The sequence below is a fragment of the Ictidomys tridecemlineatus genome, unplaced genomic scaffold (genome assembly GCF_052094955.1).
Source record: "Ictidomys tridecemlineatus isolate mIctTri1 unplaced genomic scaffold, mIctTri1.hap1 Scaffold_4292, whole genome shotgun sequence".
Lineage (NCBI taxonomy): Eukaryota > Metazoa > Chordata > Mammalia > Rodentia > Sciuridae > Ictidomys > Ictidomys tridecemlineatus.
In genome coordinates, this window is record NW_027522776.1 from 2432 (window position 1) to 73061 (window position 70630).

The 70630-nt window shown below is 59.2% G+C and overlaps 1 protein-coding gene across 1 annotated transcript; it reads left to right on the forward strand.

Moving 5' to 3' along the window:
* Window positions 1–14317: 14317 nt before the first annotated feature.
* LOC144373561 (mucin-5AC-like) lies at window positions 14318–44688 on the forward strand. Its single transcript, XM_078036587.1, has 49 exons — window positions 14318–14390; window positions 16045–16119; window positions 16896–16955; window positions 17248–17509; window positions 17743–17860; window positions 18383–18473; window positions 19209–19315; window positions 19414–19627; window positions 19726–19851; window positions 20040–20157; window positions 20331–20469; window positions 21137–21247; window positions 21662–21731; window positions 21819–21956; window positions 22037–22201; window positions 22845–22939; window positions 23460–23586; window positions 23752–24007; window positions 24083–24135; window positions 24423–24523; window positions 24740–24891; window positions 25136–25274; window positions 25365–25478; window positions 25584–25763; window positions 26529–26768; window positions 27187–27343; window positions 27632–27760; window positions 27963–28125; window positions 28694–28737; window positions 28831–29019; window positions 29672–36448; window positions 36705–36892; window positions 37384–37558; window positions 37881–38131; window positions 38224–38407; window positions 38664–38871; window positions 39304–39482; window positions 39761–39848; window positions 39977–40080; window positions 40158–40189; window positions 40670–40841; window positions 41056–41157; window positions 41427–41464; window positions 41952–42074; window positions 42154–42252; window positions 42984–43103; window positions 43274–43325; window positions 43431–43545; window positions 44044–44688. Exons 1-49 carry the CDS (start codon window positions 14318–14320, stop codon window positions 44318–44320), a joined length of 13290 nt encoding a protein of 4429 aa, XP_077892713.1. The 3' UTR covers window positions 44321–44688.
* Window positions 44689–70630: the final 25942 nt, after the last annotated feature.

The window sequence follows — 70630 nt, forward strand, 5'->3', positions numbered from 1 at the left end:
CTAGGCATGGACACTTCCCTGGCCACTAACGTGGAGAGTGGCCATCTCCCAGGGCCAACCAGGCTCCAAGATGACCCTTGCCTGTGTGGTGCAGGGAGGGAGGATCAAAACCGTTTGCCCCTGTGTTGGGCAAGGGGCCTGTGAGTCCTGGGCCCTGGCCTGGCTGGACACCTGGGAGTGGCCCCTGACCTGTCCCTTATCTAGGCCCCTGTCGGGCGTGGCTTGCTGGCAGCAGATAAGCAGATTAACGAGGCGTGCGCCTTCAGCTGGGCCAGGGCTTTATCGGGCCAGGATGTTGTCTCAGGTGGAGCCGGGCGGGCCCCGGCAGGAGGGTGTTCCCCAGCCCCCAGAGGCAGCTCTGCCCAGCTCCCACCTGGCGGGGGAGGGCAGGGCACCAGACCAGGGTCCTGCTGTCCAGTGTGTGGGGGGCACCCAGGGCAGGAGTGGAGGGAGCTGGGCCTTGGTGCTGCGCTAGGCCTGGGGCCCTCCAGGACCATCGACCTGGGCGTCCCCCACATGTGGAACAGGGATGGGGGTCCAGGGGGCCAGCAGGGGGTCTCAGGCACCAGTGTCTGCTGCTGGGCCAGGGCCCCCAAGGTTGACAGTGTCCCCACACGTCTGTGGCCAGGTCCCAGAGGGGATCCTGCTGTGGGGGAGACTGCCCTGGAGTCCCTGCCGGCCATCAGTCAGACCGCGTCTCAGGACAGGTGCCTGTCACAGTGACACCCAGCCAGGAAGAGTGAGCAGCTAGGAATGTAAGGAAGACAGCCACAAGGAGGTGTCTCCTTGATGGCGGGACAGGGACAGGACGGTGAGGTGGCCCAGTGAGGAAGGGGCTGAAGCTGGCTGGGAGGGGTCAGGCCTGGGCGCACCTGGAGAGGCCCCGGGTACTGAGTGGGGAACTTGGGCGGTCCCTGACGTCCTGCCTCGCCCACGGCCAGCCTGGCTTCCCACCTAGGCCTGCACGGCCAGGGCGGCCCTGCCCACCCCTTCCCCAGACGTCTCTGTCTGCGTCTGTGCAGCCCTCCAAGCCCCACGATGCTCTCCCAGCTTCACGGCTACTTGTCCACGTCCTGCTCTGTGTCCAAGACCCTCGATGAGGCCCCCACCCCCAGCAGGAAGTGCAGCTCCCGAGCCTGTCCTCACCCACCCAGCCCCGTGGCTCCATCCTGCCCTCAGACGTGGCCTCCGGGTCTGCTCCTCTGGTGGGTGGGCCCAGGGCCCCGAGGCTGGCCAGGAGCCAGGGTGCAGGAGTGGGAAGGCAAATACCCTTTTGTATGCTGCAGGCGCTCTGGGGACAAAAGCTGGGGGCTGAAGAGCCCCACAGTCTAGACAGCCAGCCCCACCCGGGGCAGGGGAGAGGGCACCAGCAACGAGGCAGAAGCTGTCTGGGCAAGGCTGCTGGACCCTGGTCCACGGAGGCCAGGGCAGTGAGGCTGCAGGAAGGCAGCTCCATGCAGCCCTGGCTGGGGCCTGAGCCCCCCTGGACTCTCAGGCCCCAGGGAACCTGCTGAGGGGCCAGAGGCGGGCAGCTGGGGCTGCGGTCCTGGGCTGAGGCCAGGTCTTGCTGCCCATCTTTCTAAAGAAAGGCCTTCAGACCTCCTGTGTGCGAGGGGCGGGTCAGCATCAGCAAAAGCTCTGGCCAAAGTTCTCCCTCAACCTCTCCCTCCCTCCTTCTCCCTCCCTCCCTCCTTCTCCATCCCTCTCTCCTCCCTCCCCCTCCCTCCCTCCCTCCCTCCCTCCTCCAACCTCTCCCTCCTTCTCCCTCCCCCTCCCTCTCCCTCCCTCCCTCCTCCAACCTCTCCCTCCCTCTCCATCCCTCTCTCCTTCTCCATCCCTCCCTCCTTCTCCCTCCCCTCCCTCTCCCTCCCTCCCTCCCTCCTCCAACCTCTCCCTCCCTCTCTATCCCTCTCTCCTTCTCCATCCCTCCCTCCTTCTCCCTCCCCCTCCCTCTCCTCCCTCCCTCTCCATCCCTCCCTCCTTCTCCCTCCCCTCCCTCTCCCTCCCTCCCTCCCTCCCTCCCTCCTCCAACCTCTCCCTCCCCCATTCCCTGCTGTCCTTGAGTCCTTCCTCTCTTCCTTCCTACCTCCTCCCCAGACACCTCTTTGAGGCGAGGCAGACATGAGCCTGCCTCCTGAGGTTCTAGAGACCCACCGCAAAGCCCCAGTCCTGTGCTGCCAGCCTCAGAACCCCCCAGTAGGGCCATGAGAGCCGGGGCCAGGGGCTGGGGCAAAGCCAGGAGGTGGGAGGGGTGAGACCGTCCCGCCGTCTGGCTGCTGGTCACTAGCCATTTGTTCCCTCCGTGGCATGCGGTGCCCCCAAGGTTGGCAGTCCCACTGTAGCCCCAGGGAGGCACGGTGCCCCCCCAGACTCCTGGGCCTCCCTTCACTCCTGTGGCCTCTGTTGTGGTCCACGCTGGCCTTGCCTCCCCAGCCCAGGTGCAATGCGGGTGGACACTCAGTACCCTCAGGTCCACCCTCCCTGGGTGCTCTGCCTACCCCACCCCCGTCCCTCACTCTTGACTGCTGGCCATGCACCTGTGAGGTGCCCGGCCCCTGGCCCTGTTGCCCACGCTCTCACTCAGGTGGCCACCCTGGGCCCAGCCTGGTCCTGGAACTGCTCTCAGAGGCCCTGCTCCAGAGGGTGGGGAGCCCCTTCCAGCTCACGGCTCATGCCCCGGAGCCTGGGGTGCGCCTTGCTCCTTTAAGTCACAGACTTTTATGTCCAGGACAGATTTCCCAACCCACTGGTGACCCAGGGACCCACATCGTGAGTGCTCCAGGGAGGCCACAGCCTTGCGCATGGCCAGCAGACTCCCAGCTGCTGGGGCCCGTGGAGAGTCCCAGAAAGCCGCGTGGAAAGGGGGCACTGCACCCCACAGAGCAAGGCCCCAGGGCATCGGAGCTCCTGCGGACCAGACGGCCCCCCCTGACAAACACGCCTGCCACTCAGCCGCAGTCAGAGGGGGCAGCCCTCGGGGCACTCAGCCCTGATGACGCCCGTGGACGGGGGTGAGGTCCGGGTTGGCTGCTCTCCTCGGAGCCTCCTGTATGCAGGCACCCCGAGAGGGAGCTCAGGCCAGCAGCAGCAGCTCGCTGGGCAGAGCAGACGACTGAGGTCAGCTCCATCCCTCCAGACAGACTGGAAGTCCGGAGAGACAACAGACAGGACGGCTGCCTGAGTGGCCGCTGACCACAGGATGACACTGCACATCTGAGTCAAAGGAACAGCTGAAGCACAGCAGGCAGGGGCCTGGGCAGAGTGTGCAGCTCATGGTGGCTGTGGGGGCCCTGGATCAACCTGGGCTGACCCTGAACTCAGTAAGGGGACGGCTCAGGAAGAGCACCGTAGCCAGGGACAGACTGCTAAGTCGGAGGATAAGGGCAAGGCCAAGAGAGACCAGACAGCACGGACTGCTCCCGGGACCAGGTCGATCCGCCAAGAATGTGACCGGCTGCTGGAACAGAACTTGTGCTGGCGAGGAGGGTGCCAAGTCTCGGGGCTCTGCAGCACATCGTACCCAAGTGCAGTGCACAATGAAGACATCCAGACAGTGTGATGGAACCAAGAACAGAGCAATCATGGACCTGCCCCACAGAGAGCCCAGGCTGGCAGACCAGATCACTCACAAGGGAAAGCAGAGAGGAGACGGGAGCTTGGGGACAGATGTGGAAACTCTAGAAAAGGAATCCGGTGGAAATCCTGAACAGAAAACCCACCAACACAATCTAGAAACCCAATATCTGAAATATAATAGTCCTCGAATGGACTTGACAGAGAATTAGAGCTTCAGAGGAAAGGACTAAAGAGGGTGGGAAAAGATGTAAGAGAAAAAGATTTGACTAGAGCCACCAACCCTGAGAAACAGACTCAAAGTGCAGTAAATACAAAGAAACTAACTGTACCTACACACGGGATAGACAGACCGCTGCAAAAACAAAAGGCCAAAGAAGACCTTTCGAGTGGCCAGGAACCACCCAGAACACAAAGAAAACAACTCTAACAGGTGGATATGAATCCAATCAATCACATAAAATCACACTAAACGTAAGTGAACTAAATACTCTATTAAAAGGCAGAGATTTTTTAGCTTGGATCAAAAAGCAAGACTCAATGTTATGTGATATATGTGTTTTGCCAAAGATCTTTGAATAGTCACTTTAAATGTATTGATTTTATTATACTAAATTAGACTTCAATAAAGTTTATTTTAAAAGAAAACTATTGGTTCCCTGAAAGGAGAGCAGGCACAGAGGAACGCAGGAGCAAAAACAGGGTGACGTGCAGACAAGTGCAGACCCAGACCAGGACACAACCACGCCGGGAGGTGCTGCCCAGCCGCCTGGCCGGGGCTCCTGAGAACCCCCGTCACCCACCCAGGTGCACACAGACACACAGGACCTGTGAGTGGCTGGGTTAGTGGGATCACAGCCCCAGCAGTGAGGGTTCAGCCACACAGAAGGGGAGTCAGGGGTGGCCATAGGGACAGGCAGGGAGTGGCAGGCCCCAAAGGCTGTAAAAGCCCAGGGCCAGCAAGTGTTCCCTGAGGCTGTCCTGCAAGTCCAGGGCCTGGAGGACAAATGTGAGCCAGTGGTGACCGTCCCACCTGAGGTGACCTCACGGAGGGCAGGGAGCACACTGTCTTGGGGTGACCCAGAGGCCCGTCCTTCTCACCCTGTTGGGAGCATTCGGAACACACCTGGAAGGCGGGCGGGACCCAGGGGCGGGAAGCCGTTTCCCCTCCACACAGAGCTGGGGGTTTAGCAAGCGCCACCGCGAGGCTCGAAAGAGAGAGCAGGGAGCACCCGCCCAGCTGCACAAGGGCATACCAGAGGCAGGGGTGGTGCCCGGCCAGGGCGGCCATCACCGGGAAGAGGCCCTGGCCGGGAGGAAGGCGGGCTCCCCTGGAAGCCACGAGGCGGGCGGGGAGGGGCAGACCAGGGAAGGTGTCCAGCGTGGAGCCGTGGTCCGCCCTCGCTGCCTTTCCTCCACCTGCAGCGAAAACCCCAACCTGGGTGGGCAGAGGGGAGGGCAGGGAGTGGGCAGCTCCGCTGGGGACAGCTCCCTGCGCCTGGTTTGTCTCTGCCCCTGGAATGAGCTGATGATGAGGGGTGAGGAGGAGCGGATACTGTGTCAGGAAAGGGCACCCGGCCAAACTCGGGGGCTCTGGGGGCACTGCAGAGGGCCAGAGGCCCTAGAGGTCCACTAGCGGTCACCCAAACCGGGGGCTTCCTGCTTCTGTGTGCCTGGCGGGCTCTCCAGGGGCTGTGCTGGAGCTGGCTGTGTCCTCTGCCCCACCCCACTCAGGGCAGCGCAGGCCCAGTGGACAGTCAGGACTTTAGCACCCCTTGGTGGGACCGGTGGGGGCTGTGAGCCGTTTCCTCCCCGCAGCCCGGCCAGGGAGGTCCATGAGGCCCACCGGGAGCAGAGCTCCCCACCCCTGCAGTGAGCAGACCCTCCCCCAGGTGTCACGAGAGGGCCTGTGCAGAGTGGAACGCCCACCCTGGGGCCCTCCCCAGTGTCCACGCTAGGAGGTCAGCTAAAGAAGGTCAAGGTCCAGAGCCTCATCACAGCATCCAGAATGTCCAGGTTTCACAAAAAAAGGCTCCACAGCCCCAGAACCAGGAGCATCTCCACCCAATGCCCATGGCGGTCAGCAGGGGCCAGCAGGGAGAAGATGGGTGTTGCATCCAGCAGAGACAGGGCAGCTGCTGCGAGGCCTGAACTGTAAAACACCAACAGACTAAGAAATAAGACGTCTCCGTGAAGAACCAGAAAGTCCCGGCAGAGAAGCAGAAGTATGAAGGAGAACCACGGACAGTCAGAGCTGAGATCACCATAGTCAAAAGGATAAAAGCAGCCGGTGCCGTGGCCCAGCCTGTATCCCAGCCGCTCAGGAGGCCGAGGCAGGAGGATCATGAGTTCAAAGCCAGCCTCAGCAAAAGCGAGGCTCTAAGCAACTCAGTGAGGCCCTGTCTCTAAATAAAATGCACAAGAGGCTGGGGACGTGGCTCAGTGGTCCAGGGCCCCTGAGTTCAATCCCTGGTACCCTGCCCCCACCAAAAAAAAAAAAAAAAAGAGAGAGATAAAAAAGCAAAGACAAAACCCCAGTGGTTGGGCCCAGAGACGGGGTGGAGGGAAAGAGCCCCAGAGTGGGCATCAGTGCACTGCAGCCAGAGCAGCTGGCCCACACCCTGGCCATAGGGATCGCAGTCATGCAAACGAGGCTCTGACACTGGGGCCGAGTGCAGAGGCCTGGGTCCCCAGGGTGGCTCTCCTGAGGAGAGCTCAGGAGGCTGGGCCGGGGGAGGCCTTGGGTGGCCGGCCCATGCCCTTCCTCCGTCTTCTGCTTCCACTAGGACAAGCACCAAACCCCAGGCCCTCAACAACAGGGCCAATGGGCCCTGACCAGGGCCTCCAAAATGGTGAGTCAAGGCCCACCTTATCTCCTCCTAAGTGGCTTATCTCGGGAATTTGTTACATTGACGCACAGCTGATAACTGGAGAGGGGACCGGGTGGCTGAGAGGGCAGCGGAGCCGCAAGGTGGAGGACATCCCGGAGGGCAGAACGTGAAGCCCAACCAGGAGAACCCCAGCAGGCCACTCCAGGAGGCCTCAGGGCCAAGCCCGTGGGGACCAGAGAGCAGGTTGGAAGCCCAAGAGACGGCGTTTTACCCACCGCAGAAGGATAGCCAGACTGACCGCAGGTCGCCTCGAACCCACAAGGCCGCAGGGAGCAGGACCATTTCCCAGGGTGGGCAGAGAGGAGTGGGCAGCCCAGGATGACGCACCTGCCGAGACGCCCTGGGAAGGAAGGCTCAGAACCCGTCCCCAGGAGGCCAGGAGCCGGCAGGAGCAACAGAGGTGTCCACTGCCCTCCGCATACCAGCAGAGCATTCCGCCGAAGCCATCAAGCAAGCAGAGGAGCCAAGCACCGTGGCTGACCAGCTGCACCAAGTTGGCACTGGACACTCTGCCCGCGACCGGGGGACACATACACCTTCCAGAGGTCCACGGAGCGTGCCTGGGACAGACCCTGCCTAGGACAGACCCGCCTGGGACAGACCCTGCCTGGGACAGACCCGCCTGGGACAGAGCCTGCCTGGGACAGAGCCGCCTGGGACAGACCCTGCCTGGGACAGACCCGCCTGGGACAGACCCTGCCTGGGACAGACCCGCCTGGGACAGACCCTGCCTGGGACAGACCCTGCCTAGGACAGACCCTGCCTGGGACAGACCCGCCTGGGTCAGACCCTGCCTGGGACAGACCCGCCTGGGACAGACCCTGCCTGGGACAGACCCTGCCTGGGACAGACCCGCCTGGGACAGAGCCTGCATGGGACAGAGCCTGCCTGGGACAGAGCCTGCCTGGCTGACCCAGCCTCATGTGGAGCTCAACAGGCCAGGGCTCAGCACAGGGTGTCCATGCCAGAGCCCCCCGCACCTTCACTGAGGACCCCCCCCACATGAGCCTCTGGCCAGGAAGGAGCCTGGCTAACTGGCAGCAGCAGAATTCCACACGCACCCTTTTTAAAAAATGCATTTGTTCTTTCTAGATATCCGTGACGTGAGTGTTTTGGCGTACACACAGGGAGGTGACTTCAACACCATGTGGAGCTGCCCGTGTGTATCCACACGTGAGCGCAGGAAGCTTGGTCCCACTTCTCCTGTCTTCCCATGCCCCTTCCCGGGTCCTCCCTTCATTCCCCTTTGTCTAACCCAGTGAACTTCTATTCCTCCCCCTTATTGGGAGTCAGCGTCCGTCTGTACGTCAGGAAGAACATTCAGCCTTGGTTTTTTGGGATCAGCTTATTTCACTTAGCACAGTAGTCTCCAGTTCATCCATTTACCTACAGATGGGCCATCACTCTTCAGAAAGCCCCAGGAAGCCAGGCACAGGGCCTGGGCGAGGCCAGAGGATCGCCAGTTCTGGGCAGGCCTTGGCCACTTAGCCAGGCCCTGCCTCAAAATAGAATAAAGAGGGCTGGGCTGTGGCGCGGCGGTAGAAACGCCCTGGTTTCCATCCCAGTGCCCGAAACAAAACAGCAAAACAAACACCTCAGGAAAACAGGGATTTCTCAGTGAGATAGAGAACAGGGAGCAGAGTACAACCCAGACCAAACAGCCCTGGCACTGACCCTGGCCTTCCATCTCCTGTAGGGCCACTGTCATGGCTGCAGGCCGCCAGGAGACCCAGCTCCCCTCTGGAGACCTCCCTGACCTCCTGCAAGTCCCTTTCGCCACCTAAGCTAGCGCCCCAGGCGCCAGGAGGGCGCGCACCTGTGGGGCCGTCCGTCAGATGACGGGGTCGGTGTGGCGCATCCCCGCTCTTCTGCACACGGCAGCCACAGGAGGAGGGCACCAGCCCATCCCTGGGGACACACTCAGCTCCTGGGACCCAAGGCCGGCGGGCCAAGACGCAGAGCTGCCAGGGAGACTGAGGCAAAGCAGGCGGGCAGTGGCCACACAGGGGACAGCAGCACATGCTCAGGCTTCCCCAAGACTAGGGACACGGTGGAGGAGGGGCCCTGGGTTAAGGGGACACGGCGGAGGAGGGGCCCTGGGATGGGGGGCCCTGGATTAAGGGGACAGGGTGGAGGAGGGGCCCTGGGTTAAGGGGATGTGGTGGGGGAGGGGCCCTGGGTTAAGGGGACATGGTGAAGGAGGGGCCCTGGGTTAAGGGGACATGGTGGAGGAGGGGCCCTGGATTAAGGGGACATGGTGGAGGAGGGCCCTGGATTAAGGGGACACGGTGGGGGAGGGGCCCTGGATTAAGGGGACATGGTGGGGGAGGGGCCCTGGATTAAGGGGACATGGTGGGGGAGGGGCCCTGGATTAAGGGGACACGGTGGGGGAGGGTCAGGGAGACCTGGTGGAGGAGGGGCCCTGGGATGGGGGGACAGGGTGCCGGCAGGGGCCTAGAGTCTCCAGGGAGGACCAGGGTCACAGGAGGCCCTCTGCACACCCCGGCAGAGCAGCAGAGGCTGAGGCTGAGGCCAAGGCCGTGGTAGCCCATGGAGCGACGAAGGCTCTCACAGAGCTGCCAGGTGCTGGCCACGGGAGGGGACAGGCAGCACGTGGAGGCCGCGAGGCAGACTGGGCTCACCTGCTCCCTTCCCACGTTCTTCGCACCTGGGTGTGTGTTGTGTGTCTATAGGTGTGTGTTTGGTAAGTGCATCTGCATGTGGTCTGCGCTTGTGTTTGTGCATTTGTGAGCACATGTTGGTATGGTCGTGTGTGTTTGCACATTTGCGAGTGTATGTGGTTGGGGTGTGTGCGTGGTTGTGTGTGTGGTTGTGCATTTGCATGTGTGTGGTTGTGTGTTTGTGTGTGGTTGTTTGTGCATGATCATGTCTGTGTGCAGTTGTGAGTTTGCGTGTGTTGTGCATGTGTGATTGCGTGGTCGTGTGTGTGATTGTGTGTTTGCGTGTGTGGTTGTGCCTATGTGTGCGTCTGTGCCCCAGGCCGTGGCCCATGCTCTGGGCAGTGCGTCCACCTCTGCCCTCCCTGAGCTGACCTCCTGGTCCTTGCTGTGCCCTTCACTCTCTCCCTCAGCTTCACAACTCTGAGCTTGTGCGTGATGAGTGTGCACTGCTTTGCACAGTGCCGTCCTTTCCTGAGGTTTCTCCCCAGGGCCGCTGCTGGCTGCCGGCCCTGACGTCTCTGACCCTGGTCCTTCTGGGTGGGGGGTGCCCCCACTTCCCTGGGGGCTTGGTCACATGAGGTGGGCCCGAGGTTGCGGTGCAGGGCTGAGCTGCTGGCCGACCCCCTGGGCCCCAGCCAGGAAGGTGGGCAGGCAGAGTCCAGGAGGGGTGCCCGCATCCTGTGTGCTCCTCAGGGGTCCAGGCAGGGTGAACACGGGACACCTGGCTGAGGCGTCCAGGATGGCTGCCCACGCCTCTGGACTCACGGCCTAGAACATGGCGTCCCAGGCCTGCCGCTTTGGGAGCTGGGCCTGGCCCCAGCCCTGGGGAGAAAGCCCTTCCCCAGGACAGGAAGGCCCAGGAAAATCAGCCCTGAAGGTCTGGGGCGGAGGGTGAGGCTGAGCAGGAGGACAGCAGGACCCCAGCGGTGGGCGGGTGCGTGGCGCCTCCTCTCGGGGGGCCTTTCCGCAGAGTCCCGAGAAGACCCTTCAGGCCTCGGGTGTGGGAGCGCGTCTCCGATTGATTCGAGCAGGTCAAGTCCACCAACCCCAACTGCCCATCCTGACCTCGTTCAAGCCCAGTCCGAGGGTGCTGGGCGGCCACCTCCAGAGCTTCCTCACCTCCCCAGGCCCCAGCTCTGCCCCCTGAAACTGCTCCGCCTCCAGCCGCTCCCTCCTGCCTCTGTCGGAGGAGCTGGGAGCTCGAGGGGCCGCAGCGGCGGCTTCTGTCTCTGGGCCTGCCTGTGTCCAGGAGGGCCCGTCCCTGCAGCAGGTGCAGGATCCCCTCTGAAGGCTGAGCCCTGCTCCTCCTGGCGTGCCCTGCACTAGGTGTACACGTCCATCCTGTAATGGACAGGGGTTACTTGCCCATTTTGGCTGGTGGCTAGTGGGCTGTGACCCGGGTGTGTGAACAGGTCTTCCGGCTACTGTGGGCACATCCACAAGGGCCTTCTGAACTCGTCCGTGTGCTTCACCTGGAGAAGCGGTCCCTTCCGTGTGCCGGCCCTGGCCCCTGCACGGACTCCTCTTGTCCAGGGGTCAGACGTTCTCGCTGGGCCCCAGTGGTCTGGGATCGACAGTGAGAACATTTGGAGGGACTGTGCACTGTGACCCTGAGGTGGCCTTGTGGTGCTCCAGGTCCCCCGCCCAGGGTGGGAAAACAGCTGTGGAGGGTGTTTGGGCATGGTACCAAGTGCGCCTCCCACTACCGGGGACACCTGGGGGTCTCAGGGTTGGGAGGAAAGGTCTGGGCTGAGGAAACTGGCTGAGCCCTGGTCCTACAGGAGGACCTGGTCAGTGGATCTGTCCCAGGGCCTGTGACCCTCCACCCCAAATTTATCTGTAGGCACACACGCGCTTGGAGCTGCTCTGCAGGTGCTGGGGACATAGGAGGGTGACAGGAGGTCAGGGGCTGGAGGACTGAGGTCTGGGAGCCCTGGGGACAGGAGGAGCAGGATGAAGACCAGGTTCCCAGGAGCCGGCGCCAGGCCTGCTGGTGGGGGGAGCAGGAGACCTGGGCAGACTGGGCGGGTGCAGGCCAGGCTCTGGGAGACACGGGGCTCAAGGCCAGCATCAGCCCCTCTCCGCAGCCGACCATGTGGTCCTGGCTGTGGACATGGACGCAGGCAGCTGGTGCTTTGGCCAGAACCATGGGTCTGAGGGGGACAGGACTTCCTTCAGCTGCCCAGGCCAGATCTTGGGAGGAATTCTGTTTGCCCAGTGATTCAGAGAAAACAAACCCGTGCGAAAGGGCTCAAATCAGAGTGGCCCCACCAAAAACCAAAGTCACACTGCTCCTTTTCTCCCTGGTGCTGAGGTGCTGACGCCGCCCAGCCAGGCCAGGGCTCAGCTCCCCCTGTGCAGGGCAGGGAGGCCCCGCGGCCATCGCCCTCTCTGGCCCCCTAAGCGGAGCAGGGAGAAACTCAAGATGACGTCCGCTTATCAAGGAAGTTCCTGGCTGGGTGAAAATCCACTGGGGAGCTGCCCCTTCTGTCAACACAGCCGTAATTCCTCAAAGTGTCAGGTTGCCCCGCTGGGCTGCAAGGGGCCTCCCCGGGGCCAGGAGGGCCCGCTTCCTCCTCGAGAGCTCACGGAATCACTCTCCAGTTCTCACACCAGCTCCCATCAAACAGGACGTCATGTCCTCCCCGCAAACTGCTGACTTGGCAGTTGGAGTGCTGGTCTTGCTGCTGGTCTTGCTGGTGGGCCCATCCCTGGACCCTCGGGCCTGCGCCATGCATCAGTGACCGGGAGTCCTACGAGCCTGTCAGTAAACCTACCGTTATTTCACATGCCGCCATGTCACCTAGAAAGGGGTGGGTGCCAGAGTGGTTCAGCGTGTCTGAGCGGTGCCAGGTGCCGGCCCCGGGAGCAGCAGGCAGGAGCGTCCTGGCCTCTGGGCCTCTGGGCACTGTCCAGGACCAGGATAGCTCAGAGCATGCCGCACTGACCTTGTCCTCTGCACAATGGGTCCTACAGCCAAGGGTCCCGAGGCCTAGAGAGGGTGAAGGAGTGGTCCACGTAGGCACAAGGGCCATCACCTCCTGCCCTGGAGGGGCAACATGCCAGCCCCACGGAGCCCTGTGGCCCCACAATGGGGAGCGTGGGAAGCTGCCCACCCCTGGCCTCACAAGACAGAGCCCCTTGCCCTTCATTCCTGGACAGGAGAAGGAAGGCTGAGGCCTGGCTAGTCTGGGCATTTTACAGGGCATGGCCCCCAGGTCCTACTGGCCAGAACGGGGCTGACCCAATGTCCTGCTGACCCAATATCCTGCAAATGAAGGTGACAAGCTGGGACAGTGGGGGGGACCCCAACTTGGGCCTGGAGTTATTGAAACCAGAGGCCCATCCCACTCACCTGGGCCCGTGACAGTTGGGCAGGGCCAGGGTCAGGCAGGGCCAGGGTCGGGCAAGGCCAGGGTTGGGCTGGGCCACGGGCCTTGTTTTCCTGACCTGAGCAGAGTCTTGCTGTCCTGGTGGGGATGGAGAAGCAGAGTGGGAAGGGCACCCTAACCATGCGGCTCTGCTTGAGGGGACTGGGGCCAGTCATGTTCACCTCACACATCTGCGGGGTGCCGGGCTGACCACTCTGCCCATGAGGAGCACCTGGCATCCTTGGGGTCCTGGGGGTCCTGGGACAGATCTGTTTTCATTCCCAAGGAAAGCAGGGCCACCGTAGGGTCAGTGGCACTTCCTTGTCCCCCAGGCCCCACTCCCCACCTGTGTGGGGTGCAGGATACCCAGACTTGGCATTCCTTGCCCCAATGTGGGGCCCGACACCAACCGGATCTGGGCTGGCCTGGGGCTTAATCTCCACTGAGTCACCTGGGCACAGCCTGCCAGGACAGAGGGGCGGTTGGGTGCTGGCTTCCTGTCCCGGGGGCTGGAGGCAGGATCAGCAGCCTGACCACGATGCTCTGGGACGTGCCCGGCCCCCGCCCTGCCCAGGCCCCAACATTTTCCCTATCTCCATGGCAACTCCAGGGGCCGCTCGTCAGGGCCACAACCCCAGCCCTTCTCGCTGGGCTCCAGCCACACTCGCTTATCTGATCCTGGAGGGAGGGCCCTGGCTCAGCCAGGGCCAGGCCCAGCGCTGAGTGGCCTTGGGGCTCAGCGGGGGTGAGGGCTTGCAGGGCTGCTGCCTGGCCAGGTGCCCCACGTACTTCATGTCCCCCAGGGTGAGTGAGATTCCACTGGCCTGGCACAGTCCCTGTCCCAGTGACCTTCCTTTTGCCAGCCATGGGAGAAGGGCCCTCATATTTAGGGACTAGTCATTGGGCCACACGCTCCTAACTCTGGCCTAAAAACTGACTCTGGCCCCCCCAAAGGTTGGGCAGGTCCTGCCCCAGGGCAGGGAGAAGCCGTCAAGGAGCCAGTGGATCCCCCACACTGTGGCAGGCAGAATGTGCCCAAGAGCCCTGGGGACAGAGGCCGTGTGGAGCCCCTCAGGATGGGCAGGACTCCTGGTGCTCAAACCTGTAGGCCTCGGGGACAGTCTGGGGACCCCCGAGGCCCTCCTCCAGGTCTGGCAATGCTCATGACGTGATTGATGGCACCTTCTCAGCCAGAGCCATCAGGCCAAGTCTGCTAGGGCCCACCAGTAGCTCTCCAGCCCAGTGGGCATCAAGCTCTTCACAGCCAGAGGCCACCAGTGAAGGCCACTGGCCCTCTGCTGCCCAGGGCCTGCGAGGGGCTGGGAGCCTGAGGCCTAGCTGGGTCTTGGGCAGGTGGGGCTGGGGGCTGCCCTGAGGAGGAAGCGAGGGTAAGGATGACCCCCAGCCAGGCCTGTGGCAGTCTCAGGGGGCACTGGCCAGCTGGGCAGATGCTGTGGTTTCTCGAGGCACCAGGAACTCAGGGGTCAGGCGGCCAGACACAGATGGTGTCAGGGAAGGTCCCGATGGGGAGACGGGGGGCGGGGGAGAACTCCCCGCAGCAGGACTGGGGGACCCCTGGGAAGCCAGGCCCCACCCACAGACACACCCCTGTCTGCCTGCTGCCCGCTACTGACCAGCCAGCGCCCACTGTTTACCTGGGTGAGGGGGGACCAGAGGCTGGCTCCGCCCACCCACGTGAAGCTCCTGGAGCTGGAGCCAGCCCGGGGCTATAAAAGCCTGCGGCTGAGCAGAGTCACTCCTCAGAGGCCGCCTGTGGGGACATCTCCCCACTCTGCACACCATGGCTGTTGGCCGGAGGAAGCTGGCCCCACTCTGGGCCCTGGCCTTTGCCCTGGCCTGCACCCGGCACCCAGGTAGGCTGGGACCTCCAGCTTCCCCAGGTGGCCCCCCAAAGCCCCGGGGAGGCCCCGGCCCCAGGTGGGCAATGGCAGCTGGGTCCTGGGCTAGCTAGGTGTGTCCATGAGGGGCTCCAGCCATGAGCCCTGCCTGTGGCCTTGACCACCCTCAGCAGTGCCGGGCTTGGTGGTCGGCTGGGCTCTGGGCTGCCAGGCTTCTGAGGGGAGAAGCAGGAGCCATTTTCAGAGTCCGCTCAGGCCTGGTCAGGGCCGGCTCTCTGCCCTCCCCACAGGCCTGGTTCACCGGCTCCTGCCTGTCTAGGCTCCTGGGGGTGGCCTGGGGTACGTCTCGGGGCAGGTCTCACCCACCCCTGCACCCCTGAGAGTACTGGGGCTCAGGGTCCCGAGACTTCTGTGACGTCCCTGCCTCTGCTGACGGTGCCCCGGTGATGTCCAGGGGTGGGAGAGACCGGCCTCCTGGAAGGGCAGGTGCCTTCCCTGCCCACCTTCCCTCCACCGGGCAGCCCCAGAGTCTAAGCCTCTCCGAGAACGTGCTGGGCCCCCTGCCCCTCCTGGCCACCCCTTCCTTCAGCGTGGCTCTCCCTGGGCTCAGAAGTCTCCCAGGACCCTTGGAGGGGTACTGGGCCCGCAGGGAAGGACAGGGTGAAGGGGGCTCCCAGGGGAGCTGCCCGTCTCAGACAGTGCCCCCCGAGTCCCCACCCCCTGACCCTCCCAGTGGCCTCCTGCAGCACATTCCCGGGGCCAGGACTGCTCCCTGAGGCTGGGGGCCTGGACCTCACGGGCCCTCCCAGGCCAGGCCCCCCGCAGCCCACTGAGGGGGTGTGCTGGCTGGTGAGGAGGGGCAGCCTCTGGGGGACGGCATGTCTGGTCCCACTCTTTCTCTGTCTGTTCCCCTGGGCTGGCCAGTTGTCACCTTACAAGACCCCGGGCACAGGGCACCAGGGAGATGAGGGCCCCCAGCCTGGCCCGAGGACCCCAGGGGCAGTGTAGGATTGGAGGTGGGCTCAGTGGACCGAGTCCACGCTCTGCCCCAGCCCCTCCTGTGCGTGGCTGTGGGTGGGCCAGGCCCCTCCCCCACCCTGGCTCGGGGGCCTCAGGCCCGTGTCTGGGATCATCTGCCATTTGTGCAGCCATGGAGGACCCAGTCTCCCTGCAGGCCCTGCTCCAGCTGCCCTGGCCATCCTGGCCCACCCAGCCACTGGGAGCACCGGCTCACCCTGGCCCTCAGACCCCTGGGCTCCTGGGACAAGCTGTCACTGACCACATCTCTACTCCTGATTCCCAGTGGAGTCCAGGACGAGCATGGCTGGCTCTGTTCCCACAGCCCACACAGAGGACAGGCCCTGGCACAGGGCAGACACACAGTGACTGAGGGAACAGGAACCAAGGAATGGTCCCTGGAGACGCAGGGCCAGGGTGAGGCGGCCCGGCCAAGGCTCAACGGGCCAGCAGAGGGAACGCCCCCAGGGGTCTCTCTCTAGCCGCCGGCCCGACACTGACAAAGCCCACGTGGACGGAGATGTCCAGCCCCCAACAGGGCAGAGGGGACATCCTGCGCTGGCCACCCCGCACCTCCCTCCGTCTGCAGGCCTGGTGGCACAGCCGAGGCACCTGTCTGCAAGTCTCCTCAGGTTTGCCCCCTCCTCCGCAGGCCAGGCCCAGCAGGGCTCTCTGCAACCCGGCCGTGAGCCCAGCGCCGACCTCTCTCCCCTTCCAGGGCACAGCGGTGAGTCTTGGCCTCTGTTCCCTACCCTCTGCCTGCAGAGCCCCTGACCCCACCTGGGTGGGCACAGGGTCCCCAGGGGCCACTTGTCTGGGGCTGGCTCTACAGCAGACAACAGCTGTGGCGTCAGAACTTGGGGCCGGAAGACATGCAGGTGTGCATGGCCTGGCCAGTCCCTGCCCGGCCTCTCTGGCCCAGCCTCGTACCGGTCATGGGTGGGTCCCTGAAGCTCAGGCTCTGAGGGACCTCAGAGGCTGCTGGCTCCACCGCCACAGGGCCAGCCGGGTGCTGGGGCTGGGGGCCGGGTCCCCCGTCTCCCCCTGTTTGACTCTGCTGCAGCCACCCGCACCCCTTTCAGGCTTTGGAGCTGGCTCTGGAGGGTGGCCAGAGGCTTCAAAGCGGGGGTTTTGGGGTGTTTCGGGTTACAGCCCCGTCTGTTTGCCTTTCCCACACCAGTCCAGTCCAGGAGCAGCAGGGCCTAATCTCCTCATCTCCTTGACCCAGGCTTTTTGCCTCCCGGGAGCAAGAGACCCCACCTACAAGCAGCAGGTTCCGGGGCCGTGAGGGCCAGCAGCCCGGGGCTCTGCAGGGAGACGGATGGGGAAGGCCCGGGATCGCTGGGTGTGGGCCGGGTGCAGCGCTCGGTGCAGGTCTCAACAGCAGCCGCCAGACTGGGCTTACAGGCCCAGAGCTTGGGTCCGCTGGCCCTGGCCCATCTCCTCGGGGCAGTGGCGTCCCTGGCTCCTGGAGGCACATCCCATGAGCTGCTGTCTCCACAGGTGACCCCCTCCTCAGGATGACTGACACCCCGCCTCTGAGCACCATCCCTGTGGTCCAAGGTGAGCGAAACCCGAGGCCCGGAAAGAGGTGTGGGTTAGCTGGGCGCCCCTCCCTCACACCTGCAGGGGCTGGTTGGAAAGGGAACCCCAATTCCAGGTGGAGGAAGCATTGGAAAATTGTCCCAAACTGCCATGGCCGGTTCCCAGAGTTCCCTGGGAGCAGAGGGGACCCCAGATGCCGCACCCCGGGCAGCAGCACGAGGGGGGACTCCGGGGACAGGTGGAGGGTCATCCCTGGTGGGTGCAGTGGGCGCAGGCAAGCTCCTCCAAAGGCCACGCTGTTGTCCTGCAGCCCCGAACCCGGCCCACAACGGGCGGGTGTGCAGCACCTGGGGCGACTCCCACTACAAGACCTTCGACGGGGACATCTTCCGCTTCCCCGGCCTGTGCAACTACGTGTTCTCTGCCCACTGTGGAGCCGCCTACGAGGACTTCAACGTGCAGCTGCGCCGCAGCCGGGCGGCCAACACCACCACGCTGAGCAGGGTCATCATGAAGCTCGATGGCCTGGTCATCGAGCTGAATGAGAGCTCCGTCCTGGTCAATGGCCACCCGTGAGTCCGAGCCCCGGGTGGCACCCTGTGGGGTGACGGTGGGGGTGAGCAGGGCGTCACCTGTGAGGGAAGAGGCCGCGGTGCTGGCCAGGCTCTCTGGGCCCTTCCCGGTTCCTCCAGAACACCAGGGCCTCCAGGCGCTCTCTCCTGTCCCTCACAAGGCTGGGGACCCTCCTGGCAGGACCCCCTCCTCACCCTGCCCCGGGCACCTCAGCCCCACCCTCTCTCCACAGGGTCCAGCTGCCCTTCAGCCAGTCTGGGGTCCTGATGGAGCGCAGCAACGGCAACCTGAAAGTCACGGCTCGGCTGGGCCTCGTCTTCATGTGGGACCAGGACGATGATAGCCTCCTGGTGAGGCTGCGGGTGGGGAGGACAGGCCTCCCGTGAGGTCAGGGTGGACAGGCCTCCCGGGAGGACAGGGTGGACAGGCCTCCCGTGAGGACAGGGTGGACAGGCCTCCCGGGAGGACAGGGTGGACAGGCCTCCCGGGAGGACAGGGTGGACAGGCCTTCCGGGAGGACAGGGTGGTCCTCTGGGTGAGGCTGGTCAGGCAGGATGGATGGGCTTCCCAGCGGGGGTGCACACCTCCTGTCCTCCAAGGGCCTGGCCTGCCCTGGTCAGCTGTCCAGAGGGTGGAGACTGCCCTGGGCTAAGGGGGCAAGAGGGTAAGACCCTGCCCCACAGGAGGTGAGGGGCAGGACCAGCAGAGCCCTGGGGTCTGCTCCCACAGAGGAGCCCTGCTCAGGGCCGAGCTTCCTGCAGCTCCTGGGGTGGGCCTCACGCTGGGGTCTCTCTGGGGCACGTTCCCTCTGGGGATGGGTCCCTCCTATCCTGGGCTTCCTGGGACTGGCTCTGATGTGTCCCCCATTCCAGCTAGAGTTGGACAGCAAGTTCGCCAACCAGACCTGCGGGCTCTGTGGGGACTTCAACGGCATCCCAGTGTTCAACGAGTTCCTTTCCCACGGTGAGGCTCTCCAGGCCCCTGTCCCCTCCTCAGCTCCCTGGAGGGCCCCGTCTCCCAGAGTCCCACAGCCCCTGCCACACACTCTCACACCGCACACATGTGCCTGACCCGGGCACAGGCGTGTGCACATGCAGACCTGCTCACAGGCACGGTTCTAGCACACACCCTACACACTAGTGCGCAGACACACGTGCCCACTCAGTCCTGGCGTCTGCCTGCCTCAGGGGTGCGTGTGGGAAGCTGAGAGCCAGTCAGGACCCTGTCCTCCGTGCCGCTGCTCTGGACAGGGGCCCAGGACCCGCAGCCTCCCTGGAAATCCGCACCTGCTTCCTCAATGCTCGCGCCGTTGCCACGAGAAGTGGCGTTCCAACTGTGGCTGCACAGCCAGCCTCCCTGACCGTCCCCCAGCTGCCAGGCCACCCCCAGAAGGGTTGTCCAGTCAGGGGCATGGAGCCTGCCCAAGCCTCCAGCTGCCCCTGGCCAGCGAGGCCCTGTGCAGGGCTGGCCAGGGAAGCGCAGGCTCACTTTCTGCCCCTGGTGCATCCCAGCCCAGCGGCAGGATCAGTCTCCAGGCTCCCGCTGCTTCCTTGAGTCATTTCCAGACCCCCCGAGTGTCCCAGGGTGGGCAGGATGGGGAAGCCCACCTCGGGGCTCTGGCCCCTGGGACTTCATGGCCTGGGTGCTGGGCTGCAGGGTCTGGGGCCTGCAGGAAGAGCCAGCTCCTGTTTCCTACAGATGTCAGGCTGACCCCCATGGAGTTTGGGAACCTGCAGAAGATGGACGGGCCCACGGAGCAGTGCCAGGACCCCGACCCTGCACCCCAGAACTGCTCCATCAGCTCCGTGAGCCTCGGAGGGCAGGGCAGAGGTGGGGGGAGGGGCTCGGGTGGTCCTCCGATCTCGCAGGGCATCCCCGAGCCTGGCCTCCTGCCTTGCCCCAGGGCATCTGCGAGGAGCTCCTGCGAGGCCAGCTGTTCTCGGGCTGTGCGGCCCTGGTGGACGTCAGCAGCTACGTGGAGGCCTGTCGGCAGGACCTGTGTCTCTGTGAGCAGGCCGACCTGCCCAGCTGCATCTGCCACACGCTGGCCGAGTACTCACGGCAGTGCGCCCACGCAGGGGGCCTGCCCCAGGACTGGAGAGGCCCCGACCTCTGCTGTGAGTGCCCAGCCCTGCCCTACCCCCAGTGCCCATTCCCACCACGCTGTCCTGCGGGAAAGGAGCTGGGTGTGACGACCTGCCCTGTGGCCCTGCAGACCAGACATGCCCCCTGAACATGCAGCACCAGGAGTGTGGCTCCCCCTGCACAGACACCTGCTCCAACCCCCAGCGCTCCCAGCTCTGCGAGGACCACTGCGTGGCCGGCTGCTTCTGCCCTGAGGGTCAGTTGGGGGCCCACCCCTGCCAACCCAGGCACAGGACCCCCCAAACACAGATGCCTTCTGGGTGCCAGATGGCTCTGGCTGGACCACAGAACAAAGACCCCTCAGACCCTGCTGGGGGTGCCCCTGGGCCTCAGGGTGGCTGGGCCCTGGGGGTACCTGTGTCACAGCTGACCTGCTTCCTGCAGGGACGGTGTTTGATGACATCGGCCAGACTGGCTGTGTCCCCATGTCTCAGTGTTCCTGCATGTACAATGGGACCTCCTACGCCCCAGGGGCCAACTACTCTACAGACTGCACCCGGTGGTAGGTCCCTCCTTGTCCCCAGCCTGCCCAGGGCCAGTTCCTCTGGGAGCTCAGGGCTAGGCCTAGGTTGCAGGTCTGCTGTGGCCTCGCAGCCTGCTGGAAGCCCCGTCTGGAGGGGTGCGGCAGGCCTGGTGCCCTGGGCAGCACACACTGTGCTCCTTCTCTCCTCCTAGCACCTGCTCCGGAGGCCGCTGGAGCTGCCAGGAGGTGCCGTGCCAGGGCACCTGCTCTGTGCTGGGCGGCTCCCACCTGTCCACGTTTGACGAGAAGCAGTACACCGTGCATGGGGACTGCAGCTACGTGCTGACCAAGGTACGGCCCTGGGCACCTGGGATGGCCAGCCTCCCTGGGCCCCCATCCTGGGCTTCACCAGGGGAGACCATGAGGGAGTGCCTGGGTCACATGGATGCTGGTTAGAGTGTAGCGGCCCCTGTCCAGTGCCCTGACCCCTCTGACCTTGCATTTCGGTTTTCAATGGCTCTATTTTTAGAGCAGTTTGGGGGTCATTTGTTGGTCAGGCAGAAAGTGCATTGAACCCCAGCTGCCCACCTCCCCGCCCAGCTCGCCCTCTTATCATCTTGGGTCAACGTGGTGTGGGCCACCACTGAAGAGCAAAACCCACGTGCCCTGGTCCCTGTGTCGTGGCCTCCAGCAGGCTCTCTGGCGAGGTGCACCTGTGGGGTGGATGAGGCCTGGCGTCCTGCATCCACCATGGCAGTGTGGTGGGGAGCCGCTGCCCCGGATGTCTGCTCCCTGTCCCTCTGCGGGCCCCTGGGACCCTGGTCTGCCTCTCCCAGGGCCTCCCCAGCCTCCCCAGCGAGCCTCCCCCAGGACCTGTTTGGAGGCAGTGCTTTCCCTCTGACGGTGAACAGTTTCCTCCCTGGGTGCCGGGCTGTGCCCTCGGGGCTTCTGGCAAGGGGCAGTGTGGGCTGGAGGACAGGGGGAGGCCGACGAGGTGAGCGCCACGTGCTCCCCACAGCCCTGCCACGACGATGCCTTCACGGTGCTGGCCGAGCTGCGCAGGTGCGGTCTGACCGAGAGCGAGACCTGCCTGAAGGGCGTGGAGCTGCGCCTGGGCGGGGGCCCCACAGTGAGTGTCGCCCAAGGGGGGGACGGGGCGCGACCCCCACTGCCAAGCTTCTCCGCCCCAGCCCTGGATCTGGCCACAGCCAGTGGACCCTCTGCCCCGGCCGGCCGTGTCCCTGCTCGCAGGTCCTCTAAGGGACTGTCCCTAAGTGGAGCAGCTCAGTGCCAGCCCCACCCGGCCCCGGGAAGGAGGGACACACCCCTGGCCAGCGAGGTCTCTGCTGGACTGACACACGGTCTGGTTTTTACGTTGCTAAAAGCACGTGTGGCCCTCGGAAAGGCCAGACTCGGAGCGAGTCAGGGGCAGAGCTCAGGGTCGCCGCCCTGTGGGCTGTGGGCACACTCCGCAGCCCCTGCAGGGACCGGGGGCGGTGGTGGAGGCCGCCCAGGCCCCCGCTGACGTGCTGGCTGCCCGCAGGCTGTGGTGGTGAAGGCCAGCGGGGAGGTGTTCGTGAACCAGATCTACACGCAGCTGCCCGTGTCCACAGGTGAGGGCACTGGCCCACTCCCGCCCTGGGGCTGCCTGTGGGTCCTGCCCGGCACCTCCCAGTGAGACCCCTGTGCTGTGTCCGCAGCCAACGTCACCCTCTTCAGACCCTCGACCTTCTTCATCATCGCGCAGACCCACCTGGGCGTGCAGCTGGCCATCCAGCTGGTGCCCACCATGCAGGTGTTTGTGCGGCTGGCCCCTGAGCTCCGGGGACTGACCTGCGGTAAGAGGTGGCACCCCGGGGTCCTGCGCCCACCCCGTCCCTGAGCCCGCGCAGGGCGGTGACATGACTCTCCTCCCCAGGTCTCTGCGGGAACTTCAACAGCATCCAGGCCGATGACTTCCGGACCAACAGCGGGGTGGTGGAGGGCACGGGGGCCGCCTTCGCCAACACCTGGAAGACCCAGGCTGCCTGCCCCAATGCCAAGAGCAGCTTCGAGGACCCCTGCTCGCTCAGCGTGGAGAATGGTACGTGGCCATCGCTGGCTCCCTGAGGACCACTCAGGGCCTAGTGCGCCTGTTTGGGTGTCTCCTGACTCTGTCCTGGGGTACAGCTGTCCCCGCCTCAGGCTAGTGGTGAGCTGGCCATCATGTGTACTGTCACCCGAGAGGTGAGTCTGGGAAGAAGGAATGGGGGGCAGTGTGGAGCCCAGTGTGTCTGCTGGCCGATCGTCAGGTCCGGAGGAGCCTCGGGCCGACCAAGCCGCTCTCCTGCTGTGGCTGCAGCCTGCAGCACTGGGGCCAGCTGCAGGGTGGAGGGGAGTACGCCCATCTTCCTGCGCTGCTGACCGTCAAGCCCCTGCCCCGGGCAGGCGTTCAGCCAGCAGGTCCTGGCTCACTTGCTCTCCCTGTGTGGCCCACCCCTACCCAGAGAAGGGGTGGAGCGGTCTTGTCACGTCCGTCCCTCGTAGTGGCTACCCACGTCCCTAGAAGGTGGTGGCACTGGGGGGCTGGGCTGGGGACCCAGGAAAGGAGAGAAGCAGTAGCCATGGCGTCTCCAGGCCTCACGGGCCCTTCTGTGTCCGAGTGCCTGCTCTATCTGCTGCGGGCAGGAGCAGCCCCGGGTGGGTTGCCCAGGAGTGACCATGGACAGCCTGCCTTTTGCCCACAGAGAAGTACGCCCAGCACTGGTGCTCACAGCTGACCAGCCCTGACGGTCCCTTCGCCCAATGCCACACCACCGTGAGCCCCAGCACCTACTATTCGGTAATGCCCACCCACCACCCCTGCAGTCCAGGTCCTGCTGCTGGGCTATGGGGACGCCCCCAGGGAGTCAGGGGACACTGAGAAGGGGCGCTGGGCAGCGAGCCTTCTCGGGACCGTAACGGCCCAGCAGGCCCCAGGTGTGGGTTCCAGGACCAAGCCCGTCCCTGGGTCTGTTCCCATGGAGCTCATTCACTAATTCTCCCCCTGACTCATGCACTGGGCCTGCCTGGGACTCCAGCCCTGTACTGGACGCAGGAGCTAACCCAAGCAGGGAGTCAGCCGGGGCAGGGGCTGGACCCCCTGGGCCACAGAGATAAAGGGCCAAGGTCTTTCTGGAGCCCCCAGCCCCATGGGTGGCCAGCCCTGCATGGGGCTCTGCTCAGCTGCACGTGGGGTGTGAGGGAGGACCCAGGGGAGCATCCTAGGAGGCCAAGATGGGGGCCCAGGCAGGGACTGGCAGGGTGGGGGACATTGGCCACCTGTGTGCTGAGTCCCTGACCCTGATGTCTCTGGCCCCCAGAACTGCATGTTCGACACGTGCAACTGCGAGAAGAGCGAGGACTGCATGTGCGCGGCCCTGTCCTCCTACGTGCAGGCCTGTGCCGCCAAGGGCGTGCTGCTGCGTGGCTGGAGGGCCGGCGTCTGCAGTGAGTGCCGGGCAAGCGGGCCCCCCCCCCAAGGCCCGTCCTCTGCCCAAGGCCATCACAGTCTGGGGCTCTGTCCAGGAGGCCTGGGCCCCTGACTACCCACTGCTGCCCACCTGGCTGTGCCCATCAGCATCCTGAGTGTCCCCTCTTCCTGGCTTCCTGCAGCAAAGCCCACAACCACCTGCCCCAAGTCCATGACCTACCACTACCACATCAGCACCTGCCAGCCCACCTGCCGTGCCCTGAGCGAGGAGGACGTCACCTGCCATGTCAGCTTTGTCCCTGTGGATGGCTGCGCCTGCCCAGAGGGCATGTTCCTGGACGCCTCGGACAAGTGTGTGCCAGCTGCCAGCTGCCCCTGCTACCACAGGGGCTCCATGGTCCCCAACGGCGAGTCTCTGCACGACAGCGGGGCCGTCTGGTGAGACATGCCGCGGGGGTGTGGGACAGGGGCTCAGTGGCCAGAACACACCTGCTGACCGTCTCCTCCTCACAGCACCTGCACACAGGGGACGCTGACCTGCATCGGGGGCCCAGCGCCCACCCAAGGTGAGCTCAGAGAGGGGCACGGCTGTCCTCAGGCCCGTCTTCTCCAGGGGAAGCCCTGAATGGCTTCTTTGTCCCCCTCCAAGCTAGGGGGCAGCGGCAGCTGACTGGCCTCTGTGTCTAGCGCCGTCTGAGCCCTGGGCTCTGCCCGGGTTGGCGAGTGACACGCACCAGTGTGGCACTCCACACTCCCCCACCTGCACGGGCAGGCTCCTCCGCCCCTGGGGGCCATGTGCAGCCGAGCCTGGCTGGAGGGGCTTAGGGTCCCCTGCACCCCTCCTTTTCCCCAGTGTGTGACGCACCTATGGTCTACTTCGACTGCCACAATGCCACTCATGGGGCCACCGGAGCTGGCTGCCAGAAGAGCTGTCATACCCTGGACATGGCCTGTGTGAGTGACTGGTGGCCCCAACAGTCTCCCTGATGGTAGCCAGGGTCCCTCAGAGGTGCTCCTGGGGGAGGGGGTAGCCAAGCTGGGCCAACCGCTGGACCGGGTCCCTGGAGGACCCCTGCCTGCTGACTGGGCTCGCCTACCCTTGGCCCGGTGGAGGACGACGCAGGTCCAGGCAGCTGTCCCCACCACTCACTGTGTCCCTGTGCCCTACAGTACAGCCCCCAGTGTGAGCCAGGCTGCGTGTGCCCCCCGGGGCTGGTGGCCGACGGGAGCGGGGGCTGCATTGCCGCTGAGGACTGCCCCTGCATGCACAACGGGGCCAGCTACAGGCCGGGGGAGACCATCTGGGCAGGCTGCAACACCTGGTATGTGGCTCAGCGCCCCAGGGGACGGTCCTTGTCAGAAGCCGAAGAAGCCCTGGCAAGGCCCCGGGCCGACACACACGGCCCAGGTTCTCAGGGGGACTCTGGGTGGCCCAGGCCGCGAGACCCTCTGGGCATCTGTTGGTCTACTGGGTCCTTCCTCTTGGGCAGGGGTGGCTGCCAGGAAGCACCGAGGGTCCCCGCAGAGCCCCTGGAGGACCCTGACCTGACCCCTCGTCCTCTGCAGCACCTGTGAGAACAGAATGTGGCGGTGCACAGAAGAGCCCTGCCAGGCCACCTGTGCCCTGTACGGGGATGGCCACTTCCTCACCTTCGATGGCCAGCGCTACACCTTCAGTGGGGACTGCCAGTACACGCTGGTGCAGGTAGGGGGTCTGCGCCTCTGTCCATAGCACGCCCGGCCCTGGGGGCTGCAGGCCCACCCGAGCCCCGCCCTGACCGCCTCCTCTCCCCAGGACCACTGCGGCGGTAACGGCAGCGCCAAGGATGCCTTCCGTGTGGTCACCGAGAACGTCCCCTGTGGTACCACGGGGACCACCTGCTCCAAGGACATTAAGATCTTCCTGGGGGTGAGTGAGGGGCACAGCTGGGAGGGGCACTCTGGGGGCTCCACGGTGGCACCGAGCACCTAGAGCGCAGGGTCCCCCGGGCCTAAGGGACGCCTTGTCTCACAGAGCTATGAGCTAAAGCTGAGCAGCGGGAAGGTGGAGGTGGTCCAGAAGGGCGCAGGCCAGGAGCCGCCCTACACCATCCGCCAGATGGGCATCTACCTGGTGGTGGACACCGACGCAGGCCTGGTGCTGCTGTGGGACAGGAGGACCAGCATCTTCCTGAGACTCAGCCCCGAGTTCAAGGTGAGGCCGAGGGGAGGCCCCTGCTGTTGTCCCTGCTGGGGGCCATGGGACATACCGGAGGGGCCGAGGGACAGAGTCCGCCAGAGAGAGGGAGAGATGGGGTCTGAGAGCAGATGCAGGGGCTGAGCCTCTGGGCAGCAGCGAGGAGGGAGCCCCCGGTGTGTGAGTCCTGCAGCGTCCCAGCCCAGGGAGGGCAGGCTGCGGATGCCCTCAGTCTGGACACTGGGAGTCCAAGCCAGGTGCAGGCTGAGCTCCCGGGAGAGGCCTTTCTGTCGCAGCTTTGGGCAGGGCGTCCTTGTCAGGTGGCTGGGTCACTCCCCATCCTCTGTCATCATGTGGGCCCTCCCTGGGTGCCTGTGTCCACATCCTCCCTGGCATAAGGACAGCGGACATTGGATTGAGGGCCCATTCTACTCCAGTGTGACCTCAACCTACCACATCTGGAAAGGCTCTCTTTCCACTAAGTCTCGGTCCAGCCCCAGGACTGAGTCAGAGCCACTGCCCAGCCCACTCCAGGACACACCGGGCTGGCTGCTGTGGCCCCAGCACAGGCAGGAGGCTGGAGGGAGGGCAGGCCGTGTGGCCCCTGGAAAGTTCACAGTCTCTGATGCTGTGTGGGCAGCAGGGCGTAAGCAGGGCCCTGAGGCCACCCTGCAAACCTCGCACCCCTCCCCTTCCGGGGGACCATCCTGCTGGATGCTCAGGTGGCGGTGGGCTGAGGAAGAGGCTCTGTGCCCAGCCTCCCTTCTCCCTGTGCTTCTGCAGGGCAGGGTCTGCGGCCTGTGTGGGAACTTCGATGGCAATGCCCTCAATGACTTCACCACGCGGAGCCAGGCCGTGGTGGGTGACGCGCTGGAGTTTGGAAACAGCTGGAAGCTCTCCCCGTCCTGCCCGGACGCCCCGGTGCCCAAGGACCCCTGCACCACCAACCCTTACCGCAAGGCCTGGGCCCAGAAGCAGTGCAGCATCATCCACAGTGCCACCTTCGCCACCTGCCATGCCCATGTATGGCCAGCCAGGCAGGGCAGGGGGGTCTCTGGGCTGAGAAGGGACCACGGGCAATGGTCCCAGGAGGCAGAGGGGACAAGAGGGGGAGGGCAGCATCAGCTAAGAGCGCAGAGAGCTGGGCTCGGGGCCCATGTGGACATGCCACAGTGGCCAGGCTGGTGCACTGCTCCTAGCAGCCGTGGCCTGAGTTCTGTGGGGTGTTGCTCTGAGCACTGCCCCAGAAGCCCCAGGCGGGCAGGAGCCTGTGGGCCAGGTGGGAGCTGGCCTGTGGGCACAAAGGCAGTGCTGGGAAACCACTGTAGGCCATGCATTTGCTCTCTTGAGCTCCAGTGGAAACTGGCCCAGGTTAGTGACCACAGGCCAGATCCCCCCAAAGCCCAGTGGCTCCCGGGAGTCTGAGGCCCGTCTCCCTCAGGTGGAGCCGACCATGTACTACGAGGCCTGCGTGGGTGACGCGTGTGCCTGCGACTCGGGGGGAGACTGTGAGTGCTTCTGCACCGCTGTGGCCGCCTATGCCCAGGCCTGCCACGAAGCCGGAGTGTGCGTGTCCTGGAGGACGCCGGACGTCTGCCGTGAGTACAGGGGCCCGGGGCTCCAGGACCCGAGGTGGCAGCTCTCAGCACGTGTGCCTGGCTGCATGCGTGGTCCCTGGAGGAGTAAGAAGGCCTCCAAGGAGGAGGGAAGGGGTGGACGGCGCCCTCGGGTGGAGCGCTCAGCAGAGCTTCCGCCTGGCCCAGAGAAGCCCCGGGACGAGGGCCCAGCTGGGCTGCCCTGGCTGGAGACCCTGCCCTGGCGCCTCCCCTGGTCTGTTTAGAAGGCCCCAGTGCAGGCTGCTCTGACCACCCCCCTTGCCCCCCCAGCGCTGTTCTGCGACTACTACAACCCCCAGGGGGAGTGTGAGTGGCACTTCCAGCCCTGCGGGGCGCCCTGCATGCGCACCTGCCGGAACCCCAGTGGGCGCTGCCTCCACGATCTGCGGGGCCTCGAAGGTGGGCAGGGACCGGCTTCCCAGGCCTGGGCACCCTCACGGGGCTGGGCTCTCCTGGCCCCGCGAGGAGCCCGTGGCCTCAGCCTCTAGGGCACGGTGGTGTCGTGGAGAAGGCTGAGGGCTGGGGACAGTGCTGGGGCCCTCCTAGGGTGGGGTGGCCAGCTGGCCTCTGTGGCTGGGACTCAGTCCTCTCTGTCCCACAGGCTGCTACCCCAAATGCCCACCGTCGGCTCCCATCTTCGATGAGGACAAGATGCAGTGTGTGGACAAGTGCCCAACCCCAACACCCCCCCCACCCTGCCGCATCCACGGGAAGTCCTACCGGCCCGGGGCCACCGTGCCCTCGGACAAGAACTGCTACTCGTGGTGAGTCCCTTGGCAGGGGGCCACAGAGCCTAGAGCACGTGGGGGATCCAGGCCCCTAACCAGCAGCCCCCGGGACTCGGGCCTGCAGGACCAGAGGGTGCCCTGGCCGGGTCTCTGGGGGAGGGCCTCAGCTCTCAGGGGTGCCGTCTGCCGTGATGGGCCGGTGGCTCTGGGTCCGGGTTCTGGACCGCGGCAGGCATTTCTCAGGGGCTATCCCCCTGATTCCCCAGGCTCAGAGGCGAAGCTGAGTGTTGGTGCTTGTTGGTCGGGGGACTCTTGGGGTGCGGGGACTGGCAAACAGGCGGGTGGTGGGGGAGCTGAGGCCAGATGATCTGCCAGGGACCCAGGGGTGGGCAGCCATCGCCATGGTTGGGTAGAGCACCAGCAGCTCCTGGGTCCCCCACCCGGCTTCCACTTGTGTGGACTGGGGAGTCCTCCAGAGGGTGGGACCTCGGGAAGCTAAGTTTGAAGTCCCAGGCCTGGGCAGGGACTCCACCCCTGGCAGTGGGCATGGCCGAGGGCAGGCTGTGCTGGCGCCCGTGCCCCAGCCCTCCTTCCCTCTCCCCAGCATCTGCACCGAGAACGGCGTGCACTGCGCCTACGACAGTGGTGGTAAGCAGCCGTGGCCTCCTGGGTCTGGGGTCTGGTGGGGAGGGACTCTGCCTCGCCTCAGCCCTCTCACGGAGGGCTGCCGTGCTCCCGCAGCCTGCGTCTGCACCTACGACGGGCGGCACTTCCACCCGGGGGACGTCATCTACAACACGACAGACGGCATGGGCAGCTGCATCTCCGCCCACTGCGGGGCCAACGGCACCGTGGAGAGGAGGGTCTTCACCTGCAGCCCCACCACCCCCAGGCCCCCGACCACCTTCTCCTTCTCCACGTCCCCACACAGTAAGGACAACGTGTGATGGCAAAGGGCCCCGGGGGTCCTGGGGGTGTCGCTCTCCCAGCGGACTGGCGTGGCTTCTCTTGCTGGAGGCCAGGTTCACGCCCAGCTCTGGGCAGCGGTGGCAGCCCCTGGGTATCGGGCACGGCAGTGGCTCACTCTCTCCTCCTTCCCTGCCATGGGAAGGGGCTGGCTCCAGGGTTTCACTCTGGCTGACCTGGAATCCACAGCTCCTTGGGGAGCTCAGGCCCCGGGCCGAGGCTTCCAGCACAGGGCAGCCATAGGCACGTGGCTTCCGCTCAGGGCAGGCCCGGGGGCAGATGCCCTGTACTGAGGTCAATCCACTTGTTTATTGAAGAACTGTGATGCCCATCGGCCCACTGTGGGCCAGGTTCTGAGCAGACAGGTTCTTTTGTGTGTCCCTGGTCATTCAAATTTCAACATTGGCCCATTTGCTGTGGGGAAGCCCACCAGGCAGCCCCCAGGACAGAAGGTCATCAGAGCCAGGACCCAGTGAAGCCAGCCTACGTGTGCCCGGGCTCAGCCCGCAACCTTCTTTTCCCACAGCATTCAGCTCGAGGCAGACCACAGGTGTGGGCTCCAGCCCCACCCAGAGCACGGTGCGCCCAGTGCCTGTGAGCACAGCCTCATCCACAGCCACGGGCACGCCCCTCAGGACCACGCCTGCCACACCCCCTGTTTCGTCCTCTGTCCACTGTGGGGAGAAGTGCCTGTGGTCCCCCTGGCTGGATGTGAGTCGTCCCGGGCAGGGCGTGGACAGCGGTGACTTCGACACGCTGCAGAACCTCCGTGCCCACGGGTTCCGGATTTGCCAAGTGCCGAGGGCAGTGCAGTGTCGAGCTGAGGACGCGCCCGAGGTGCCACTCCAGGCCCTGGGTCAGCGCCTGGAGTGCAGCCCGACGGCTGGGCTGACCTGCCACAACAGGGACCAGGCATCAGGCCTGTGCCACAACTACCAGATCAGGGTCCTGTGCTGCAGCCCCTTGCCCTGCCCCACCTCCAGCCCTCCAGCCAGGCACAGGACTACCAACACGGTCCCCACGACCAGTGCCACCGTGTCCTCCACACCTGTCAGAACATCGTTCCTGAAGTCTACCCCAACTCCAAAAACAACTTCAGGAACACCCTCTGCCTCTGCATCACCCCCGGGAAGGTCCCAGGTCACGAGTGTGCCCACCACCTCTGGAGTCAGCCCGGTGAGCTGCTTACGGGAGTCCTGCACTTGGACACAGTGGATGGATGGCAGCTACCCCGGGCCTGGAAAGGACAGTGGAGATTTTGACACTTTTCACAACCTGAGATCCAAAGGGTATAAGTTCTGTGAAAGGCCCACAAGTGTGGAGTGCAGGGCTCAGTTCTTCCCCAACACGCCCCTGGCAGAGCTGGGACAGCAGGTGACCTGCAACTCTGAGGAAGGGCTCATCTGCTGGAACAGGGACCAGCTGCCGCCAATCTGCTACAACTATGAGATCCGGATCCAATGCTGTGAGCTGGTGGACGACTGCAGGAACGAGACCATAGGGACCCCGAAATCCATCGCCACACACCCCAAGTCCACGGAGGGCAGCACCACCACGAAGACCACTGTGACCACGGGAAGTCAGGCCACCTCGACAGGGCACACTACCCACCCAACACCAGTGCACACAAGTAGAGGGACATCAGTGGGCACAAAGGTCACCCAATCCCAGACCACCGACTGCCAGCCACAGTGCACCTGGACCAAGTGGTTCGACGTGGACTTCCCAGACCCCGGGCCGCATGGCGGAGACACGGAAACCTACAGCAACATCCTGAGCAAGGGAGAGAGGATCTGTCTCCAACCTGAGGACATCACCCGGCTGGAGTGCCGAGCCGAGAACCACCCCGAGGTCAGCATTGAGGCCCTGGGCCAGGTGGTGCAGTGTGAGCCCCACCTGGGCCTGGTGTGCCGCAACCAGGAGCAGCAGGGGCCCTTGGGGATGTGCCTCAACTACGAGGTGCGTGTCCTGTGCTGCCACACCCCCGACGGCTGCCCGACCACAGGACCTGTCACACATTCCAGCACCTCAAGAGAGACCGTGACCAGCCAAGTTCAGAAGACAGACTCTGCACTCACAGTCAGCCCAAGCTCCACACGGGAGACCAGCTCCACCCCTGTGCACACAGTCAGCACAAGCTCCACAGGGAAGACCAGCTCCACCCCTGTGCACACAGTCAGCACAAGCTCCACACGGGAGACCAGCTCCACCCCTGTGCACACAGTCAGCACAAGCTCCACAGGGAAGACCAGCTCCACCCCTGTCCCTACAAGCAGCAGCAGCCACACTCCAGCACCTGAGAGCACCCACTCCATACCCCAGACCACCAACTGCCAGCCACAGTGCACCTGGACCAAGTGGTTCGACGTGGACTTCCCAGACCCCGGGCCGCATGGTGGAGACACGGAAACCTACAGCAACATCCTGAGCAAGGGAGAGAGGATCTGTCTCCAACCTGAGGACATCACCCGGCTGGAGTGCCGAGCCGAGAACCACCCCGAGGTCAGCATTGAGGCCCTGGGCCAGGTGGTGCAGTGTGAGCCCCACCTGGGCCTGGTGTGCCGCAACCAGGAGCAGCAGGGGCCCTTGGGGATGTGCCTCAACTACGAGGTGCGTGTCCTGTGCTGCCACACCCCCGACGGCTGCCCGACCACAGGACCTGTCACACATTCCAGCACCTCAAGAGAGACCGTGACCAGCCAAGTTCAGAAGACAGACTCTGCACTCACAGTCAGCCCAAGCTCCACACGGGAGACCAGCTCCACCCCTGTGCACACAGTCAGCACAAGCTCCACAGGGAAGACCAGCTCCACCCCTGTGCACACAGTCAGCCCAAGCTCCACAGGGAAGACCAGCTCCACCCCTGTGCACACAGTCAGCACAAGCTCCACAGGGAAGACCAGCTCCACCCCTGTGCACACAGTCAGCACAAGCTCCACACGGGAGACCAGCTCCACCCCTGTGCACACAGTCAGCACAAGCTCCACAGGGAAGACCAGCTCCACCCCTGTCCCTACAAGCAGCAGCAGCCACACTCCAGCACCTGAGAGCACCCACTCCATACCCCAGACCACCAACTGCCAGCCACAGTGCACCTGGACCAAGTGGTTCGACGTGGACTTCCCAGACCCCGGGCCGCATGGTGGAGACACGGAAACCTACAGCAACATCCTGAGCAAGGGAGAGAGGATCTGTCTCCAACCTGAGGACATCACCCGGCTGGAGTGCCGAGCCGAGAACCACCCCGAGGTCAGCATTGAGGCCCTGGGCCAGGTGGTGCAGTGTGAGCCCCACCTGGGCCTGGTGTGCCGCAACCAGGAGCAGCAGGGGCCCTTGGGGATGTGCCTCAACTACGAGGTGCGTGTCCTGTGCTGCCACACCCCCGACGGCTGCCCGACCACAGGACCTGTCACACATTCCAGCACCTCAAGAGAGACCGTGACCAGCCAAGTTCAGAAGACAGACTCTGCACTCACAGTCAGCCCAAGCTCCACACAGAAGACCAGCTCCACCTCTGTGCACACAGTCAGCACAAGCTCCACATGGGAGACCAGCTCCACCCCTGTGCACACAGTCAGCACAAGCTCCACACGGGAGACCAGCTCCACCTATGTGCACACAGTCAGCCCAAGCTCCACATGGGAGACCAGCTCCACCCCTGTGCACACAGTCAGCACAAGCTCCACACGGGAGACAAGCTCCACCCCTGTGCACACAGTCAGCACAAGCTCCACACGGGAGACAAGCTCCACCCCTGTGCACACAGTCAGCACAAGCTCCACACGGGAGACCAGCTCCACCCCTGTGCACACAGTCAGCACAAGCTCCACAGGGAAGACCAGCTCCACCCCTGTGCACACAGTCAGCACAAGCTCCACAGGGAAGACCAGCTCCACCCCTGTGCACACAGTCAGCACAAGCTCCACGAGAGAGACCAGCTCCACCCCTGTGCACACAGTCAGCCCAAGCTCCACAGGGAAGACCAGCTCCACCCCTGTGCACACAGTCAGCCCAAGCTCCACAGGGAAGACCAGCTCCACCCCTGTGCACACAGTCAGCACAAGCTCCACAGGGAAGACCAGCTCCACCCCTGTGCACACAGTCAGCACAAGCTCCACACGGGAGACCAGCTCCACCCCTGTGCACACAGTCAGCACAAGCTCCACACAGAAGACCAGCTCCACCCCTGTGCACACAGTCAGCCCAAGCTCCACACAGGAGACCAGCTCCACCCCTGTGCACACAGTCAGCCCAAGCTCCACACAGGAGACCAGCTCCACCCCTGTGCACACAGTCAGCACAAGCTCCACACGGGAGACAAGCTCCACCCCTGTGCACACAGTCAGCACAAGCTCCACACGGGAGACCAGCTCCACCCCTGTGCACACAGTCAGCACAAGCTCCACGGGGAAGACCAGCTCCACCCCTGTGCACACAGTCAGCACAAGCTCCACACGGGAGACCAGCTCCACCCCTGTGCACACAGTCAGCACAAGCTCCACGAGGGAGACCAGCTCCACCCCTGTGCACACAGTCAGCCCAAGCTCCACACAGAAGACCAGCTCCACCCCTGTGCACACAGTCAGCCCAAGCTCCACACGGGAGACCAGCTCCACCTCTGTGCACACAGTCAGCACAAGCTCCACGAGGGAGACCAGCTCCACCCCTGTGCACACAGTCAGCACAAGCCCCACGAGGGAGACCAGCTCCACCCCTGTGCACACAGTCAGCACAAGCCCCACGAGGGAGACCAGCTCCTCCCCTGTGCACACAGTCAGCCCAGGCTCTAGGGGAAAGACCAGCTCTACCCCTGTGCACACAGTCAGCCCAAGCTCCACAGGGAAGACCAGCTCCACCCCTGTGCACACAATCAGCACAAGCTCCACGAGGGAGACCAGCTCCACCCCTGTGCACACAGTCAGCACAAGCTCCACACGGGAGACCAGCTCCACCCCTGTGCACACAATCAGCACAAGCTCCACACGGGAGACCAGCTCCACCCCTGTGCACACAGTCAGCACAAGCTCCACACGGGAGACCAGCTCCACCCCTGTGCACACAGTCAGCACAAGCTCCACACAGAAGACCAGCTCCACCCCTGTGCACACAGTCAGCACAAGCTCCACACGGGAGACCAGCTCCACCCCTGTGCACACAGTCAGCACAAGCTCCACAGGGAAGACCAGCTCCACCTCTGTGCACACAGTCAGCACAAGCTCCACACGGGAGACCAGCTCCACCCCTGTGCACACAGTCAGCACAAGCTCCACAGGGAAGACCAGCTCCACCCCTGTGCACACAGTCAGCCCAAGCTCCACACGGGAGACCAGTTCCACCCCTGTGCACACAGTCAGCCCAAGCTCCACACGGGAGACCAGCTCCACCCCTGTGCACACAGTCAGCACAAGCTCCACAGGGAAGACCAGCTCCACCCCTGTCCCTACAAGCAGCAGCAGCCACACTCCAGCACCTGAGAGCACCCACTCCATACCCCAGACCACCAACTGCCAGCCACAGTGCACCTGGACCAAGTGGTTCGACGTGGACTTCCCAGACCCCGGGCCGCATGGCGGAGACACGGAAACCTACAGCAACATCCTGAGCAAGGGAGAGAGGATCTGTCTCCAACCTGAGGACATCACCCGGCTGGAGTGCCGAGCCGAGAACCACCCCGAGGTCAGCATTGAGGCCCTGGGCCAGGTGGTGCAGTGCGAGCCCCACCTGGGCCTGGTGTGCCGCAACCAGGAGCAGCAGGGGCCCTTGGGGATGTGCCTCAACTACGAGGTGCGTGTCCTGTGCTGCCACACCCCCGACGGCTGCCCAACCACAGGACCTGTCACACATTCCAGCACCTCAAGAGAGACCATGACCAGCCAAGTTCAGAAGACAGACTCTGCACTCACAGTCAGCCCAAGCTCCACACGGGAGACCAGCTCCACCTATGTGCACACAGTCAGCACAAGCTCCACATGGGAGACCAGCTCCACCCCTGTGCACACAGTCAGCCCAAGCTCTACACAGAAGACCAGCTCCACCCCTGTGCACACAGTCAGCACAAGCTCCACAGGGAAGACCAGCTCCACCCCTGTGCACACAGTCAGCACAAGCTCCACAGGGAAGACCAGCTCCACCCCTGTGCACACAGTCAGCACAAGCTCCACGAGGGAGACCAGCTCCACCCCTGTGCACACAGTCAGCACAAGCTCCACGAGAGAGACCAGCTCCACCCCTGTGCACACAGTCAGCCCAAGCTCCACACGGGAGACCAGCTCCACCCCTGTGCACACAGTCAGCACAAGCTCCACAGGGAAGACCAGCTCCACCCCTGTGCACACAGTCAGCACAAGCTCCACAGGGAAGACCAGCTCCACCCCTGTGCACACAGTCAGCACAAGCTCCACGAGGGAGACCAGCTCTGCCCCTGTGCACACAGTCAGCCCAAGCTCCACAGGGAAGACCAGCTCCACCCCTGTGCACACAGTCAGCACAAGCTCCACAGGGAAGACCGGCTCCACCCCTGTGCACACAGTCAGCACAAGCTCCACAGGGAAGACCGGCTCCACCCCTGTGCACACAGTCAGCACAAGCTCCACGGGGAAGACCAGCTCCACCCCTGTGCACACAGTCAGCACAAGCTCCACGGGGAAGACCAGCTCCACCCCTGTGCACACAGTCAGCACAAGCTCCACGGGGAAGACCAGCTCCACCCCTGTGCACACAGTCAGCACAAGCTCCACGGGGAAGACCAGCTCCACCCCTGTGCACACAGTCAGCACAAGCTCCACACGGGAGACCAGCTCCACCCCTGTGCACACAGTCAGCACAAGCTCCACAGGGAAGACCAGCTCCACCCCTGTCCCTACAAGCAGCAGCAGCCACACTCCAGCACCTGAGAGCACCCACTCCACACCCCAGACCACCAACTGCCAGCCACAGTGCACCTGGACCAGGTGGTTCGATGTGGACTTCCCAGACCCCGGGCCGCATGGTGGAGACACGGAAACCTACAGCAACATCCTGAGCAAGGGAGAGAGGATCTGTCTCCAACCTGAGGACATCACCCGGCTGGAGTGCCGAGCCGAGAACCACCCCGAGGTCAGCATTGAGGCCCTGGGCCAGGTGGTGCAGTGCGAGCCCCACCTGGGCCTGGTGTGCCGCAACCAGGAGCAGCAGGGGCCCTTGGGGATGTGCCTCAACTACGAGGTGCGTGTCCTGTGCTGCCACACCCCCGACGGCTGCCCGACCACTGGGACACCTGCCTGGACTGCACCCCCCGAGCCCTCCTCTTCAGTGCCCTCCACCTCAGCTGTGTCCTCCCCGTGGTCGCCCAGCTCTGCGGCATCATCCACCCTTCCCTGCTTCTGCAGCGTGCTGGACCAGCTGTACCCTGCAGGTGAGTGTCCCTCGGGCCGGCCTTGGAGGCCCACTCTTGACTCCTTCCTGGCCAAGGCCATGATGTTCCAGAGTCGAGTGGGCCTTTCTTGTGGCCGGGGCTAAATCTTGCCATGGCCTGTAGCCATAGCCCCTGTGCACTCTTGCCCACCACATTCAGGTGGGGGCTCCCTGCCCCCTGGGTGTCGGCCAGTTCGCCTAGGGTGCTGCTGTTTTGCAACCCAGCTCTGCTAACCTCCGGTGTCTCCTGTCGGCAGGGTCCATCATATACCGCCAGAGAGACCTCTCTGGCCATTGCTATTATGCCTTGTGTAGCCAGGACTGCGAGGTGATCAAAGGGGTTGACCACGACTGTCCTTCCACTACGCCGCCCCCTACCTCAGCTTCGTCCCTGTCCATGTCCACCCCTGAGACAGGGTGCCCAAATATGCATCCCCCAAGAGAGGTAAGCCCACCTCCTGTCCAGCAGGGCCCTGTGGCTCCTTCAGAGCCTCCTCTCCCCAAGTCCTCATGAGGGTCATGCTGACCCTTGGGAGCTGACCCTGCTGTGCACTGGGGGGTCCTTCCCCCAGGATTTTGGATGGGTGGGCTTGCAGGTCAGTGGAGCCTATGGGGTCTGAGGCTGAAACACCACTTGCTGAGGGTGAAGTGGGGGCCAAGCAGGTGGCCATCACTGTGGACCGGGCAGCACACTCAGGGCTGGTGGCTGGGGATGGGCTCCTGAGCACAGCACCTCCTCTCCGGGCAGCTGGGTGCTGTGGCGGGGCACATGGTGGGTATGGGCACGAACGAGGCTGGGAGGATGGGGCTCAGAGAGTCCCAGACAGCATGGTGGCCATTCCCTGTTCCCATGAGGACCTCAGGGACTGTCCCTCTGGGCACCGAGGGAAGGGCCCATCCCAGGATCAGACCCTGCAGCTGCCCTTGCTTCTGCAGAAAGGCGAGACCTGGCCCATGCCAAACTGCACCCAGGCCACCTGCGAGGGCAACAGCATCATCTCCCTGCGTCCACGCCAGTGTCCAGAGGTGAAGGAACCCACTTGTGCCAACGGCTACCCAGCCCTGAGGGTGGCTGACCAGGACGGCTGTTGCCAGCACTACCAGTGCCAGTGTGAGCTGGGGACCTGGAGGGGGCCAGCAGAGAGGGTGGAATTGGGTCAGACTTCAGGCAGAACATGTCAGCCACGAGGCTGGGATGGGTGTAGTTGAGACCCGCACCTTGGGGTGTCCAGGGAAGCCTGCAGAGCCTCTGGGCCCTGCCCGCTGGGATAAGGGGAGGGGCATCCACTCCCGCTACTCTGAGGCCTCACCAGCTCCTGCTGGCCACTTGCCTGTGGACGGTGAGGACGGGCTCCCAAGCTGCCCGTGTGGGGGCGGTGGGGTCCAGGCCTGCAGGAGCCCTGGAGCCTCTGGTGAGCCCCCGGCACCCGCAGGTGTGTGCAGCGGCTGGGGCGACCCCCACTACATCACGTTCGACGGCACCTACTACACGTTCCTGGACAACTGCACCTACGTGCTGGTGCAGCAGGTGGTACCCGTGTTCGGCCACTTCCGCGTGCTCATCAACAACGACTTCTGTGACCCCAAGGACCAGCTGTCCTGCCCACAGGCCATCATCGTGGAGTACCACCAGGACCGCGTGGTGCTGACCCGCACGCCCGTTGGTGGGGTCATGACCAACCAGGTGGGGCTGCCCTGACGTGCAGGCGGGAGGCCGGCCTGCAGCTGCCCACCCCTGCCCACGTGCTGACTTCCTGGTGGCTGTCCCATGTGCAGATCATATTCAACAACAAGGTGGTCAGCCCTGGTTTCCAGAGCAACGGCATTGCTGTCTCCCGCGTGGGCATTAAGATGTACGTGACCATCCGGGAGATTGGTGTCCAGGTCATGTTCTCGGGCCTCATCTTCTCTGTGGAAGTGCCGTTCAGCACCTTCGCCAACAACACCGAGGGGCAGTGTGGTGAGCCTGCCTGGGGACCTGGGCAGCAGGCTCGTGGGCTGGGGCTCCCGTGTGGGGTCGCTGGGCGCCCACCCTTTCACCCTGAGGGAACCACCCAGGGTTGGCTTCTCAGAGGACAGTGCAGCCCGGGAAGGGGGGGCCTGGGCAGGTCCCACAGGTGAGGGTGGAGATGTCCGGCCAGACCCAGCCAGGACCACTGGGCGCTGCAGGGCACAGTCCCCGTGGTCCAGCTCTCTGACCCCCTCCGTCTGGCCAGGTACCTGCACCAATGACAAGAGGGACGAGTGTCGCCTGCCAGGAGGCACAGTGGCCCCCTCCTGCTCCGCCATGTCAGGCCACTGGAAGGTGGACGTCCCCGGCCAGCCACACTGCCATGGGCCTCCCCCGACACCTCCCTCCACCACACCCCAGACCACTCCTGTCCAGTGCCCCCCATCGCCACTCTGTGAGCTGATCCTGAGCAAGTAAGGGTCTGTAAGGGGTGGGCAGCCCGCTGGGCCCCCTGCCAAGGGCAAGAGGGCCCTCAGGAGGCTCTGGGAAGGCCCAGAGCTGCCCTGTCACAGGCCCAGAATGCTGTCCGGGAGCTCTGGGCAGGGTGGTCACTGCCGGAATGCCACCCCAGGGCTTGGCTGCAGCCAGGCTGGCCAACCTGAGGGCCTTTGCTGTCCGCTCTCATGGATGCAGGCCCTGGTCACTTCCCCAGCACCTGGTGATGGGGAGCCTGGTGGAGAGGCACTTGCAGGAAGGGGGTGGGGGCCCGACCCCCTCCCTCGGGCGTGCAGAGCTGCGGAAGGCCACTGTCCTCGCCTGGTGCTCTCTGGGGCGTCCTGTGTCGGGAAGACCCCGCGGTGGAGCTGGCTGGCGGCCCACACCACGCCTGCCCCCTCTGCCTGCAGGGTCTTCCAGCCCTGCCACCACGTCATCTCCCCGCAGTCCTTCTATGAAGGCTGCGTCTTCGATTACTGCCACATGACCCCCCCGGACGTGGTGTGCTCTGGACTGCAGCTGTATGCGGCGCTGTGTGCCTCGGAAGGCGTGTGCATCGACTGGAGGGGCCACACCGACCAGGCCTGCCGTGAGTGTCCGGCAGATGATCTGGGTGGGCTCATGGGGTCAGGCAGGGTTTCCTGGAGGAAGAGGGGACACCCAAGTCAGGGTCCTGTGGCCTCTGGAGGGCTGGATGCAGGTGGTCATGGGTGGGCAGCAGCAGAGCCTGAGGGGCCCAGAGCCTGGATGGACGGGTACCACTGACCGTTACTGAGGGCTCCCGAGTGGTGCTCGGCCGGAAGTTGGGGTCAAGAGCCCAGAGGCACAGCCTCGAGCTGGCCCTCAGGGTGGCATCTCTCCCTACAGCCTTCCCCTGCTCGGCTGGCAAGGTGTACCTGCCCTGTGGCCCGTCCAGCCTCCCCTACTGCTACGGGAAGGACAGCACCAGCTCCCTGTACGTGCACCCTCACGCCACCCACCGTGGGTCCAACAGAACCCAGAGCCCCCCCTGGGGGCCCCCTCCCTGGCCAGGGCACTGCTGCCCGGGGAGCAGGGGCTGCAGCCCACTCTACCTTCCTGCAGGGCCCTCCCGGAGGCCGGTCCCATCACCGAGGGCTGCTTCTGTCCTGAGAACACGATGATTTTCAGCAGCGACGCCCAAGTCTGTGTGCCTGCCAACTGCAGCTGTACGTCCCCAGGGCTTGGTGGGGTGGCAGGGTGACCGTGCCTGCCTGGTGGCAACCTCTGATCTCTCCCTCTGCAGGGTGCCTGGGGCCCCATGGGGAGCCAGTGGAGGTGAGTGTGGTTGGGTGGCCTGACCCTGAACCCCAGGAAGCTGAGGCAGGAGGTCCCTGAAATGCAAGTCCTGGAGTGGCCAGCGTGGGCTGGGGCTGGGGCTGGGGGCTTCCTCTCGGTGCCAGAGGCCAGAGGAAGGGCAAGGAGATTGGCCAATGGCCCAACAGGACGTAGGAGGCCCCTTTTGTTAAGTACCCTCCCTGCCCAACTTGGGGGTGACACTGGAGCTGCTTTGTGGGTACTGAGCCCCTGCCTGGCCATGTCCTCCTCTCCTTGGACCCCTTCCATCCTCACGGGGCAGGCCACCCCACAAAGCCCTTCCCACCTCATCTCCGGCCCTCCTGGGGTCTCCAGGACCAGTGCCAACCTGAGCTCCTGTCATTCTGAGTGCTGCCCCAGGTGTCCCCCGCGGGCCCCACCTTGTGAGCCAGCCTGGGCCCAGGCTGACCTGTGGCAGGCTCACACCAGCCTCCTCCGCAGCCGGGCCACACCATCAGCACCGACTGCCAGGAGTGCACCTGCCAGGACAGCTCCCAGAACCTGACCTGCCACAGGAAGCCCTGTCCCCTGCCCCCCGCCTGCCCCTTGCCCGGCTTAGTGCCTGTGCCCACGGCCCCAAAGGCTGGACAGTGCTGTCCCCAGTTCGTCTGCGGTGAGCCCTGGCCTAGTGGGGATGGCTGGAGGGGCCAGGGCAATCCACTGCTGGGGTAGGGAGACCCCTCCCTCCAGCCCCTCTGGGGACCCCAGCCGGGGTGTGGGGGAGGGTGGGGTCTGCCAACTCTCCTGGGAGCCCTGGGGAGCAGGCCCTGAGGCTGGGTGGGAACGGGGGCAGAGGGCCCGTCCCTGACTGCCTCGCTCACCTGCAGCCTGCAACACCAGCTACTGCCCGGAGCCCCAGCACTGCCCCAAGGGCTCCCGCCTGTTCCTGACCCACGAGGAGGGGGCCTGCTGCCCAAGCCAAATCTGCCGTGAGTGTCCCTGACCCTTGCACATCCATGCTGGACGCTGCAGGCTGGGGACTCTGGCCAGGGATTCCTGGGGGCATAACTGGACGAAGCCGTGGTTTGTTGGGACCGAATGTTGGCACAGATCAGATCTGATGACTCCAGCAATGAGCATCAGAACTTGCTGGTGCCCAGGAGGCCAAGGTGGCCAAACAGGGGAGGTCTCGGGTGGCATGGTGGGGTGGGCTGGGTCCCTGCCTGCCAGGGTGACAGCCTGTGTACCTCCTGGACAGGCGGAATCGGCTGCAATGTCAACGGCACCGTCTACCAGGTAAGGCCCGTCCACAGCCACAGGGACTGGGTCTCCCACTCCTGGGCTCCCTGATGGCCCCTTGGGGTAGCAGTAGAGTTCAGAGCAGACCCCCCGCAGACCACGCCTCAGAACCCTGCCCAGACCAGGGAACCGAGTCTTCATGGGCCCGGTCTGCAGCCTGGTGTGGCTGAGGCCCCAGCCTGGCCCCAGGCCCCCAGAGGTGCTGATGCTGGGTGCCTGGCCTCACTGGGGTGCCAGCAGCTGGCCACTCCTTGGTATCCTCCTGAGTACACCAGGCCTCTAGCCGGGCCCCCAGAGTGTGTGACCCCAGAGCCCCTATGGAGGGCTCATCCTTGTGACAGGGCTCTGCACCAGGAGGTGACACCAAGGGCCACCCCAGGGGTGTGGGCTGGCCTGTGGGCAGGTTGGGGAAGCTGACCTGTGAGGGCTGGGGCCTGTCCCTGGGCCCAGTCCAAGGGCACTGACACCTGGCCTAACTCCCCAGCCTGGCGCCGTGGTCTCCTCCAGCCTGTGTGAAAGGTGCTGGTGCGAGGCAGCCGGCAGCCCCCCGTCGGGCAGTTTCCTGGTCAGCTGTGAGACCCAGATCTGCAACACCCACTGCCCCCTGGTGAGTGCCGGCCCCACCACTGCCCTCGTCCCCTGGGCAGACAGCGCGAGCTCAGGCCGTACATCCACTGTCCCTGCAGGGCTTCGAATACCAAGCTCAGAGCGGGCAGTGCTGTGGAAAGTGTGTGGCGGTGAGCTGCGTCGTGAACACCAGCAGAGGCCGTGACCACTTCCTCCACGTGCGTAGCTGCGGCACCTGGGGCTCAGGGCAGGGGCTGGGAGCCTGGACAAGCAGGTCTTGGGCTCCTGGTGGGCGGGGGCCAAGGCTGCCACTCCCCTGTGGGAGCTCCAGGAAGACCCAGGCAAGGCCCTGCCCATGGATATGCAGGCAGAGAAAGCATTGTGTCCTGAGCAGGCAGGGTCCTGGGCACTGGGCACTGAGTGGACACGGTCTGGGGTACTAGGCACTGAATGGGCAGGGTCCTTGGCACTGAATGGGCAGGGTCCTGGGGCACTGGGCATTGAGTGAACAGGGTCCTGGGGTACTAGGCACTGAATGGACAGGGTCTGGGGGGCACTGGGCATTGAGCAGGCAATGTCCTGGGGCACTGGGCACTGAGTGAATGGGGTAATGGAGGCACTGGACACTGAGTGGACAGGGTTTGGGGGATATTGGACACTGAACGGGCAGGTCTTGGGGGGCAGGTCGTAGGGGTTCTAGGCACTAAGTGGGCAGGGTCCTGGGGGTTACTGAGCACTGAATGGACAGGGTCCTGGGGGCACTGGGCACTCAGTGAACAGGGTCCTGGGGCATTGACCGCTGAATGGGCAGGTCCTGGGGGGCACTGGGCACTGAGCAGGCAGGGTCCTGGGGCACTGGGCACGGGGGCACTCGGGAGTTCTCTCCAAGGCAGGTGCCTGGCAAGGCCATGATCTCCCCGTGAGGGGCACTTACCCTGCCTCCTTTCAGCCTGGTGAGTCCTGGTCAGACCCCGAGAACCGCTGTGTGACCTACCGGTGTGAGAAGCACCAAGACAGGCTCGAGGTGGTGACCGTGGAGAAGCAGTGTGCAGCACTCGGCTGCGCTCGGGTGAGCTCCAGGCCCCACCCAGTGAGGGGAGTCCTGTGGGGCCAGCGGGCCTGTGGCCCTCCTGTGGGGGCCACACCCATCTGAACCTGGCCTGCGTGTCTGCACCTCCATTTCTGGGTAGGCTGCTGAGTGGCCTCCCTGGTACTAAGAGCTGTCCCGTTTTGGCACAGGACCAGGCCCGGCTGAGCTCCGACGGCTGCTGCTTCGTCTGCCCACACGTTGGTAAGAGGGCTGGTCTGCTGGCAGTTCTGACTCCAGCCCTGGAGGTCCAGGAAACAAGTGGGTGGTGTTGACACTGCCTCACCTCCTGTGTCTGTCTGTCCCCAGAGACGTCCTGCACGCTGCACCACAGGAACCAGACCATCCGGCAGGGCAGCTGCAGCTCGGCCACGCCTGTGCGCCTCTCCTACTGCCAGGGGAACTGCGGGAACAGCACCTCCATGTACGGGACCCCTGTCCGTGGCGCCCTCCCCGATCCATGGGGAGTCCCTTGGGGCAGTGTTCACAGATGTGATCGGCAGTGGGGTGCAGTTAGGTCCACCCAGCTGGGGTGGGGCAGATAGGCAGGACCAGGAAGGGAGAGGAAGAGGGCCAGAGGGATACCACGAGGGCCACTGGGAGTTGGGGTGGGGCAGCAGGATTCTGGGACCCACAGGCCTGGCCTGATGGAATCAGCTCTTGTGTTTGCTGAGACCCCAACCCAGCTCCCCTTTGTTAATTTGCTGCAGCCAGCCATCTGGGTGTCCCTCCTGACCCTGGGACCTGGGACACACAGTGATGGCTGGAATCAGCCCTGATGGGAGCATCTGCCCCCAAGCAATTGGGGAATGAGAACTGGAAGCCGGACTCTGGCCACGGGCATGTGCAGCCTGGTGGTGTCAGGGTCTTGGCCTGGGAGGCCCGTGGCAGGGCACTGGTGCTGAGCAGACTCTGCCCGCAGGTACTCCCTGGACACCTACACGGTGGAACGCAAGTGCCAGTGCTGCCAGGAGCTGCGGACCTCACGGAAGAAGGTGAGCCTGACCTGTGCCGACGGTTCCAGCCGGACCTTCAGCTACACCCAGGCAGAGGCCTGTGGCTGCCTGGGCCAGCAGTGCCACTCACCAGGTGACACCAGCCACTCAGGATCATCGGAGTCTGAGTCCAAGAAGAGCAAAGAGCAGAGCCAGGAGTCAGAGAGCAGTAGCTGGGAGGGACTGCCCAGGCCTCCCCAGTGAGCTGGCCAGTGCTGCTGTGTCCTCTGGGACACACCAAGGAAAACGTCCTTTGAATCCTCCAAGGCCAGTAGAACATGCACCCTCGCCAAGGTGGCTGCTGTCTAGGACATGCTGTCCACCCACCATGTTCTTTTCAAGGGAGATCTGACCCTTGAGATGTCCACCTGTGCCCCCGTTCAGGAATGTGGGGTCAGTGGGGCTCTTCTGGTATCACTCTGACCTGCTCCTTGGGACTTCAGCATCACACAAAGCTCTCACTAACGTGGGATATGGGTATTGGCTGCCCTCCTACCTCAGTCATGGGCCCATGTCCCCCTCCTCAGGAAATGACCAATCTGTTTCATAAATACACTTGGAGCATTTTGCAATTTGTGGACAATGTGAATTCTTGAACTTGGACATGAACCCAGGAATAGGGTGGGATCAGCCCCAGACCCAGGAGCTCATACCCCAGGCTGGACACTAGGGGCTGAGGAGCCTAGTGAGGGCTACCTGGGGAACCCTGCTGCCTCCAGCTCCTTGGGATGCCCATCTGTTTCAAAAGGAAGATAGGAGTGACTTTAGGTTTGTCCAGAGGTGATGGTCACTGTGCAGAGGCCATTGACAGTCCAGCTACTGCCCAGAGTCAAAGAGGCATCTGGTCACAGCACAGGGAGGGTCAAGAGTGCCTCATGAATGAATGAATAAATGAAGTGAGTGAAAAAAAATCAGAGAATGAATGAGCTAATGAGTGAATGAATGAATAAGTGGGCAAGGAAATGAGAATGAGAATATGAATGAATGAGTGATTGAATGAATGAGTGATTGAATGAATCAGTGGATGAGTGATTGAATGATTCAGTGAATGAGTGAGTGAATGATCAGTGAATGAGTGATTGAAAGATCAGTGAATGAATGAGTGAATAATCAGTGAATGAGTGATTGAATGAATCAGTGAATGAATCAGTGGATGAGTGATTGAATGAATCAGTGAATGAATCAGTGGATGAGTGATTGAATGATTCAGTGAATGATCAGTGAATGATCAGTGAATGAGTGAGTGAATAATCAGTGAATGATTCAGTGAATGAGTGAGTGAATGGATCAGTGGATGAGTGAGTGAATGGATCAGTGGATGAGTGATTGAATGGATCAGTGGATGAGTGATTGAATGAATCAGTGAATGAGTGAGTGAGTGAGTGAGTGATGAATGAGCATTAGGGTATGGATGAATGACTCAGTGAGTGAGTGGGTGAGGAACTGAATCCAGGCAGCCCCACAAGTGGCATCAGGACATGTCCATGTGCCCAGGAGAGGACCTCTGAGCTGTGGCTTCAGCTGGTGAACCCACACTCCCAGGGTAGGCTTCATAGAGAGCCTCTAGATGCTGCTGCCTAGTGCCCAGCTTGGTGTGAGTGCATGTGTGGTACCTCCAAGGGCACAGGGAGCTCAGCAACTCCACAGAGGACCCAGGGACACTTTGCAGAGTGTGGACAGAGTCCTGGAAATCCACCTAGCTCCTGCTCCTCCCTGTGCCCGCCATCCACCCTCCAGAACTGCCATGATCTTGGTGGATCCCTCCTCTGTGAAGACCCAGGGAGTGAGTCAGTGAATGAGTGACACCTGGCTTTAGTCACTCAGCACCAGTTACACCAGGGGTGGAGGTGGTAGGCACTGCCGGCCCCAGGCTCCGGAGCTGGTGGAGGGGTCCAGACAGGCCTGGAATGGGCAGGGAACCTGCCAGCCCAGGGGCCACATGTTACATCAGTGCCCAGCGGGTTCAGACCTGGCCAGCCCCAGCCTAGGGCAGGCGGGGCAGGGGGAGTGCAGGCGGGGCAGGGGGAGTGCAGGTGGGGCAGATGCCAAAGAGCAAGGTGTCAGCTGGCTGGGTCCTGGCCACATGTGGGGAGACCTGGGCTGGACCTTAGAGGATGGGGGCTGACACCTGGGCACATCCTGGGGCTAAGGGTCCTGCCTAGGCCTCCTAACATCTAAGGGGTCCCAGAGCCCCTCTGTCTAGGCAGAAAGTCCTCTGACCTGTGGACATTGGGCAGGGCCCATGGAGTAGTTGGAATACGGCAGGGCGAGGTCAGACATCATCTGGATGTCCCTGTGACATCAGGAGGGCAGGGACATGGTCCTCATGTCTGTTTCTTGTCTCTCAAAGGGAACTATGAGGCCAGAGAGGCTGCATGCTGGCCGTCAGCAGCATGGACAGGGGAAGCTGGTCTCGAGTCCCTTGTTTGTGTGGGCAGTTTCCCTGGTCCCAACTCCTGGAACTGGATGTCACTGTTTCGACCACCTGCTGCCTCAGTTATCAGAACCAGGCCCAGCTGGGGAGGGGCTAGGGGCCCAGCCCTGACCCCCAGGGCTAGGCTGCTTGGTCTGAGGTCAGAGCCGGGCTGGCACACTTTGTTGGCAGGAGTGTGCTGCATGTCCTGAGCCTGCCACACGGGGACAGGTCAGGTCGAGGGCCCAGGTCCTGGGGCTGGACTTAGGTTCTTGGCAGGCCTTGTCCCTTGAGGCAGCCCCGAGTGGGGACGAAACCCCCTGAAATCTCAGGGGTGTGGCCCCTGGAGAGGGTGAGGTTGGCTTCTTAGGGTTCACATAGCGACCCCCCGGGCAGGCACTGGCTGGAGGACCACGGCCCTCCCACCCCTTCTGCCCTGTGGCCCCCAAGGCCCCCCAAGCTCCTCCTGCTCTGAGAGGTCAGGGAGTGCAGCTGGACCCAGTCCTCCCTGGGCTTTGGGTTTACAAGGGGTTCACCCTGACAGCTGCCCTCACAACAGGCGGCCTCCATGGGTGTGGGGGTCACTCTGGCAGGGCCTGCCAGCATGGAGGTTGAGGGTGCCCAGTGTTCCCCCCAGGATCTCGTCCCCCATCTGCCTCACCTGATTTGGGCTGTCTGCTCCCAGCTGTGTGGGCCACAGAGTAGATTTGGGGGGTCAACTCTGCTAGTGACCAGGTGGGGGCAGCAGAGGGGCCTTCCAGGCATGACCACTGGTGGCAGGGCAAAGCACAGCCTGGGAGCTTGGCCAGTCCTGCAGGCCTGCTCTGGGTGCCCTGCTGACCCCACTGACCTCCCATCACCCTAATTGATGATGCTGCCCCCTGGAGAGGATCAGGTGTCCCAGCAAGCCACCTCTTCCTCTCAGGGTGGGGTGGGCACTGCAGTGACTAACCCTCCACCCCCCGGAGCCCTCAGAGGCCTGCGTCACCTCCCTGCCTGGAACCATGGCATGGTAGCAGGAAGTAACCGGATCACACGTCCCTGGGCGGCAGCACCTGCCCACCCTGGCCCCCACAGTCCAGGCCAGGTTATGCAAGTCACTGTTTCCACAAAGAGACACTGAAGCAGGACATGTCCCAATCGTGTGGTGGGGCCATTTGCTCTGCCCGCAGTGCGGCCCCTCTTTCCCATTCCTCCTGAACACGGGAAGGGGTGGAATGACCGGTCACGCTGGAAATGAGCAGGAAGAGGCTGTGGGCCCAGGCTGGCTTGGGCAGCTGCTACGTGCCCCTGAGGCCCCGTGAAGCCTGCCCTGGGGCTGGGCCCGCTGTGGGGGCTGCCCGCAGGGGCCCACAGACTTGAGTTCCACCTCCTTCATCTTGGGACCCCTGCTGCGGAAGACCCTCTGTCCCAGGGCTTCTTGGAGCCTGGCAGACCTGACCCAACCCTGGCCCCCAGGGGTCAGAGCCAGGGCACTGAGGCCCCGCAGTCACCCTGGCAGGGCAGCGTGGGGTGGCACAGGTAGGAGGGGCAGAGCAAGGCAGGGACAGGGGGGAGGGGAGAGTGGTGGGGGGCAGAGGAGAAGGGGCCTCCAGACCCCTGCCACCCCCTAGAGGTCAAGGTGACAAAGCCCTGGACCGGGGGGGGGGGGCAGCCACGCAGAAGCAGGGAGGTCTCTCAGGCTTCGATGGGCAAACGCAGAGGGGTGCTGCTCACAGGGTCCCAGGACAGGGTGGCCAGGACACGAGACCCCAGCAGACCACTCTGGCTGCGGGAGCTTCCTCTCTCCCCTCAGAGGAGAATGCTCTACCCCTAAAGCCCAGGACTCCACCTTTTCACAGACAGAGCAAACCTGAGGCCGTGGAGGGCCACCCCTAAAGCCCAGGACTCCACCTTTTCACAGACAGAGCAAACCTGAGGCCGTGGAGGGCCACCCCTAGCGTGTCCTGTGGGTGGTCTCCAGGGCTGGGCAGGGGGCTGGCAAGGGTCGGAGCAGCTGCGGGGGCAGGTCCAGCGCGTGCTCTGCTCTCTCCCGTCACGGAGTGACTCAGTTCACCTGCTGGTGACGGCCCTGCTGCCATCTCACCCACCTCTGCCTGCCACCACTGTCCCAACCTGCATGCCCTCAGCTCAGGGCCCTGCCCCAGGGGTCCCAGCCTCGGTGGCCTTACCTGTGACCCTGGGGCAGGGTCTCCTGCGCTGGACTCCGCCCTGGCTCAGCCTCCACCTGGCACAAATGGCCAAGCAAGGTCAGGCCTCCTGAGCCCTGGCTGAGCCCTGGCTGAGCCCTGTCCCTCCGGGTGCTTTCCTCATCACCACTGTCCCCACAGTCCACCCCTAAGCCCCAGGCCCATCCGTGGCTGTCGGGGGGGAACTTGATGTCCTGTATCCCAAACTGGGGTGGCACTGTCCCAGCACAGACCCCCCCCCCCGTCCTCCCAGCTGCCCTGGCGAGTGAGGATGCCCAGGACCTGGGTCTCTGCCTGTGCTCACTCCCTGGTCGGGGGAGGGGGGGGGACCAGCCGTCGTCCCAGGAGGGAGCCCATGCAACTGCTGCCTTGCCAGCCCCAGCACCCGACGTGGGGCCTTGTGGGCTGAGCTGGGCTACAGGAGGGTGCCCAGAAGGGTCCCTAAAACAGATCAGACCTGTTCTTCCTCCAAGGCAAACAACCGAGACTCCGTGACACTCCAGAACAGCCAGGCTTATGCCCATCAATGGGCCCCTGGCCCGTGCCAAGCCAGGACTTGTTCTGTGAGTGTCTTGGTGTTTCCCAACTGAGGAGCAGGCCCACCACAGCCTCAGAGGCCCAATTTCCAAAGACCCCAATCTGGGCTGTGAGGAGTGGACCTCTGGGCACTCGGCAGGGCAGCCCTTCCCACCCACTGGCCCCTCCCCTGACTCTTCCACTTTGGCTGCAACCCTTCAGCTTCCACCCAGAGAGAGGAGTCCCCCTTCAGGCCCAGGGACATCTGAGCGGGAGCCAGGCGGGCCCCCAGGAGCCTGGAGCCTTAACTGTCCCCAGACGAGGGCAAAGCTTGTGCCTCCATCTCAAGACCCAACTCTCCCAATCACCCAAGAGAGGCTGTGAGGCGGGGCTCCCTACTGTCCCCACACCCAGCCTCTTCCTGCACCCTCCGTCAGCCTCCGCCTCCAATGGGCCCGGGATGGGGCAGTTCCTCTCCGTCCCTCCGGCTCCGTCTTTAGGGGTCTGTATTTCCTACTGAATGAGTTCTGTCTTGGCTGAGGGCTGTGCTCTTGGGCCTTCCATGAAGAACCATGAACAAACACTGAGGGTTCTGGTTCTGCTCAGAGCAGGCCTGCAGGCGGTCCCACATGGATGGTTCTGTATGGAAACGGTGGGGCTAAACCTTAGTGGCAGGTGGTGCCTTCAGTCCCCTGCTCCTTACACATGTCGGCCATAGACTGGGCACCTGAGCCAGGCTCGGGAAGCCCCTGCACAACTCCATAGAGACCCAGCCTCTTCTCCAGGATGTCACGGGCAGCTGTTCCCAGAGTGATGTCCCCAGGGCCATGTCCATACCTCCAACTGGGACCGCAGCAGCAATGGCTGGACCACTTTCCCAAACTGTTTCTGGAGAGGCCGGTGACGCCTTGGCTGTTGGCACGTGGGGGTATACGTGCAGTCCTGTGCTGCAGGTCTCCAGCTCCTGGATGTGCACACTCAGGGTTCACTCAGGGGTGTGGACCTACAGGAAGGGGGCTGTCCCCTGGCTGGGACTCTTCTTCCAAACCACAATGCATTGGTCCAGTATTGCCACCATCCTGAGGGGGACCTGGTGGCAGCTCCTCTGTGTCCCCAGCAGCTGGGGGACCCTGTGACCTCACACCAGCCACCCCCAAGCCAGTCCTCACCGTACCCTTCATGCTTCCTGATCACCCCAGGGTACCGTTCAGTGTTGTTTCCTGGCCACTGACCTTGGGCAGCCGGACCCCGTGACCCTCAGGAGCACACACTCACCTCCAGCCATCTGCGAATTTCTTTCCAAGCATCCACATTTGTCACGTGGTGATGTGGCCCTGGGAGGCCAGGATACAGGGACATGAAGACACCCAGCCAGGCACAAAAGCAGGGCCGAGGAGCCACACCTGGGCCTGGGCCCCTGCAAGGGTTGGGCCTGTGGGTCGGGCTGTACCTCCCCTTCCCCGGGTCCAGACCAGGACTGGGGTGTGTCTCCTGGGCTGGGTCAGGGGCCCAGGCAGGTTACGGGGAGCGGGGCCAGCAGCCTGGGTGTGGATGCCCAGCCAGCCTGGGTACCAGTTCCTCTCAGCACCAGGCCTTTGGGGAAGGCGGCCTCGGCTGCCCCAGGCCCTCTGCAAACCCCACAGTCACTGAGTCAACACCAGGTTCCTGGAGAGAAGGGAGGGCCTGTTTGCCGACTGACACTTGGCACCTCTGTCCAGGGACAGGACACGGCCCCCGCTCATGTTTGCTTCCCTCTTGTTGTCTAATCCTGAGCAAATGTGTTGGCCGCAGGGCCTGCCTCTGGCTTTGTCCTGCACGCACACCCGCCGCATCCGCTCCCACTTCTCGGCCCCTGTGCCCTGCCTGCCCACTGCCGAGAGCCAGCCCCAGGCCACGGCCCTCCACAGGGTGCTGGTGGGACAGGGGAGAGGAGGGCACACCAAGTGCCGAGGTGGGCCGGGCGTCTGGCCCCTCTGCTACCTGCTCAGGTTGGCTCTGCCCCAAGACAGCCGCCCCCCCCCCTCCAGTTCACCCCTTTCCCCTCCCCGCCTCACACTGGGGTCCATGTCCACAGGAAGCTATGGCAGTGGCCCCTCTTGGCCTCCCACTGGCTCATTCTTCAAATCACACAGAGCTTATGGGACTTTATTGTTTTTATTTTTCAGTTATTGATGGACCTTTATTTTATTTGCTTATTTATATGTGGTGCTCGGAATCAAACCCAGTACCTCACACGCGGGAGGCAAGTGCTCTGCCGCTGAGCTACAGCTCCATCCCTGGGACTTTTCATCTTGATACAGTTTTGAATTTACAGGTTAGTTGTGAAAACAGAACTCGGGGCTCCCGTGCCCCCTGCCCCGATGGGCCAGCACACACTGGGCTCTGTGTGCCACTATTTGTACCTACAGGTTTTTTTCTGAACTTCTTGAGTGTAAGAAATATACTGCTTCACCCCAAAGAGGCACGTGTGTCCACAGCACCACAGATGAGGACCCCACGAGCCAGCCACGCCCCTCACAGCTGCTCACCTCCCACGCAGGCTGATCCAAGGCCACATGGCCCAGGAGTGGCCTCTTTAGTCTCCCCTCTGGAACCTGTCCCAGCCCTCCTGTTTCTCCACCTGGACGCTTGCTCGTGTGGCCTGCGGGCTGGTCTTGGCGCACAGCAGCACCCCTGGCCTGCCACACTTAGGTTGGGGCCCCTGGGCAGAGACTCGGTGCAGACAGGCCCTCCCAGGGCTGCCCATCAGACCCGCCAACGGGAGGGCCACGTCACCACTTGGTGCAGCGCTTCCTGGGGAAGCTGCCCAACCCTGGGAATTAGTAAGAGCCTGTGGGAGACGCTGGGGACCACGCGACCCGCTGCTCCCTCAGCCTGCCTTTGCTACTCTTCGTGTCTGCCAGGGTTTCCCTTTTCCCTCCACTTTTCTCAGTAGACATTCTGCCACAGAAAGGGCTTTCTCCTCTCTTCCATTTATTTATTTTTCACTTATCAGTAAAGACTCCTATTTCAGAATGGAGACTTTTAAAGCTGTGCATTAGCTAGCAAAGTAGTGGGCTAGAAAGCTCTAAGTTTCCTCCTTTACGGAAACATTCACACCACCACCCACCACAACCCCCAAAGCAAGGAGAATCTGCCCGACCCCTTTGCCAGGGCTCTGGAGAAGAGCTGAGAGTCAAACTGAGCCAACGCCCAGCATGCAGAGGCCACTTGAGGAGAGGAGGAGTGTCTGCAGCACTTGACTCACACGCCCGTCGCCTCCCCAGACACCCACGAGTGGGTCTGGAAGAGTCGCCCCTGCCCCAGGCCAGCTGCTCCAACATGGAACTCTTGGGAGACTGGTGTGACATGCCCAGCTCCATCTGGAACTCCAGTGGGCAAAGCTTCAAGAGGCTTCACAGACTCCTGGAACAAGAGATTAAGGGTGGAGACATCCAACAGGCCGCAGGCCGAGATGAGCTGAGGGAGCATCTGGGAAATCAGGACATCCGAGGCAGCCTGTATACAGCGCATGTAGGAGGCCACAGTCATGCCCAGGCAAGACCTCATCACACGCTGATCCCTGGGCTTGGAATGAGCTGACCTCAGTGTCAGAGGACGGCTTCAACCCACAGCCAGGGTGCAAACTCTGGGGACACTTCTGTCAATCAAGGAAATCTCTTTTAAAACATCAGTGAAGAGGGGAGTGGAGTGCTGGGGAGCGGTATTGGCCAAATTATATAATTATGTTGTGTGCATGTATAAATATGTAAGAACAAATCCCATAATAACCTACAGCTATAATGCACCAATGAAAATGTTTTAAAAAATCAGTGGAACACAAGCTAAAGGAACTGCATCTTTAGCAATCACTCATGACAAAGAGTAGTCCTTGCAAAACTAGTTTGGAAACATCTGAAAAACAGTGAATTTTTACAACTTTCAACAATAAGAAAGAAAAATAAGAATAGCAAACACTGGAGAAGTGGCGGAACCCAATTTCCAGGGTTATCACATCATAGTCAAATCCCTGATTTTTCAACAAAAAAAATTTTGTTGAAAATCACAAAAATCACATGGCTCATAAAGAAACAGGAAAACATGACCCATTCAAAGGAACAAAATTAACTGACATAAATCATCCTTGAGCAAATTCAGACATCAGGACAAAGACTCTGGGACAACTGGGTTAAGTATGCTCAAAGGGCTGAAGGAAAACATAAATAAAGAAACAAAGGAAATCAGTAAGACAAAGCTTGCATAAAGCCAGGAAATCAACAAAAAGATAGGAACCATAGAACCAAACAGAAATTCTGGGGCCAAAAACTCTAATAACTGGAATGAAATCATGGCTAAAGTGTTCAAAAGCAGGCGTGAGCAGGCAGAAGGGACTCAGAGAAGCTGAACATAAATTAGAAGGATCAAGCCTGAAGAGAAGAATTAAAGGCTGGAGAAGAGTGCATAGAGTCAGAGTGACGGTGGCACAGCCCCCAGGGCCACACCAGAGTCCAGAGGAGAAGACAAAGGGAGGAAAATCATCCAAGGAGACAAGAGCCAACAACGTCCTAAATCTGATGAAACACACAAATCTGCAAATCCAAGAAGTTGTCGACCTCCAAGTAGGATAGACTCAAAAAGATCCACCTTGAGACACGTGATAGACTGTCAAAAGATGAAAACAAAGAAAGACTCTTGAAAGCAACCGGGAGGGAGTGACACGTGTCATTTGAGGGCTGCAGAATCAGCACCAGATTTGCCATCCGGAACCTGGGAGGCCAGAAGGGCAGTGGAGCATGTTTAAATTGCCAGGAGAGGAACCACCTGCCAGGAATTCCCCATCTGGCAAAAGTGTTCTCCAGGAACCAGGGAGAAGGCACAACGGCTGTCGGGTGCCTGGCCCCTGGACATGCCCAAGAGAAATGCCAAAGGAAGTCCTGCAGGCTGGAATGAAAGGATGCTAGCAGTGACTCGGGGACCTGGAGAAAGACCTCAGGAGACTTAATGCATGGGAGAACGTGAAAGGCCAGCGTTATTGTCATTTTGGCTTATAGCCCCACTTTTATTTTGTATAGGCTTTAAAAGGCAAATGCAGCTGGGTACAGTGGTGCACACCTGTAATCCCAGAGGCTCAGGAGGCTGAGGCAGGAGGGTTGTGAGTTCAAAGCCAGCCTCAGCAACTTAGCGAGGCCCTAAGCTACCCAGCGAGACTCTCTCTAAATAAAATACAAAAAGAGGCTGGGGATGTAGCTAGTGCCCCTGAGTTCAATCCCCAGTACCCCCCCCAAAAAAGGCACATGCATAAAAATAATTATAAACCCAAGTTTTAAATGTGTGAGATGCAAGGAGAGGTGACAGGGCAGTGTAGAAGTAGAGTTCTGAAGACAATTGAAGTTGTTATCCATTCAGATCAGACTATTACAGCTTCAAGAGGTTATACGTAATCCCCACACTAACCTCAAAAAAACCCTATAGAATACCCACAAATAAAATGAGGTGGGAATTGAAATTTGTCACTTCAAAAATTCAAATAGACACAAAAGGAATGTTGAAGGGAATGAGGCTCAAAAAGACAAGCAGACTCAGGCAGCAAGGGGAGGCAGCGCCGCTTCACAATCCTGGGATGAAGGTGTTGACACTCGCCCCCCGAAAGAGTGATGGGCAGACTTGGGACCAGAGCCCACCGTTGACCTCCGTGCTGTCCACAAGAATTCCCAGAACCGAGGTTTCCAATAGGCAGAGAGCGACAGGACACAGGGAAGAACCATGTTCCCTGCAGACTGTCAGCAGAAGAGAGCTGGGGAGGCTGCACCATGGGAAGAGAATCCACACTCAGGTTACAAGAGACCAAGAAAGACCTTTCGTGGGACAAGAGTCGCTCAACCTGTGAGTGCGTGTGCACCAGGCACCGGGCTCCAAGCCGCCCAGCCCTAACCTGGGCAGAACCGGAGGGTCAGACGCTAGCAGGCCTCTGGTACCTCGCTTTCAGCAGCAGATGGAGAAAGGGGACAAGACAGATGCCCAGCAGAGACCTGGTGCACACACAACCCAACGGCAGAACACACGGCTCAAGCAACGAGCAACCCGCTCCGTGACAAGCCACGGGCTCTGAGCCCCAGGAGCCAGAGTGAAATTAAAGACTGAAATCATACGGAGTGGGCTTTGCAACCACCAAGGCATGAAGCAACAGATCAACAAGAGGAGGAAAATGGACCGTCACAAATGCGTGGAGATAAAACGTGGCACTCTTAGGCACCCAGGCAGTGGGAAGAGGGGTCGGAAGGGACGGCGGACCAGTCCTAAAGCAAGAGAAACAACGCGGCCCCAGAACACTGGGCTTCAGAGTGGGAAGGTGCGCAGCCTGTGCGCGCAGCGGGAAGGAAAGACCTCTCATGGCAGCTGACCCTGTGTCCGCGGGAGCCAGGACGGGAAGGGAAACCAGACTAAAGCTGGCAGAGCAGGGTGACCAAGGTGACTTGGTGACTCGGAGCAGTGACGAGACAGCAGAGACAGGAAGCCAGCAGAACCAACAGGCTCTCTGGAAAGATCCGGGAAAGGACAAGCCTGTGATGGAAGGGCTAGGAACAAAGGAGCAGGTTCGATGGCTGAAATGGGGAAGGACAGTGACAGGACTGCGAGTGACCCCTTGAACTGACCCTGGACAGAGCTGATGCCACTCCTGGGAATTCCCCGGTGGCGCTCGCCGACTGAAGACTGTCCACTTGATGGTGGGCTCTGTCAAGAGGGAGGGCCGGGTGCCCGCCGTGGAATTCTGTAGTTCATGGCTTGGAGTTCAGCGCCAGCTCCCGGGACAGAGGCAGGGACGGAGGAGGCTGGCACAGCAAGGTGCCCGCAGGTTCCCCCAGTGCGATCCTCACGCCTGCCTGCTCAGCAGATGCTCTTAACAAGGGCTTCCTGGGTGCCACAGGAAGCCCCACACACCGCAGCTGTGAGGTGGCAACACGTGTGTCTCTAGCCCTGAACTTTCTGGTGCACAAAGAACCACGGCGCCATCGCCTGTGACCCTCTGATTATGAGCCCCTACATCAGTAGCCTTGCTGGCCAGCTCCTGAGTCCCTGTGTCTCCACCAGAGCGCACGTCCCCGATCCCAGCTGCTCTCCGTACCTGTGTGTGGTTTCCTCATCTCCCATCGACTCCCGCTGGGTTCTCGGGATCAGCCGTGAAGGCTGTGGCATTTGGTGGCCCATAGGAGAACTGGACATGGGAATTTTGATGATTAGATGAGAGGATGCTCCCAAGGATACACGTCAGACAGAAAAGGCAAGGAGCCCAAGTGTGTCATCAGGTGTGAAATAGGGGTCAGCAGGGACCCATAAAAGGGATCTCTATGTTACTTTGCTTAAGACTAGGCTGAAATCAAAGAAGGCACAGTTGTTAAAAGTCTTTAAAATTTGTTACTTGCCCCTGGTTGCCACAGTCCGGCTGCAGCAAAATAGCCGGGGAAGGTGGGGGGTGAAGAGCAACTTGTGTAGAAGGATACAGCAGGAGTGGGAGCCGTTTATTGAAGGACAGGAGGGATATATATACGTTCCACACAGCTTATCTTAATTAGCATAAACTAGACTCAGCAGTCGACCAATAAGGAATCTCCACACTTAATGGCTCGCTGGCCTTACTTCACAAACCACTCCCTCTGGCATTTTGCCAGGCGCCATCCAGACTTGTTTACAGACTCTAGCACCTGGTCCCCTAAAGAGGGAGCAGTAATAGAGACATGAGCCATGGACACTCTACTTAAAGTAATGCTTAAGGCTGGCGGGGAGACATAAACATACACCACGCTTTAGGAGAATGGTTTTATAAAAGAATGAACAGTTGAAGAACAACAGCCTTCCTTGCTTCTTGGTTTCTGTTACGTCATGTGAATTACACAGCCTGCAAGATTCACAAAGCTTATGGAAAACCAGTTAAGACAAAAGGGAAAAAATGTCTTTTACATGTAAGCTGCTTGGCCTTGACTGGCTGTCTTACCTGCTTTCACACTCTACCAGCCTGCTCTCTTAACCATTCCTCCCTAATGCTACAGCTCAGAAAGAGAAAAAAAAGGAAAGATTCCAAATGTACCGACTCTTTTTCTTAAAACATTTTTCCTGAGGATTCCACAGGCCCCCACATTCTTTAAATATGGGAACTGATTCTAATCTCAGATAAAGTAGACTCTGGCTTGATAAAGATGTTCTCTGGGTTCTTTTACTAAAAGAAAGACGTTCTTCATGTTCTTTTACTAAATTACAACCATGTAATTTCTAAAATAACTTTTATTTTTAAAAAATCTATACTTTTGAGCTCGTGATTTTATGGTAAATTCACATTTGATCTTGTGTGTCTAAAATAATGCATTTTTTCCTGATAACTTCTACTTTATCTAATTATGGAGGTTTTACACTTTGTTTGGAGGCCAATTTTTCTAGGGATGGTGGTGTTGGGAGTGGATCTGATAGCCATCAAGGACAAATGGCCAGCTATCTGAATGCTTAATTTCAGTGTCCATCATGGCTGTTAGATTTTACACCTAGCATTTCCAATTGTATAGGCCTGTCCTATATTTAAGTCATGATATAAGTCTGATGGACTTTATTTTAATTTATAATAGGTTAAATATAATAGAAACTTTTATAAACATCTATAAAATTGTCTGTTACCTGTGGAGCTCCCCTTACAAAAAAGTTACAAAGAACTTTTTGTTTTGTGTATGTGTGCACACCTGTGTATTGTGTTTATATATGTACTTGTGTCTATGTATTATATATATTATATACATGGCATCAAAATTGGCATATAGATAAAGGAATGCTCATAAATTAAAATTTAAATAAGAAATGGATCCACATATTTTTTAGTTTGTGTGACTTAAAAAAGAAGTACAGTATAAATTGGGTAAAGAGATAAAAATAAAGATATCTTTAAAAAGTCTTTCTGGGGGTCAGACAATAAAGGGTTGATTTGTATAAAATGTAATGTAATATCCATTGCTTCTAGAATTTTTCTTCAACAAGAAAGAGATGGTTAATAATGTTAACTACATTTGTCTGATATTTTGGCTTTTACAGTTAAAAATAAGAAAATTAGACTTCACATAAATCAGATTAATTTTCATAAATGTGTTTGTTAAAGGAGACATCTGATTAATCTACAAAATTAAAATGCAAAAACATCAACTGCTAAATATAAAATCAAGCACTGTTAACTTCTTAAATTCCTTAAGATATTTAAACATTAAATATGTCTTCATAAATTGGTAAATGAAAAAAGTAAGATTGCTTTGCTTCTAGTCTTTACTAAAAACAAAATGATTGAGGACTAAACTTCTACTTTCATGTATTGTACTAGAAACAAGGGTTAAGAAAATGTCCTCAAAGGATGATAAAATACCACTATTTTAATGGGACCTAAAAAGCCTTCAGTTTTCAGACTCGGCTTCGGGAGCCCTCAAGGCCAGCGCTCTCCGCAGTGATGGGAAGAAGAGTCGGAGCCAGTTACAGTGATTCCCACTCCTCCACCTGCCCTGTATCCTTCACTGTCCAGGCTAAAAAAATTAAATTTGTATGTACCAGTTTGTCTGTTTTAAAGGTTCTAGGAATAAAAACGTATTTGGGGATAAAAAGTAAAAAAACAAAATGTTTCTGAATAAAAAAGTCTTTTGTGTGAAAAAGTGAAAAAGTTAAAAAAAATGGCTAAGTAAGACACAAAGGGTTTGTGGAGGGTAAATCTAAAAAAATGTGTGTAATTAAATTGGTATATGTACTTAACATAATATGCAATTTAAAGACTTTTCCTCTTTTAAAAGGAAAATTCTTAATCTATAAGACTGAAGGCCTTGAACAGGTCTCTGGGATGGAACATCTTACAAAAATGAATAAGTAAAAACTGACATTTTCACAGACATTTGTTGCCGCAGCCCGGCTGGCTGGGCAAAATAATGGGGGGCGGGGGGCGAGTGAGGAGGAACTTGTGAAAGCTGATACAGCAGGAGTGGGAGCCCTTTATTGTGGGACAGGAGGGGTATATATACAGAACTGAATACACAGCTTGACTTAATTAACATAAACTAGACACAGCAGTCAACCAATAAGGAATCCTCATCATCTTAATGTTACACACAGCTTAACTTAACTGCCATACTCTAGACACAGCAGTCAGTCATTAAGGAATCTCTATCATCTTAATGGCTCGCTGGCTTACTTCTCAAACCACTCCCTCTGGCAAAGTGCCAGGCGCCATCTTGCCTCGTCTGTGGTCCTCATCAATTTGTTACATTTCAGGAGGGAGTAGGCAGACTCCTAGGATAGCTGCTTCCATACCAATAGGTAGGGACCCATGGTTAACTAGGCTTCCTGGAAAAATCAGAGAGGGAGGGGAATCTGACTCTTTCCATAAGTCAAATATTAATGTACTGATATATACCAAAGTTGATCCTCTATATGTTAAAGTCATAAGAATTTCTGAAAATATTAATTTGCTCTTACTTATCAAGATAATTTCTTATGTCTGTTAAATTTTATTAATTAGAAAAAAATAGTCTTATTTTTTTCTAATTAATAAAATTTGTCCAACTCTGGTTAAACAACCACTGTTATTTTGGAGGATTATACCACATTGCTAAGCCAAAATTCTTCTTCAAAAGCTAAACCTAGTTAATATAAAAACATCAGTGTAATTGTGGTACTGTTACCAGCTTCTTTGTATTCTAAAAGTATTCCTATACAAGTTTTCAAAATGTAAGGTTTAAGAGAACACTTTACCAAGCTGGTGCTCTCCAAACTGAAGTTCTCTGTAACAGTGGTCTCTTACAGACTTATATAAAAATATCAAATTTAGTTGGAAGTTTATGTCATTTAACATTTTGAAATTCAATAAGAATAATATAAGTTTTAAAATTTTGTGTTACTCTCTACACTAAGATGGGAATTTGAGTGCATTTTTATTTTTTATTTTATTTTTTTTAAAGAGAGAGTGAGAGAAAGAGGGGGACAGAGAGAGAGAGAATTTTAACATTTATTTATTTTTTCTTAGTTCTCCGCGGACACAACATCTTCGTTTGTATGTGGTGCTGAGGATCGAACCCGGGCCACACGCACGCTAGGCGAGCGCGCTACTGCTTGAGCCACATCCCCAGCCCCAGTTGAGTGCATTTTTAAAAGGCAATAAGGAGAGCCTTATTGGTTCATTTAAAATTCTATTATTTATTTAAAAGTTAACAATATGGGATGTAAAGATATTTTGCCACTTTCCAAAAAAAAAAAAAAAAAAGTTAAAACCTCTCTTGTTTGATCCATGTAATGCTAAATTATGTTAACTGATTCATATAGACTCAAAAAATCATATTTAAAAAAATTTATAAAATGATATTTGAGAAAGAGATTAAGGTCAGTTTCATAAGTGAAACACCTAAGATGTGTCAAGAGGTCACTTCACCTGAGTTAAGACTCTGCCTCTCACCTTGTTCCCTGTTACGATAACCACTCAAGTTCACTTAAAGTCAAGTTCAGAAGCGAGTACAAAGATGACTGTGATCTTAAAATAAACAGAAATTATAATAAGTAGCTAAATAAAGGTTTTGATTACAAGTCCTCTTCTTCTTAATATTTGAGCAGCCTAATTATAAGACTGTGATTTGTCCACAAAACTTTAAAACTGAAACTGATGTTTTACATATTCTCAGTGAACTTAAAGTCATTGGGAGATATCACCTAGAGATTTAAGACCTTTATTGGCCACCGTGTGTGGTGTTCCCGCTCTGGCCTCTCCTGGACGGCTCAGTACAGGAGCAAGGCTACATTCACAAAGGTTGAAACTGCCCTCAAGGCTGCAAGTCTTACTGGAATCAATTCACAGGAGCCTATACGCCTGTTGATGCTCCCTACGTCTCCTCTCCTCCAGGGGCCGTACGGCCACCTTCAGGAGTTCTTGAATAGCCTTGCTCACGCTCCTCCAAAACCTTTAACCCCCTTTCAGAGCTTGGTTGCTCAACTTACTCTAAAAGACAGAAGCCGAGCCTTCCTTCATTGCGGTGCCCTTTTCTGTTGAACTACAACGGTGACTTTGACAATCCCTACAGGGAGGTGAATTTGCTAATTTTTCTGATCAGTAAAATATACACATGAAGTCATTGCTCACTGTGGAGTTCCTTTTATGCTCTCTTGGTTTCAAATTGTGCTGCCAAGGATCGCAGTGCAGCTCAGCGACACACGGCTCTGACTTCAGTAGGCCCGCAGGTCTGGCCTGGGGAGAGACTCGCAGGCACAACAATGGGACAGGCCAGATCCAGCCATCGTGTGGGGTAGAAGTCAGAAACAGCAGCTCATCCTATTTGGGTACCTGAACATGCTGTTAGTCATCATCATGAAGGTTCTTGAGCCGCAGTTCAAATGACTGAAGCTCATCCTTGGGGAACAAGAGGTTGAAGAAGAAGTGGAAGAGGACTCACCAGACCCGGATCCCACACTGCCGGCATGGGAGTGGAGAGGGACCCGTGCATCAGGCTGAACAGTGGCCAACCAGCGGGGAGGCCCCAGTCTCCAGCCATGCTGGCATTTTAAGCTCTCAGGTAAGTAGGATTCATGGAGAAACCTATTGGATTTATGTCCCAATCCACCTTTAGTACATCCAGCTGTGTGGCCAGTATTTACTAGTGATACACACACGATGGGAGGCCTTTTAGATAAACATGTTACCCCTGTTCATTCAGCTGCATTTAATGATACTGGATGCCGTGAGTCTACCTGTATGTTGGTCCCACAGTCACATACTGGATGTTTAAAAGTGGTCCCAAGGGCTGGGGCTGGGGCTCAGTGGTAGAGCGCTTGCCTAGTGTGTGCAAGGCCCCAAGTTCAATCCTCAGCACCACATAAAAATGAATAAATAAAACAAAGTATTTAAGAGAAATGTCCACAAATGATGAGACAGTATATGGGGGAGCCAAGTAGCCAGTCCCTGGCCCTTGGAATGTAACTAAATATTTCCACAGTTATAAAAAACAGGACAACCCAATGACCATGTTTCCTACAGAGCACCCACCAATACCTCACTGTCCTAAACACACTACTACAGAGCACCCACCAATCCCTCACTGTCCTAAACACACTACTGCAGAGCACCCACCAATCCCTCACTGTCCTAAACACACTACTACAGAGCACCCACCAATACCTCACTGCCCTAAACACACTACTGCAGAGCACCCACCAATACCTCACTGTCCTAAACACACTACTACAGAGCACCCACCAATACCTCACTGTCCTAAACACACTACTGCAGAGCACCCACCAATACCTCACTGTCCTAAACACACTACTGCAGAGCACCCACCAATACCTCACTGTCCTAAACACACTACTGCAGAGCACCCACCAATACCTCACTGTCCTAAACACACTACTACAGAGCACCCACCAATACCTCACTGTCCTAAACACACTACTGCAGAGCACCCACCAATACCTCACTGTCCTAAACACACTACTGCAGAGCACCCACCAATACCTCACTGTCCTAAACACACTACTACAGAGCACCCACCAATACCTCACTGCCCTAAACACACTACTGCAGAGCACCCACCAATACCTCACTGTCCTAAACACACTACTACAGAGCACCCACCAATACCTCACTGCCCTAAACACACTACTGCAGAGCACCCACCAATACCTCACTGTCCTAAACACACTACTGCAGAGCACCCACCAATACCTCACTGTCCTAAACACACTACTACAGAGCACCCACCAATACCTCACTGCCCTAAACACACTACTGCAGAGCACCCACCAATACCTCACTGCCCTAAACACACTACTGCAGAGCACCCACCAATATCTCACTGTCCTAAACACACTACTGCAGAGCACCCACCAATACCTCACTGTCCTAAACACACTACTACAGAGCACCCACCAATACCTCACTGTCCTAAACACACTACTGCAGAGCACCCACCAATACCTCACTGTCCTAAACACACTACTACAGAGCACCCCCCAATACCTCACTGTCCTAAACACACTACTACAGAGCACCCACCAATACCTCACTGTCCTAAACACACTACTGCAGAGCACCCACCAATACCTCACTGTCCTAAACACACTACTGCAGAGCACCCACCAATACCTCACTGTGCTAAACACACTACTGCAGAGCACCCACCAATACCTCACTGTGCTAAACACACTACTGCAGAGCACCCACCAATACCTCACTGTCATAAACACACTACTGCAGAGCACCCACCAATACCTCACTGCCCTAAACACACTACTACAGAGCACCCACCAATACCTCACTGTGCTAAACACACTACTACAGAGCACCCACCAATACCTCACTGCCCTAAACACACTACTGCAGAGCACCCACCAATACCTCACTGTCCTGAACACACTACTGCAGAGCACCCACCAATACCTCACTGTCCTAAACACACTACTACAGAGCACCCACCAATACCTCACTGTCCTAAACACACTACTACAGAGCACCCACCAATACCTCACTGTCCTGAACACACTACTGCAGAGCACCCACCAATACCTCACTGTCCTAAACACACTACTGCAGAGCACCCACCAATACCTCACTGTCCTAAACACACTACTACAGAGCACCCACCAATACCTCACTGTCCTAAACACACTACTGCAGAGCACCCACCAATACCTCACTGTCCTAAACACACTACTGCAGAGCACCCACCAATACCTCACTGTCCTAAACACACTACTACAGAGCACCCACCAATACCTCACTGTCCTAAACACACTACTACAGAGCACCCACCAATACCTCACTCCCCTAAACACACTACTACAGAGCACCCACCAATACCTCACTGTCCTAAACACACTACTGCAGAGCACCCACCAATACCTCACTGTCCTAAACACACTACTACAGAGCACCCACCAATACCTCACTGTCCTAAACACACTACTGCAGAGCACCCACCAATACCTCACTGTCCTAAACACACTACTACAGAGCACCCACCAATACCTCACTGTCCTAAACACACTACTACAGAGCACCCACCAATACCTCACTGTCCTAAACACACTACTACAGAGCACCCACCAATACCTCACTGTCCTAAACACACTACTGCAGAGCACCCACCAATACCTCACTGTCCTAAACACACTACTACAGACCACCCACCAATACTTCACTGTCCTAAACACACTACTACAGAGCACCCACCAATACCTCACTGCCCTAAACACACTACTGCAGAGCACCCACCAATACCTCACTGCCCTAAACACACTACTGCAGAGCACCCACCAATACCTCACTGTCCTAAACACACTACTGCAGAGCACCCACCAATACCTCACTGTCCTAAACTCACTACTGCAGAGCACCCACCAATACCTCACTCTCCTAAACACACTACTGCAGAGCACCCACCAATACCTCACTGTGCTAAACACACTACTACAGAGCACCCACCAATACCTCACTGTCCTAAACACAATACTGCAGAGCACCCACCAATACCTCACTGTCCTAAACACACTACTGCAGAGCACCCCCCAATACCTCACTGCCATAAACACACTACTACAGAGCACCCACCAATACCTCACTGTCCTAAACACACTACTGCAGAGCACCCACCAATACCTCACTGTCCTAAACACACTACTACAGAGCACCCACCAACACCTCACTGTCCTAAACACACTACTGCAGAGCACCCACCAATACCTCACTGTCCTAAACACACTACTGCAGAGCACCCACCAATACCTCACTGTCCTAAACACACTACTGCAGAGCACCCACCAATACCTCACTGTCCTAAACACACTACTGCAGAGCACCCCCCAATACCTCACTGTCCTAAACACACTACTACAGAGCACCCACCAATACCTCACTGTCCTAAACACACTACTACAGAGCACCCACCAATACCTCACTGTCCTAAACACACTACTGCAGAGCACCCACCAATACCTCACTGTCCTAAACACACTACTGCAGAGCACCCACCAATACCTCACTGCCCTAAACACACTACTGCAGAGCACCCACCAATACCTCACTGTCCTAAACACACTACTGCAGAGCACCCACCAATACCTCACTGTCCTAAACACACTACTGCAGAGCACCCACCAATACCTCACTGTCCTAAACACACTACTACAGAGCACCCACCAATACCTCACTGTCCTAAACACACTACTGCAGAGCACCCACCAATACCTCACTGTCCTAAACACACTACTGCAGAGCACCCACCAATACCTCACTGTCCTAAACACACTACTACAGAGCACCCACCAATACCTCACTGTCCTAAACACACTACTGCAGAGCACCCACCAATACCTCACTGTCCTAAACACACTACTACAGAGCACACACCAATACCTCACTGTCCTAAACACACTACTACAGAGCACCCACCAATACCTCACTGTCCTAAACACACTACTGCAGAGCACCCACCAATACCTCACTGTCCTAAACACACTACTGCAGAGCACCCACCAATACCTCACTGTCCTAAACACACTACTACAGAGCACCCACCAATACCTCACTGTCCTAAACACACTACTGCAGAGCACCCACCAATACCTCACTGTCCTAAACACACTACTACAGAGCACACACCAATACCTCACTGTCCTAAACACACTACTGCAGAGCACCCACCAATACCTCACTGTCCTAAACACACTACTGCAGAGCACCCACCAATACCTCACTGTCCTAAACACACTACTACAGAGCACCCACCAATACCTCACTGTCCTAAACACACTACTGCAGAGCACCCACCAATACCTCACTGCCCTAAACACACTACTGCAGAGCACCCACCAATACCTCACTGTCCTAAACACACTACTGCAGAGCACCCAGCAATACCTCACTGTCCTAAACACACTACTGCAGAGCACCCACCAATACCTCACTGTCCTAAACACACTACTGCAGAGCACCCACCAATACCTCACTGTCCTAAACACACTACTGCAGAGCACCCACCAATACCTCACTGTCCTAAACACACTACTACAGTGCACCCACCAATACCTCACTGTCCTAAACACACTACTGCAGAGCACCCACCAATACCTCACTGTCCTAAACACACTACTGCAGAGCACCCCCAATACCTCACTGTCCTAAACACACTACTGCAGAGCACCCACCAATACCTCACTGTCCTAAACACACTACTACAGAGCACCCACCAATACCTCACTGTCCTAAACACACTACTGCAGAGCACCCACCAATACCTCACTGTCCTAAACACACTACTGCAGAGCACCCACCAATACCTCACTGTCCTAAACACACTACTACAGAGCACCCACCAATACCTCACTGCCCTAAACACACTACTGCAGAGCACCCACCAATACCTCACTGTCCTATACACACTACTACAGAGCACCCACCAATACCTCACTGTCCTAAACACACTACTACAGAGCACCCACCAATACCTCACTGTCCTAAACACACTACTACAGAGCACCCACCAATACCTCACTGCCCTAAACACACTACTGCAGAGCACCCACCAATACCTCACTGCCCTAAACACACTACTGCAGAGCACCCACCAATACCTCACTGTCCTAAACACACTACTGCAGAGCACCCACCAATACCTCACTGTCCTAAACTCACTACTGCAGAGCACCCACCAATACCTCACTCTCCTAAACACACTACTGCAGAGCACCCACCAATACCTCACTGTGCTAAACACACTACTACAGAGCACCCACCAATACCTCACTGTCCTAAACACAATACTGCAGAGCACCCACCAATACCTCACTGTCCTAAACACACTGCTACAGAGCACCCACCAATACCTCACTGTCCTAAACACACTACTGCAGAGCACCCCCCAATACCTCACTGTCCTAAACACACTACTACAGATCACCCACCAATACCTCACTGTCCTAAACACACTACTGCAGAGCACCCACCAATACCTCACTGCCCAAAACACACTACTGCAGAGCACCCACCAATACCTCACTGTCCTAAACACACTACTGCAGAGCACCCACCAATACCTCACTGTCCTAAACACACTACTGCAGAGCACCCACCAATACCTCACTGTCCTAAACACACTACTGCAGAGCACCCACCAATACCTCACTGTCCTAAACACACTACTACAGAGCACCCACCAATACCTCACTGTCCTAAACACACTACTACAGAGCACCCACCAATACCTCACTGTCCTAAACACACTACTGCAGAGCACCCACCAATACCTCACTGTCCTAAACACACTACTACAGAGCACACACCAATACCTCACTGTCCAAAACACACTACTGCAGAGCACCCACCAATACCTCACTGTCCTAAACACACTACTGCAGAGCACCCACCAATACCTCACTGTCCTAAACACACTACTACAGAGCACCCACCAATACCTCACTGTCCTAAACACACTACTGCAGAGCACCCACCAATACCTCACTGCCCTAAACACACTACTGCAGAGCACCCACCAATACCTCACTGTCCTAAACACACTACTGCAGAGCACCCAGCAATACCTCACTGTCCTAAACACACTACTGCAGAGCACCCACCAATACCTCACTGTCCTAAACACACTACTGCAGAGCACCCACCAATACCTCACTGTCCTAAACACACTACTGCAGAGCACCCACCAATACCTCACTGTCCTAAACACACTACTGCAGAGCACCCACCAATACCTCACTGTCATAAACACACTACTGCAGAGCACCCACCAATACCTCACTGTGCTAAACACACTACTGCAGAGCACCCCCCAATACCTCACTGTCCTAAACACACTACTACAGAGCACCCACCAATACCTCACTGTCCTAAACACACTACTACAGAGCACCCACCAATACCTCACTGTCCTAAACACACTACTGCAGAGCACCCACCAATACCTCACTGTCCTAAACACACTACTACAGAGCACCCACCAATACCTCACTGCCCTAAACACACTACTGCAGAGCACCCACCAATACCTCACTGTCCTAAACACACTACTGCAGAGCACCCACCAATACCTCACTGTCCTAAACACACTACTGCAGAGCACCCACCAATACCTCACTGTGCCAAAACACACTACTACAGAGCACCCACCAATACCTCACTGTCCTAAAAACACTACTGCAGAGCACCCACCAATACCTCACTGTCCTAAACACACTACTACAGAGCACCCAGCAATACCTCACTGCCCTAAACACACTACTACAGAGCACCCACCAATACCTCACTGTCCTAAACACACTACTACAGAGCACCCACCAATACCTCACTGTCCTAAACACACTACTGCAGAGCACCCCCCAATACCTCACTGTCCTAAACACACTACTGCAGAGCACCCACCAATACCTCACTGTCCTAAACACACTACTACAGAGCACCCCCCAATACCTCACTGTCCTAAACACACTACTACAGAGCACCCACCAATACCTCACTGTCCTAAACACACTACTACAGAGCACCCACCAATACCTCACTGTCCTAAACACACTACTGCAGAGCACCCACCAATACCTCACTGTCCTAAACACACTACTGCAGAGCACCCACCAATACCTCACTGTCCTAAACACACTACTACAGAGCACCCACCAATACCTCACTGTCCTAAACACACTACTGCAGAGCACCCACCAATACCTCACTGTCCTAAACACACTACTACAGAGCACCCAGCAATACCTCACTGTCCTAAACACACTACTGCAGAGCACCCACCAATACCTCACTGTCCTAAACACACTACTACAGAGCACCCACCAATACCTCACTGTCCTAAACACACTACTACAGAGCACCCACCAATACCTCACTGTCCTAAACACACTACTGCAGAGCACCCACCAATACCTCACTGTCCTAAACACACTACTACAGAGCACCCACCAATACCTCACTGTCCTAAACACACTACTACAGAGCACCCACCAATACCTCACTGTCCTAAACACACTACTACAGAGCACCCACCAATACCTCACTGTCCTAAACACACTACTACAGAGCACCCACCAATACCTCACTGTCCTAAACACACTACTACAGAGCACCCACCAATACCTCACTGTCCTAAACACACTACTGCAGAGCACCCACCAATACCTCACTGTCCTAAACACACTACTACAGAGCACCCACCAATACCTCACTGTCCTAAACACACTACTACAGAGCACCCACCAATACCTCACTGTCCTAAACACACTACTACAGAGCACCCACCAATACCTCACTGTCCTAAACACACTACTACAGAGCACCCACCAATACCTCACTGTCCTAAACACACTACTACAGAGCACCCACCAATACCGCACTGTCCTAAACACACTACTACAGAGCACCCACCAATACCGCACTGTCCTAAACACACTACTACAGAGCACCCACCAATACCTCACTGTCCTAAAAACACTACTGCAGAGCACCCACCAATACCTCACTGTCCTAAACACACTACTGCAGAGCACCCACCAATACCTCACTGTCCTAAACACACTACTACAGAGCACCCACCAATACCTCACTGTCCTAAACACACTACTACAGAGCACCCACCAATACCTCACTGTCCTAAACACACTACTACAGAGCACCCACCAATACCTCACTGTCCTAAACACACTACTACAGAGCACCCACCAATACCTCACTGTCCTAAACACACTACTACAGAGCACCCACCAATACCTCACTGTCCTAAACACACTACTACAGAGCACCCACCAATACCTCACTGTCCTAAACACACTACTGCAGAGCACCCACCAATACCTCACTGTCCTAAACACACTACTGCAGAGCACCCACCAATACCTCACTGTCCTAAACACACTACTGCAGAGCACCCACCAATACCTCACTGTCCTAAACACACTACTGCAGAGCACCCACCAATACCTCACTGTCCTAAACACACTACTACAGAGCACCCACCAATACCTCACTGTCCTAAACACACTACTGCAGAGCACCCACCAATATCTCACTGTCCTAAACACACTACTACAGAGCACCCACCAATACCTCACTGTCCTAAACACACTACTACAGAGCACCCACCAATACCTCACTGTCCTAAACACACTACTGCAGAGCACCCACCAATACCTCACTGTCCTAAACACACTACTGCAGAGCACCCACCAATACCTCACTGTCCTAAACACACTACTGCAGAGCACCCACCAATACCTCACTGTCATAAACACACTACTGCAGAGCACCCACCAATACCTCACTGCCCTAAACACACTACTGCAGAGCACCCACCAATACCTCACTGTCCTAAACACACTACTGCAGAGCACCCACCAATACCTCACTGTCCTAAACAC

Excerpts from the sequence above, each read along its gene's own strand:
- LOC144373561 (XM_078036587.1), top strand. The coding sequence starts at position 14,318 with ATGGCTGTTGGCCGGAGGAAGCTGGCCCCACTCTGGGCCCTGGCCTTT. Across the intron at positions 18,474-19,208 it reads CAACGAGTTCCTTTCCCACG|ATGTCAGGCTGACCCCCATG; the intron begins GTGAGGCTCTCC and ends TGTTTCCTACAG. Across the intron at positions 41,158-41,426 it reads CTGCCCAAGCCAAATCTGCC|GCGGAATCGGCTGCAATGTC; the intron begins GTGAGTGTCCCT and ends CCTCCTGGACAG.